General features: G+C 39.7%; 3 protein-coding genes and 1 pseudogene across 13 annotated transcripts; all 4 read left to right on the top strand.

Moving 5' to 3' along the window:
• The first annotated feature begins 11,502 nt into the window (after positions 1-11,502).
• Positions 11,503-13,317, top strand: LOC143848947 (RNA-binding (RRM/RBD/RNP motifs) family protein). The gene is made up of 2 exons (XM_077357992.1): positions 11,503-11,661; positions 12,360-13,317. The coding sequence occupies exons 1-2, from the start codon at positions 11,648-11,650 to the stop codon at positions 13,132-13,134; spliced, it is 789 nt and encodes a 262-aa protein (XP_077214107.1). The 5' UTR covers positions 11,503-11,647; the 3' UTR covers positions 13,135-13,317.
• A 3,575-nt stretch (positions 13,318-16,892) lies between these two features.
• LOC143860467 (G-type lectin S-receptor-like serine/threonine-protein kinase SD3-1) lies at positions 16,893-21,701 on the top strand (annotated as a pseudogene).
• Positions 21,702-35,672: 13,971 nt separating this feature from the next.
• Positions 35,673-49,065, top strand: LOC143848886 (putative cellulose synthase A catalytic subunit 8 [UDP-forming]). 11 transcript variants are annotated; one of them, XM_077357977.1, is made up of 18 exons: positions 35,673-35,808; positions 36,024-36,143; positions 36,248-36,290; positions 36,394-36,424; positions 36,590-36,655; positions 36,970-37,165; positions 37,256-37,476; positions 37,568-37,682; positions 38,128-38,341; positions 39,457-39,723; positions 39,867-40,212; positions 40,294-40,431; positions 41,099-41,224; positions 41,321-41,533; positions 41,938-42,202; positions 45,152-45,354; positions 47,429-47,779; positions 48,235-49,065. In XM_077357977.1, the coding sequence occupies exons 5-18, from the start codon at positions 36,626-36,628 to the stop codon at positions 48,817-48,819; spliced, it is 3,270 nt and encodes a 1,089-aa protein (XP_077214092.1). In that variant the 5' UTR covers positions 35,673-35,808; positions 36,024-36,143; positions 36,248-36,290; positions 36,394-36,424; positions 36,590-36,625; the 3' UTR covers positions 48,820-49,065. The 11 variants fall into 11 exon arrangements, with proteins under 11 accessions (XP_077214092.1, XP_077214089.1, XP_077214071.1 ...); XM_077357974.1 differs by having other exon boundaries at positions 36,552-36,655; XM_077357956.1 differs by having other exon boundaries at positions 36,394-36,655.
• Positions 49,066-59,179: 10,114 nt separating this feature from the next.
• LOC143860450 (polygalacturonase-like) lies at positions 59,180-69,701 on the top strand. The gene is made up of 10 exons (XM_077371114.1): positions 59,180-59,862; positions 60,026-60,154; positions 60,308-60,475; positions 60,579-60,599; positions 60,776-60,983; positions 61,083-61,164; positions 61,279-61,387; positions 68,840-68,956; positions 69,053-69,439; positions 69,540-69,701. Exons 1-9 carry the CDS (start codon positions 59,539-59,541, stop codon positions 69,272-69,274), a joined length of 1,380 nt encoding a protein of 459 aa, XP_077227229.1. The 5' UTR covers positions 59,180-59,538; the 3' UTR covers positions 69,275-69,439; positions 69,540-69,701.
• The last annotated feature ends 2,024 nt before the right edge of the window (positions 69,702-71,725 follow it).

Here is a 71,725-nt window from a genome sequence, read left to right as displayed (position 1 = left end):
GGGACCCCTACGGGCTTATTAAAAAAATACTTCACTACATGGGTTTACACCATATATATCCTAACAAGAATTTTGTGACAAAGCCTGCAAACCAAAAACATATTTCTTACACTCCCTATTAAAAAAATACAGTACTGTATAACTTACACCATAGGATGATCCAAACCGTCCAATTGATGTGCCACATCGTAAATAGGGTGTTCCCAAAAAACACATTTCCATGCGATGATCCTAGCGCTGCAGTCTATAGAGGAACTGCATATTTAGGAAACATTTATTGGTTGGAGGGTTGTAATTATCCTATGGAAATGAATTTTGGCACACAACATACTTACATTGTAGCCCATGAAATGGACGGTTTGGATCATCCTACGATGTAAGCCATACAATAATTTTTCAAAAAAAATACTCACTATCAGGACTTACACTATATAAAAACTCTCATAATAACATCATTTTTCTCTAAATCATGGGGAAATGGGTCAAACGGGCCGGGTCAAAATCACCCTGAAATGGACGATTTGGATCATCCTATGGTGTAGGCCGTAAAATATTCAGTACATTTTTTTCTTTTTTGATAGGAAAGTTGGGGTTTTGAGGGAACCCCTACTGGCTTATTAAAAAATACTTCACTACATGGTCTTACACCATATATATTCTAACAAGAATTTTGTGACAAAGCCTGCAAACCAAAAACATATTTCTTACACTCCCTATTAAAACAAAACAGTACTGTATAACTTACACCATAGGATGATCCAAACCGTCCAATTGATGTGCCACATCGTAAATAGGGTGTTCCCAAAAAACACATTTCCATGCGATGATCCTAGCCCTGCAGTCTGTAGAGGAACGGCATATTTAGGAAACATTTATTGGTTGGAGGGTTGTAATTATCCTATGGAAATGAATTTTGGCACACAACCTACTTACATTGTGGCCCATGGAATGGACGGTTTGGATCATCCTACGATGTAAGCCATACAGTAATTTTTCAAAAAAAATACTCACTATCAGGACTTACACTATATAAAAACTCTCATAATAACATCATTTTCCTCTAAATCATGGGGAAATGGGTCACACGGGCCGGGTCAAAATCACCCTGAAATGGACGGTTTGGACCATTAAATGGACGGTTTGGATCATCCTATGGTGTAGGCCGTAAAATATTCAGTACATTTTTTCCTTTTTTGATAGGAAAGTTGGGGTTTTGAGAGGACCCCTACTGGCTTATTAAAAAATACTTCACTACATGGTCTTAGACCATATATATTCTAACAAGAATTTTGTGACAAAGCCTGCAAACCAAAAACATATTTCTTACACGTTGGCCCAGAAAGGAGGCCCGGAGGCCATCACTTCAAGTACAACCCATCACCATCAAACCCCAAAAGGATAGTGGGTCCCACAACCACTTGGACTTCTATGCAATATGGTTAAGGTAGTTATTACATAACAAAGGAGGTCAAATGGCATTTTCATCTCTTTCTAAAGAGGGAGAGATAACATCTTAGGAGAAGAAAAAGCCCTCCATCGCAAAAAGATCAAGCAAACACACAAGGCCCTTCACAAAAAATAATAATATAAGGAATCATAATTACACTTTGGTAAGAAGGTCCAATGGCATGGGGCGCCCTTCTAGCTGGTTTTTTCCAATGGCACGCTTTAGTTTAGCATTCCCCACTTTTGAAAATTTATTGTATAAAATTTAAAAATGAAGTTGTCTTTTAAATTTTCATGTGGCTTAATACTATTCTATAAAGAAAATGATGAACCTGGGCTTAATACCTATAAAAAATAAAAGTAAAAAATAAGTGTGAAAACATTGTACAAGGAAAATTCACTAAAAACCTTTTCAAAGAATTCGAAGGAGCATTGAATACTAAGATTCATTCACAATGATATTATGACCTGAAAAATGCAATGACTTGTGGGGTTCATTAATACTTTATCATGTTCATAGTTGATTGTTCGAGATTTGCAATTGTAAATTGTATTAAGACTAAGATGAACCACTTAAAAAATTCAAAACATATAAATTGAAGTTGAAAATGAAAAAAGATGAGAAAATAAAAATTCATAAATCAAAGAGAGGAGAAGAATAGACCTTTTATGTAGAAAATTTATTGAGGAGCATGAGACAATTTATCAGATCACCAAACTCTACTCCTCAATAAAAATAGCGTAGCAACTTTGGTTATTAGGGAATAGTTATCAAAGAAGCCTATTCCTTCATTTTGTTTGAAGTCTTTCGCAACTATTCTAGGCTTAAATTTTCCGATTTGTTTCATTAGTTTGAAGTTACCTTTTAAATATTCATTTGTAAACCGATAAGTTTGCAACCTGTAGGTTTACAGCATATGGGTCGATCAACTAATTCCGTATATGTCATTTCTTGAATGAAGAACTAGAAGTAGATATTCTTGAATAGAAAACTAGGAGTAGAGATCTATATAGACCAATCTAAAGGTTTTGTGGTTAAATCGTTGATGGAAAACTAGTAGTAGAGATTCTTGAATTGAAAACTAGAATCTATGTAGACCAACCTAAAGGTTTTGTGGTTAAATCATTGTTAAAGGACAAGAAGTAAACTATGCAAATTAATTAAATCATTGTATGACCCGAAACAGGCAATTAAAAAATTAAATATGTTCAGAGATCAAGATCCACATTAAAAATCTTTACCATGGGCAAACCCAGCCCAGTGAAGCTAAGCTGGGGCTGTGGATGTGGATGTGGATGTTGCCTCTCTTTGGTGCCCTAAACGTGGATATGAATGTGGATATGGATGGGGACAGGCAACTTCAGTTTTTTACACTAAAGAGATAGACCATCTCTCTAATAGAAACGAAATCACCATTGCTCAATTAATGATTCATTCATGAGTACACACTCTGTCAATAGCTCCATTTCATCCTAGAAGCTTCTCACCAGTACACCAGTACTTGTCCTCAAATTTCGATTGTTAAGGGGTCATTTTACCTTAATATTTTTCATCAATTAGATTACAAGGATTTCTTGTTCAGTCTATATATACGGAAAACAAGTGGCCCATTGTAACATGCATGCAAGTCTCTCTCTCTCTCTCTCTCTCTCTCACGTAAAATGGGTATAAAACCAATTTATGCATATATTTTATTATCTTGGATTTTAAAATCCCTAAAACCTATGTTTTATAAGCTATATAAAACCTGGATTGTACATTTTCATGATTATAAAATCTAGGGGTGTCAATGGAACCAGACGGTCTGATGGACAGGCTGAATCCGAACCTTAATAAACGAGATCTAGGCACATGAGAAGGATCCATTGACATATTATGGATCCTAGCTCTTCGTAAGATCCGAAAAATTTCGGATCGTGATCAAGACATGGCAAAAAAGTCCGATGGATGGTCACGATCCGAAATCTTTTTCCTAAAATACCCTCAAAATATTTCTTACATTAATACTCAAAGGAGGGTTATTTTTATAAAAATGAACTAAATATTACTTACCTTACAACTTTCCACTTCCCCCCCTTTTTCCAGGCATCTTTTTCTCTTCCTATACACAATTGGTTTTTCTTCCTATAAACGTGCCACTCACCTTCAACAAGGATTAGTTACTCAAAAGTTTTATCGTCGCGCACCCTCGAACATTAGAGTTCTTTTCAACAATAAATCCTATTCTTCCTCAAAATTGTGGGTTATTATTAGATATAGTGAGTAATTCTTTTTTGAATTGAGGAAGTTTTGGAGTTCATTTCAAATGAAAAAGGCTGAGATTTTTTGTTGTTTTGTAAGTAATACCTACTAGGACACTCCGATGGACGGTCCGATTTGAAATGGATCCTGAGCAGGACACAAGAAGTAGGATCCGAAGAACACTCTGAATCCGATCCGACCAATAAGAGATTTGAATGGATCGTGACTAAGACACAGGTGGATCCAATCCGAAGTGGATCCATTGACACCCCTAGTAAAATCCAGATTTTAGCTTATAAAATCTAGGTTATGGCTTATAAAATCCATGTATCCAAACGGCCCCAAAATGAAATTTTGTTTTACACCACAAAATAAAGGGAGATGACTTTTCAACCCCCGCCCCCAAAAACAAGGATCATGCGCCCCCTTGTAAAGTAAATTGTGTCAAATCACGTTAAAGTGGGGGGCGCATAATCCTCAAGGGGGGTGAAAAAATCATCGCACATGCTTGAATGGGCAAATGCACGTGTGAATGATGCCCATGTCTTTACCACGAGATAATAAATTAATTCTTGCCAGATTTTCCACCCTAACATGACCATAACCAGTACTACAGCCCCACAACAGAGCCAAAAAGGCTAAGAGGGAAGGGAAGTCATCATTGAAGAAGATAAGCCTTTATTTAATCAATAAATTTTGTAGATACTTTGACATTACTCAATGATTCTCATCTCATGATATTTTCACTACAAATAAAATCAATGTAACTATGAATTTCGGGGATATGATGGAATGAGATGTAGCTATACATGAGACACTACCAAATTTGGAAGTTCATTTGATGGACACTACTTCAAAGTTTCTATCAATTAGCAATCACAGTCAAGGGTTGATCTTAGTCATCCAGATTGTGCCCTTCAAAGGAAATGATTATCTTCATGAGGGTTCCACTAATGATCACTCTAACACTGGCTACATTTGGATCATCGAAATCAAGAATCAAAATCAGCATCTTACTCTGATTCCCCCTAAAAACAAAATGAGAAACTATTATCGTAGGATGGAAAACTGATTCTGACAAGGGAGATGGTATTTTCACCCCCTCTCAGTACGCATTCACCCCCTTAAAACATGAACAGCGGGCAATTTTAACGCTTTTTGACGTCAAATCACGTTAAAAGGGGGGCGAATGGGTACTGCATGGGGGAGGGGTGGAAATATCATCGCCTTTCTGACAATCATTCTTAATTTAGTTGATTTTATTGAACTAACTAAGGCCATGTTTGGCAGCCATAAAAACTTTTTCCATGAAATATTAGTTTATCTAGTGGTGGGAGAGGGGCAAGAGCGTAGGAGAGGGAGAGAATAGAGAGGGCATGAGTGAGGAGAGGGTGAGAAGTGATTGAAAAACAAGAAAAGGAAAAACTCTACTAAAAAAGAGTTATTTTTTTTCTATTGTTTCAGTCACTCAGCAGTTAGCACTGTCTCCTTGATCTTGCCCTCTCAAATTCTCTCCCTGTCCCACTCTTTCTACCCCTCTCCTGTCACTTGGAAACTACCCTAAAAGAAAATTTCATGGTTATGATTCCGACAATTCAAACGCACCCCACCAATCACCTAGTTTTCTACCAGGGTTTCATGTAGGTGCATCTCATGTTATCACTCCCTTTCACAAAAGCCAGTATGGCTTAGGGGTTTTGCTTGGCATTTGGGTTCCACATCAGCAAAACTCCATGTTTTGTCTTCAATATAGCATTGAAATCCTTAGAGACTATCAGGGATGTCTCCTATTGCATGTTTGCTGATGTTCCCTTCCTTATAATATCCAAGCCAAAAATCACAAAAAAAGGTGAAATTTTGCTTGGATTTCTTGAGAATGAGGCTTTTTCTCTCTCTTCCCCCTCTCTCTCTAGATCGGCAATGACACTCTCTACCACTACTATACAAGCTTGACAACCAAACACTACTTACCATTATTATGTAAGTTCCAGAAAAATCCAATGCTTGTCTTCCTATGTTGACCACTTTACACCACTAATCTACGAGGTAAATACCTGCAACCAAACCGAGACGGTTTCTAGTCAGTGTTTCACAATGCTCTTGAACTAGGATTGAAGTTCTCCTCATGTGCGATAAATTGCGGAGAAAATGACAGAGACATCATTACCGCCCGCACCACCAGCCCCTTCATTGGATTCTCTTATCCATGCTGGCTCAACTCAGACAAAATCACCCACACCTGACACCATTGTTTCACCAAAAAAATTAAAAAACTAAGAAAGAACACATATTAAATCTCTCCCTCAATTAAAAAAATTCCAAACCTAATACCACATTCACACCCAAAAGTAAAAGCAAAATGAATTCATAAAATAATAACACCCAATCATGTTAAAATAATATATTATATTGCAAAACAAACCCAATACACCAATCCCATACAATTCCATATCACAATCAAAAGCAAAAAAGCACAAATGTGAAAAAGAAGGAGAAGAAGGAAGCAATGGAAGAAGCAAAGCAAAAGGCCTTTGTGCTTCTTTTTCTTTTTTTTCTAACAAGTTGACTTAAACAGAGGAAAGCTGCTGCTTTTGCTTCTAAAATCAATCTCACAACACATTCAAATCCTCACATTACATTCCATTTTCAAATGTAGTAGAAGTAAAACACACTAAAATATCCCTACAGTTTCTCTAAATTTGATTAGTATTTCCTACAAATACACTCCCAAATAAAACTAGCCAAAAAAAAACTCAAATCTCTCACTCTATAACATGGAACCAAACCTTCAAATCCTCACATTACATGTCATCACCAAATGCAAGAAATGAAAATCAGAAAGAAAGATACAAAAAAAAAAAACAATCAGGGCTAAAAGTAGCTGATTAGTATATACTACAAGCACAATCCCATCTAAAAAAAATCAAGCTCTCAGGGTTGAAACTAACTGATTAGAGTAGACTGTAGGGTACAAACACGACACGCATTTCAAACTGAGATGTTGCGAAAAGCGAAGAAAAAGAAGAGCTCTAAATCTGGAGAAGTAAAGAAGGAAATTGGAGCTTTTTGTGGAGAGCAGTGGATTGCTATCCTGCGTTTTTTTGGAGCAGGAGGGCATGCAATGAGCTCTGGTATTCTAAATCTCTGAGCTTTAGGGGTTGAACATCCATTGCTAGAGATTTCACCACCATTTTCGCCCTCGAGATGAGATAATCGATTAGGACTAGCCATGGAAATACAGTGCAACTCATTTGCTGATTCTTCTATCTTGTTCTGGGTTCTTCTTCTTCTTCTTCTTCTTCTTTGAGCTGGTGGGGCCATTACTTGAGAGATTGGAAATTTTCTGCTAAAATCTCTGATAATTTCAGTTGAAAAAAGATAGGCTCAAGAAACAAAGATTCTCCTAAAACCTCTGTTAAAACCCACTAAGCACAGAATAAGAAACATAGCTATCTGGAGCTTTAACTGTTTCTATTAAAACCTTTGCTAAAGCTAGAGAAGATGGACTAATTTAAGAGAAGTTGAACTTCTTCTACAAAGCCCAAAAACAAAAAGTTTTTCAAGAACCAATGTCAAAGATATCTGGGGCTTTAATAATTTTTGGGTATTGAGCGAGGATGGTTTATAGGGCGTATGCACGTGTGTGTGTCACGTGTCATGAGCAGCCTCTTAGGTGATTAGGGAGGGTCACCAAATCTGTGACCTGCCCTAATCTTGTGGTCCACATTCAATTCTTAGAAACGTTCATTCGTGGGCCCAACCATGAATGCTTCACGTGGGATAAAAAATTGATTGTTTCATCTATTGACTCTTTTGGCCATTCAACCCCCTTTTTCGTTTAAACTGTACATTTGTAAGTCATTTATCTACCAAATGATTAAGATGCTGTCTCCCACTAGTGTTTTTCACAGTGTACTTTTTAAATCTCTACACATTGGTTGGAGGGTTAGCATCATCTATAAAGATGTTGTTTTTAGGGGCAGGGCCTATCTACGTTGGGGCTCCCCACAAATGAATGGTTTGGATCATCCGATCATATGGTCTGTACCCTTTTTCTTTTGTCCCACTTTAATGTTCACACCATATGAAAATTTGAGAGTGATGCATCAAGATGCAAGGGTGTCAATGGATCCACTTCCGATGGGATCCACCTTTATGTTGGCCACATCCTATTCAAATACTTGATGGATCCTTTTTAGAGTCCTGTCATGACCATATGCAGCGCTTTCACTTAGCACTGTCAGATCACTAAGCCCGACTTTCGTCCCTGCTTGATATGTGGGTCTTGCAGTTAAGATCCCTTTTGCCTGTGCACTCGAGGGTCGTTCCCCGTCCACTCCGAAGAAACCTTTGAATGCCACCTCTAGTTAGAATCGGACAATCCATCGGAGTTTCTGGGGTCCTTCCTAATCAAGGACATTGATAGATTAACTCCCTTTTCTTCAATGTACCACCCACCTCTAGTGTATTTACGACTACTCTTTTACACCATAATTAGTGGTCCGAGGAAAAAGAAGGGATGAATATATTATTCCCCTTCACTATAGACAAAAATGAAGGAAAAGATGAAGGATATTTTCATACTATTTTTGCTCACCACTAGGATCTAAGATGCACCATCTCCATCGGATTTTGTGGCTATCTACTTGTTTTTCCCAAATCTTGTCCATTTGCATCGAGATCCATTAGATTCATCCGTTTGTCTTAGCTTAGGTCTATTGACACCCCTTGAAGACTATGGAAGACTAGCAGTTAGGGTGGTAATACGGTCCACCTTAAGAAATTACTTGTAAATCTCCGTGTTGCGTACTTGCGTCAACAAAATCAGAGGATTTTTTTATTTCCATATTCGCCGTTAATTTAGACTCCAATTGGTCGTGCCTGAGAGCAATGAATATCAGGTGTCCGTGCCCATGTCAGGCCAGCTCTTGCAGCCTACAAGACAAAAAGCAGAATTAAATACAACATGTACGGTAGCCTGGGAGGTCACTGAAAACCGTAGTCCATCGATCCCCATGCTGACCAACTGACCATAAGTCCGATCAACTTACCTTTTGGAGACCACGCTGATTGGATCATCCTGGGCCCTCGACTCATCAACACTTACTTAGGGTTCGACCAAGTAAAGTTCAACCGTTGATTTTTATAGTCTCGCCATCGTCACATATTCTTCTACTTAGTCAAGGGTAGATGGCATAGGTTTTCTTCAAGCCATTGATTGCTCGCACAGCTTGATCTGTGGACAAGATCTACATCCGAAACTAGATATGGACACTCTTGATTGGGGGTGCAACCCGGGTCACGTTGGTTCGGGATGAGGCCAATCCCAACCCAACCTGAGATAGCATTCCCTCAACCCTATCCCAACCCAACCTGAGTCTCGGGTTGAGGATGGTCAACCCTAAACCAACCCGCCTCTAAATCTCTCAACCCTAACCCAATCCATCTAACCCAAAATCAGGTCAGGTTGTTAGGTTGGTCTCGGGTTCTTCTAGGGCCAAATTGAAAAAAATGCAATAACTCTAAAGAAAATAGAGATAAAATTAGAGGACGGAGGTCGGGTTCATGTTGGATTGGGTTACCAAGGCCTCAACCCCAAGTTAAATTGGGTTGGCTTTTCCCAACCCAACCCGTGGAAATGCCAACCCAACCCGAGGTAAAATTAGGTTGAACCCATCGGGTTTGGGTTGAGCCTGACCCAAGTTGCACCCCTACTCTTGGTCATGTAGTGATGATGACTCATCACATCAACAATCTCAATCTCGAAGGCGTCTGGATCATCCTATCATGTTCATCTCCTCACAATCACATTCCATCGTGCAATTAGAAATGAATATAGATCTAGTTTTCCTAACTTAATTATGAAAATTGAATCTCATGAACCGTCATCGTATACTCTAATTATGAATGATTGCACATATGCCATAAATTAATCGGCCATTTTATATTTTAAACAGACATTTTTTCAAGGAAAAAAAGGAGTATTCAAACGTATTTGGGATTTTATGACAAGTTATATGAGAGCGATGGATCTTCCAATTCCAAAATTCCAGGAATTGTGATGCACTTAAAGTTCAAGGGAGTGTGATCTACTTAGTGGATGCTTCAGACGATCCAGATCCACTATCAGATCATCCACTAACCGTGAATAGAAATACTTTTCTTGATTTTGGATTTCTAAAACTTCTGCAAAGTTACAACAGCATGTAATTTGTTACTTGTGAGTTGTGACTATGCTCACATTTGGAATTGCAAATTTCTAAGATTGCGTAACTACGAATAGTCCACTTGTTTATGTTTCTTTCTGTTAAAGTTTAAAAGATAAATAACGCCTTCCTCCAAGCTTTCCTAGCAAAGTCTAAGATAGCATAACTCTGAATAGTCCACTTTTTTAGACTTCTTTCTTAGTCGAGTTTACACTTCTTACTTCGTTTCAGCATGCTTTCCTAGATTAGAGCTATACTTTATATTCTCCTTGAATTTTTTGTTAGTAGTTTCAAATTTAAATAAAAAAGTCATGAATTTAAAGTAAAGATGGGTTTTGGTTAACACCTTCTGACTTTATAACTTGATTGGATGCATATTTAGAATGTCTATCAATGTTGTTTACGGAGTCAAATGGGTCCAAGGTCAGATTAAGCGACTACTACTCAAATTTTCAAAGATGCGATTTTCACTAATTCTAAAGAGGTCAAGCATTGGCGCAACGATACGGTTGATCCATTATGACCTGGTGGTCACGAGTTCGAATCATGAAAACAGCCTCTGTGCACATCTAGCCCTCCTAGGCCCCGCAATGGTGGGAGCTTCGTGCCCTGGGCCGCCCAACGGGGTAAGACAAAACCAAACCTCCCTCTCGTGGACAAGCCAGGTCAATCCAAGGTGAATCCTTCCATTGTGAGTAGCTCACAATCACTGTATCCCGTGGCCTCAAGTAGGGCTGCAACTCGGGTTGGGCGGGTCGGGTTTTGGAGAACCCAACCCTACTCGAGAAATATCTCAGGTCGGGTCGGGTCAGGTTTTTTTTCCGGAAAACCCACGATTCCCAAACCCGGCCCTACCCATGATAAATCTCGGGTCGGGTCGGGTTTTTCACGTTGACGCAATTTTTTAAGGAAAACTCTTGTTTGGCAAGGCAACTCAACTCATAGAAGTAGAAATTACACTCACATTACACTTGAATCAAACAATGATGTAATTACACTCACATTACACTTGAATCAAACAATGTTGTAATTACAGTCAAACAATGCTGAATCAAACACTCGAATCAACTCAACTCATAGAAGCAGAAATTACACTCACATACTATAACAGTGGGTGCATGGGTTTTCACTTTTAACTTTTAACTAACAATAGAAAAAAAAAGTACATACTATAACTTATGTAACTTGGGTCGGGTCGGGTCGGGCCCCTTCAAACCCGGCTCGACCCGAGATTCATGCGGGCTTTTGGATGCTCAACCCGGCTCGACCCGAAACCCATGAAACCTGAACCCAACCCAGGTTATTTTCGGGTCGGGTCTATGCGGGTCGGGTAAAACCCGGCTCGAGTTGCAGCCCTAGCCTCAAGGACGTGAAAATTATGGTTGATGAATTGTCATGTAGACATTTGGCCACATGTATATGTCAATCCAAACCACCCAAATTGGGGGCCCACTAGGCAAGGGCCATAACTAGAGGAAAACGCACTTAATGAGACGTCATTAAATGGGAGGTTAAGAAAGAAAATTGAGCCGGACGAGGCAAAAGAGTTGATTGATGAGATGCTTAGCCTAATCTAATCGAACGATTAAAAGTGGCCTTGCACTTCCACGTGACAGAACTACAGAAGGCCAAGTGAAAAGGTAAACATACCCTAATAAGTAGAAGCAGTTCCTCATTGATAGTTTGTTGTGGAAGGAGAGAAGGGCAAAAGAGCAGGTAAAAGGGGAAAAAGGGATCGGGTCTGTTCGGGAAAATGTTCTCAAGAGGGTAAGAGGGTTTCTTCTTTTGGACTTCGATTTCTATGCTTTTTTGTTTTTTTATCTGCTATCGATTTCATTGCCTGTTGAGTAATCTAAGATTCAATTACTAATCAAAATCTGAATTCGAACCCTAGTAACCCTTTTTTTTTTTCTCCTGCTTGCTGTATTTCCTCTGTTTTAAGCCTTTGTGGAGGAATTGCTTTTTGCCCTATCATTTCCATCTATCTCTGATTGATAAGATGAGAATTTCAGCATCATATTTTCAGAACTGGATATTACAAGCTTAATTTCAATCTTCCAAACCCATTTTTCGATTTTGCTTTCTAGGGTTTCTCTCTTTTCATTCAATTATGTTGAAACAGGATAAAGAAACCCTAGTAGTACCTTTTCAAAAAAAAAAGAAGAAAGAAAGAAAGAAAAAGAAAAACAAAGAAGAAAAGAAACCCTAGTATCAAATCTAAGTATTTCTGCATATAGATGAGTGGGTAGCTTTCAAGTAGTATTGACGGCTTTCTTTTCACTCAATTATGTTGAAACGGGATAAAAAAACCCTAGTAGGTACCATTTCAACAAAAAAGAAAGAAAGAAGGAAACCCTAGTATCAAATCTAAGTATTTCTGCATATAGATGGGTGGGTAGCTTTCAAGTGGTATTAACGGGTGGGTTGTCATGTCTTTTGGTTTTTTGGGTTTTTGGGGACTGAAGGCAATTCGTGGATGGTGGCGATGGGCGTGAAATGGGATCGAAACGGCAGCGATTACCGGATCTTAGTCCATCATTTTACAGTGGTTCTCCGGGGTCAGGGTCGAGTCTCATGTACAATGCATCTCCATACACATATATAGGCCAACCCCCGCCATTTCCGGTTGTTCGATTGCGTGGCCTTCCCTTTGATTGCTCAGAATCCGATGTGACCGAGTTCTTCCATGGTCTAAACATTGTCGATGTCCTTTTCGTCCACAAAAATGGCCGGTTCAGCGGTGAAGCGTATTGTGTTCTGGGGTACCCTCTTCAAGTAGAATTTGCCCTACGTAAGAATCGCCAAAACATGGGTAGGCGATATATTGAGGTTTTTAGAAGCAAAAGGCAGGAATATTATCGCGCTGTTGCCAATGAAGTTTCTGAAGGAAAGAGTAGTCCGCCACGCAGAAGCGTTCCCCGAGCAAGGTCTTATGATGATGGAAAGAATGATGCTGAACGTGAACATACAGGGGTTTTACGTTTGAGGGGATTGCCGTTTTCAGCGGGAAAAGATGATGTGTTGGATTTTTTTAATGATTTTGAGCTGTCAGAGGACTCTGTTCATATCCCTCTTAATTCGGACGGGAGGCCAACAGGGGAAGCATTCGTGGAGTTTGCAAGCGCAGAAGACTCAAAGGCTGCAATGGTGAAGGACAGAATGACGCTTGGAAGTCGTTATATTGAGCTATTCCCTTCGTCAGTTGAGGAGTTAGATGAGGCAGTCTCAAGTGGACGATGAATTTTATCTCTGCAATGTTAAGTTTACCTTTTCGTTATTTTCAGGTTACATACAGTTTGAGATTTCATCTTAGTGTTGAATTAATGCTTTTCTAGTTTCTTTTGTTGTTTGCTTGTTGCAATTGGATTGATACCTGATACAAACTTACTTGGTTATAAACTTTTAGTATGTTGTCTTTTCTCATGGTGATATTTTCCTTGGTTAAAAGTGAATTGAGAGGGAACCTATATGTGCATTTACCTGCTTCATGCAATTTGAGATTCCATAATAGTATTGAATTTATGCTTTTCTAGTTTCATTTTTTCTTGTTGCAATTAGATTGATACCTGATGCAAGCTAACTAGGATATAAACTTTTAGTATGTTTTCTTCTCTCGTGGTGATATTTTCCATGGCTAAAAGTGAATTAAGAGAGAAACTATATTTGTATTTAACATAACTTTGGTTTTGTCTTGTGCCTTTCTTCTTATGACATTTTATTATATTTTCTTCCTCTCATATCTTTTTTGATTAATTCATTTTTTCAAATAATGATATTCCTATGAAGCCTTTGGTTGCTGTTCCTGTAAATACGGTGCTAACTGCTAACTTTTTTTTTGGACCCTCATCAATTCAAAGTTGAGTTTTCAATGTTCAAATGTTACTCAAGAGCTTAGGAAAGGCTCAAACTAAAAATTGTTCTAGATTGAGCAACGTTGAACCTCTATTAGGCTGAGGTTTGAATTTCCTTGTATGCTATGGTCGAGGCTGCCCCATCATCAATAGTCATAGTTTCTGCCATCATGACCCTTGACCTGTACAATTTATTGCTTCCCCCGAGAAAAGTGGTCCCATCATGTATTCTTGCCGACTCCATCCTCTCCCGGGCATTCGACCTAGGCCCTAATTCATGTCGTGCTTTGGGATCTGTTATTATCTGTCATGTTGTGCCCAATCATCGGAGTGCTATTAGTGGCCAGATATGTGCTTGTCGGAACCAACACTTCACCAAGTGTTTATCATCACTTCAATGCTCACAATCAACAGAATCCTCACATGGTTCTTACTCATCATATGAGAGATTTTTTCTCTCTACACCCTCTAAAGTTTTTGGGTATTAGATACTGGTGCCACACGACATATCTTATATGATTCATCCAGGGTTTCAAAACCTGGACTCGTGCGAGAACTCGAGCAAGTCAAAGGAGTTTTGATTGACTTGGTAGGACAAAACTCGAGCATGTACGAGAAATCTACAATGGTAAAAGGGAGTTGACTCCGGGGAGTTGACCTCCCTTGTATTGTAAATAGTGGATTTAGTCAAGGTTTCAAATATCCATTCAGCATGGGCTTCGATCCCCATAGAAGTAAAAGTACTTCATGGAAGTCCATGGAAACAATATAGAAAACCATCCATAATTTTTTAGCAAGATCGAAGGCCTATTGACATGTGTTATCCTGCATGTCCAGAACCGTAAGATTCATAGGAAAAATAGACATGTTTTGAAACTTGATGATCATGATGATCATGCCATTTATTTACGTTTTGTTTTGCTCATCTTATCAATGGAATCCCATTAATATTTTCTAGATATATATGTGTTTTTGGATATATGGGTCAACCACAAGCAATCAAACTTCGGACTTTGGTTTGAGCTTTGGCTTTGGTCCCCATGGAAGTCGACACATGTTGGCCGTAATTGTACACATTGGTGGAAGTTTAAAATTATTCGTTCATGTACTTTATCTTCTATTTTTCCTTATTTGGGTTTCTCCGGGATCGTCATGATTGGTGGATCCCTTCCTCCTATTAACCATGTAAGTTCGACATTTGTATCATCTTCTTTTGGTTTTTTTCTCTCCTACATGTCTCAATCGTTCGTAGCATGTTAAGAAAATTGTTGTCTATCTCAATTTCTTTGCTACTTTATCTTCACTCCATTTGCTTTTGTGAAGGATATGCAATCGGGGAATCTCTCTAAGGAAATTCTTCGAGGCAATCTGTACCTTCTGTCTGCACCATCTTGTTCGAGTTCTCCTTCCAGTTCCAACGTCGAAGACAAACCCATCGTTCACCTTAGTGTGTCTGAATCGAGTGGCATTGGAACTAGATTTTCAATCCAAGTTGAATGTTTTTGCATTGCTCTTTTCCAAGTTGATAGTTTTCTCCATCAAGTGGACACGAAACAAGCACTGTATCTGGATTATGTGAGGGGTGGAGATAGTATGGAGAAGCCATATCAATTGTAGGATCCATTCAACGACCCATGATCATTGGAAATAGACTCTTGTGGAGCATTGGTGAATGATGGAATGGGGCTGGATTCATTGGCCATGATAACCAAAGTTTGGAATGAGAAGAAGATGAGGAAGATAATACGCTGTTGTTAGTTGATCTGATACCACATGAAATTTCATGTAAAAAAGAGCTACGTCACATTTCATTCCTCTTGGAGAACTCTATATACAACAACCCCAATAAAATAGAGATAAAGGATATCCCATGGAAGTAGGGATAAGGGAAGCAAAAGTCCTACATCCTACAATAACAGGTCACCTGTCCTACTACAATAGGCAACCAAAGCAAGCCAAAATCACTCTCATGTCAATATTTTCCCTTCGCAAACCAACGTTGTCAAAATCTACAGTCTACTTCTGTTCCTTATTTGAACCTTAAAGTTTCCCTTTGAAAGTTATATCCACTAATTCAATGGTTTAGGTGCAGAGATTTCTTTCACTTATTTGTCAAATCATTGATGCAAAAGCCAGAAGGGGGGGGGGGAGACTGTGCTCTAATTGAAGTTTTAAAGCTTTGACTCTTTTTTTTCATTATTTTTTTCTTTTAAAAGTGCAAACTCGGAATTCGCCCAATATAGTCTTAAGCATTCGTGTCTCATCTCATGTTGAACTTGTTTGTTTTTAATTTACCACAAAGCCCATGAGACAAGCAAACATTTTCTTTCTCTATTCTCTTTGACCACTCCATTCTACATTACAATTGAAGTGGGCTTTTGGAGTTTGACTCTCCCAAATGATTTTTTTTTAATGTTACGGATAAATTCATTAATAAAACGAAGACCGAGGGGTTTTTGAAAAGATACAAAGAAAGGGGCAAAGAGCCGAAACAATACAGATGAAATAAAGAAAACGAAGATTGCAACTACGGAGGAAGGAAGTTGAAAAACTCCACTCTCTCCCTATGTACTCCATCTCTACCAAGCTTATCCGCCTCTTTGTTTGCTGTCCGCCTTATATGATTGAAAGATATCGAAGAGGGTCCCATTCTATCTTGAATCTCATCAAAGAATGCTGCAAATCTCCAAGGAACCGTGTGAAATTTTCTTAGCCACCTTATGGCATTGAGAGAGTCTCCCTCTACCACCACCCTATTCAAATCTTCGCTTTGCAAGAAACAAATTTCTTGGTGGATGGCTCGAACTTCTGCCTCATTTGAATCTGCCACTCCTATTGGCCCACTGAAGGCCCAAATGACATCCCCCTTATCATCCCTTAACAACCCACCAATACTTGCAAGTCCCGGATTTCCCAAACTTGAACCATCAAAATTTAACTTGAAGGTACCATGAGACACCGGGGGGGGGGGACATGCTTGTACCACTTTAGGCTTATTAGTAGAGGCGGTACAAATCACTTTCCACCCATGCCATAGATCGTATGCCGATACAAATATGAACGGTTCTAATGTTTTGACCCATGAGATAGATATTGCAATTACCTTATTAAACAGGTATTGGGGTCCCTTAGAGTAACCCTTGAATATCCTTGTGTTCTGTTCCTTCCACAGGACCCAAATAGTAGCTAAAAAGAATACATGCCAAAGGATCTTACCTTTACGTTTCCTTGGAACCATATTCCAGCTTTCTAATAGCTCCACAAGCAAAGTCGGGAATACCCAAGTCATCCCAAATCTGCTCAATAATCTACCCCATACCTCCGTTGCAATCTTGCAATAAATTAAAAGATGATCCACAGTTTCCCCTGCCTCTAAACATAGGGCACAATAATCGATGAACCACACGTCCCTCTGTCTAAGGAAGTCAATAGTCTGAATTCTCTGAAGGATCGCCGTCCATCCAAATAGACATACCCTTGGCAGTGCTTGAATGTCCCACACCAGGGCAAGGTAGAAGATGGTGATAGAATTACTTTACCGAGAATTCCTCACCTGAGTTCTAGACCCAAATTCTTTTATCTTTCCCATCACGCTTGATGTAGCACATTTCCAAAGTTTGCAAAAATATGCCCACTATTTCCAATTCCCTATCAAAAAAGTTTCTTCTGAAAGCTGGAGACCAGATCACTTTGGAGTCTATCCTGCTGAAACAATCTTTGACCATAACTTCCTTGTCCAATGCTAACACAAAGAACTGTGGAAATAACTCTTCAATGGATCTTCTGTGCACCATTTATCTTCCGTGTCCCAATGCCCGTTGTAAGACCCATATTTGCTTGCAATAACTTTTGCCCACAGGTTGTGACCCTCCACTCAGTATCTCCATAACCACTTTCCTAAGAGCGTTTGGTTTGTCTCCTTAATGCGCCTAATGCCAAGGCCCCCCCGCCTTAATAGGTTTGCAAACTTCCTTCCAACTTACCAAAGGGATTCCTTTTTTATCATTTGCCCCTCCCCATAGAAATTGCCTTTGGATCTTTTCAATTCTACAAATGATGCTCATCGGGCATTTGAATACCGATAGCTGGTAAATAGGGATATTCGCCAACACTGACTTTATCATGGTAAGTCTACCTCCCTTCGAGACCAAGTTCCTCTTCCAGGTTTCAAGTCTCTTCTCCACTCTATTGACAATAGGTTCCTAACATTCCTTCTTTGGTTTGCCTACCCCAATGGTAGGCCAAGATAAGTGGAGGACAAGGAATCTACGGAGCACCCCATCATACCGCTTTGGTTTGACTCTCCCAAATGATATTCATATACATAGCTTGGAAGTTAGATATTTGTCCTCTCCATTCAATTTCTGGATCTCTAAGGATCTCCAGCAATGCTTGAACAGAAGGTTTTTCTCCATCATTCACCTCTCTAACTGCTTCTTCTTCTTCTTCTTCTTCTTTTCCTTTTTTTTTTGTGGGGGGGGGTGTTCTTCTACATCTCCACTTCACAGATTCCCTTTGATTCTAAGCTCTCCATTGCAGGAAAAAAAAACTACTAGGTCTCTTTGAACAGTAATTTTGCATTAGGGTTCTTCAACTGCTTGGATCATCCCAACCTTTACAGTGTTGGCATCCGTTTCAATTTGGCTGCAATTCCATTCCATAAACAAACTATGGTTTGTGTTGCAGGTGCTAATGTTTCTGTTGGCTGTGATTCCTATCTCCATCTTTCCATTACTGGAGATCTGGTTCTATTTGATTCCTCAAAAGGAGTTGCTTCCTGGACCAGCAACAGTAGCTCTTTTTCTTGCACTTCGGACGCTCTTCATGATAATGGCAATCTTTTCCTGCTAAACCAAGACCAAGCTGTTGTATGGGAAAGCTTTCGGACTCCATCTGACACCCTTCTCCGAGGTTAGAATCTAATCTGTCTTTCAAACCCTCCGAGCTGCAATCGTAAATGTTATCTAAAGTACTACAGTCTAGCCATGGATACATTCGGCCAATTAAAACTTTGCTTGGAAACAAATATCTGTTACTGGAAAATTAAATCATCTTCTTCCCGGATCAGTGGAGCTACATTCACGAAAGATGGAGTTCTGCAACTTGTAGACCAAAGATTCAGACCTATATGGTCAAAATCTGGACAAGATCACAATGATTCTTCAGTTTCATTTTGGTTTCTCAAGCTAGAAGTTGATGGGAATCTTCTGATGTATTCATGTTTATGCATCCAAATTATGGAAGTCAGTGTGGCAAGCTGTTGAGAACCAGCGCAGTGTCTTCGCTTCATGTGTCCTTTATGGCGTCTGTGTCTTCACTAGTCACATCAACAGCGACAACGCTTTGTAAGTGCCCATATGGCTCCGTTGCCAATTCAAATTCAAAATGCTTGGCACCGTATGAACAAAAATGTGGTTATGGTTCCACCATGGTTGCATTTGATCACATGTTCTTACATGGAGTCTATCCTCCGAATGACTTGGTCACACAAAGCAGTCTAGAACAGTGTAGGAATTCATTCCCTTTGCGCTTTGGTTACCGTAACTGATGATGGTACGGGTCAGTGTTTGAAAAACAAACCCGTTACATCATTGGTTATGAACACCCTCCCATTATGTCGATCTCCTTCATAAAGGTCTGCTTGGATCCGATTGCTGTATTGCCCAAAATTTTTCCTGCATCTCTCCCCTCTTCCCCACGACCTCCTTTAATCAAGTGATCACATGGGTTCTGCCTACCTTGTCTCATTGGAGCTGCCTCAGGCACACTCATTGCTTTTGTTGTAATTCAGATCAGAATTGGTCTCTGCTTCTTCAATAAAAGAAAAGCCATCGCAAGAAGAGGAACTTTGGCTGACATGGATCCTAATTCAAGTGGTTTGATTGCATTATCTTACTCCAAAGTCAAAGATCTGACCAAGAATTTCAAACACCAGCTTGGGCCAACGGTATTTAAAGGTGTGCTCCCAAACAACCGTCCAGTTGCAATCAATGGCCTGAAGGATATAGAAAAAGGAGTAACGACCACAGAAGAGAAGCAGTTCACGGGGGTAATTTCAGTCATAGATAGCGTTCACCATAAAAATCTGCTGAAGCTGGAAGGCTACTGTTGTAAGTCAGACCACAGGTTTTTGGTCCAGGAGTATGCTGAGAATGACTCAGTTGATGAATGGATAGAGGACACTAATTTTTTTTTTTTTTTTTTGAAAAGGTTGACTTTATCGATTGAGATTAACCATAGAAAAGGGTGGAGGGGACAAGGTGTCCCCCATATGGAGGACGCTGAACTCTGCAAGAGGCTAACATGAAGAAAGAGAATTGAGTTGTGTCTAGGGGTGGCAAGGGCAATAGCCTACTTGCATATGGGGTCCAGGGAGTTTTGTAAGCCATGGGAATTTGAAATGGGAGAATATGGGTTTGGATGAGGAGTTGAAAACCAAGGTGACTGAATTTGGGATCGGGAGACTTGCTTTTGGGGTCCCTTACAATGGAGGAGGTGTCAAAGAGGATGTTGCAGGGTTTGGAGGGATGGTGGTTTAAGTGGTGGTGGATACCAACGTGGTGGGGACATTTGGAGGGGGGCTTCTGGGGAATGGGCAGAGGGCAGACTGAGGGCTTTCCTGATGTGTGGATTGGGGGGGAGGGGGTTGTTGGACCCGGAAGAGTTGGGAGAGCGAATGTTGAGACCTGAATTTTGGTGTGTGCAACTTGATGAATGGCTAAGGCCGGAGGGTGGTGAAAGTCTTGAGGGGACACTGACGGTTGACACCCCTCCGTACCCAATTGATTGCCGAAGGCGACCAGAGGAAATGCTGGTGGTTGGAAAACCTCGAAAACTCACCTTAGATGACAAGTAGTGATTCGAGCAACACGAGCCCAAGACTGTACCAATTTTTTTTTGAATGGTAGCAGATTTCATTCAAAAGCAAAAGGAGGACTGAGATCGTCGACCCATAATACAACCAGAGAGCATAAGAAAAGAAAACATATGCAACAAACAGAACATTCAGAAAAGGAAATCAAGGAGGCAGAAAAAAAAAAAAAAAACTCAAATCCCTGCCTCTCCACTCCATCCCTAGCTAGACGATCGGCCGTACCATTGGCCGATCTTCTAACGTCCATGAACATGATTGAAGAACCCACCACTCGGTCATACATCTCATTAAAGAAATGAGCAAATCTCCAAGGGAGGACAGAAGATCCTTTTATCCACCGAATGGTATTGAGGGAATCCCCCCCCACTACCACCTTGTCAAGGATATCTTTATCCAACCTTTTGATTCCTTGATACACAGCTCGAATCTCGGCCTCGCTATCCCAATAGGCCTCTTAAATGCCCAAATGACGTCGCCTCTAGACTCCCTAAGGGGAACAACCCCCCCCAAATTCTGCACCCGATTTCCCATACTCATGCCATCAAAGTTGAACTTATACATCCCAAGAGGCGGAGGTTGCCTTTCTTGGAAAATAGTGGGGGGCGCCTCTCAATACTTAAGCAAATCTCCTTCCATCCCTCCCAGAGCTCGAAAGCCGACACAAACCTGAAAAGAGGAAGACTTCTCACCCATGCAATAGTCAATGCAATGACCTTGATGAATAAGTAGGAAGATGACTTGGCAACTCCTTCAATAACTCTGGCATTCCTTTCTTTCCAAGACTATACCATGATAATCATATCTTAGCCTTTTGGGGCTTGCACGTCCTTTTTCATAGACATGAATACGTAGCCTATAAAGCTAGGTTTAGGTTTTGCTTGAGCTTGTTATTTTTTGTTGTAACTGTCAATTACTCTAACAAGTGCTATTTTGATTCTTGCATTTCTTATTGTTTTTTACTCCGGAGCTTCTCTGTAAAGATGATGGATGGTCTTTTCATCCATTGCAATTTTTTTTGCACGTATTTATTTATTGACCACAATGAGCAAATCAGAGCCCAATGCATAGTTAAATGTGTCTCTTCACCATCAGTTACGTATAAAAGAAAAGATTTCTATGTGGAATTTGTTGCATTAACTTGGATGATGAGGTGATCCAAGGTATTGCAGGAGATGTTTGTTCTTGCTGAAATATACATAATAGGTCGTTTTGGGAGCAGTGTAGGATCTTGTTCAAGTCATTGGAAGCAATCACTGGGAGGATCTCCTAAATCATAGTGAAATAATCCATTTTGATACGAGCTTTGACTGGAGGCAAAGTTGAGAGGATCCAAAGTTTTTTTTTTTTTTTTTTGAGAAATGTCCTTGTAAGGCAGCAATCAGGCAGTGTTCCTGGTTGATCAGAGTGAAGTCTTGATGGTTGCTCCCAAGGCCCAAAGGTTGTTTAGGAATCCAAGTACCCTGAGACTTCAATTAGAACTTGCTCTGAATGTTGAATTGGTAGCGTCGGCCATGGTGGTAGATCACAAATGCTGATTCAGATCCTTTAATCTGTTGCCTTCAGAATCAATGTGAGAAGAGGAATCAGTCAACAGGGAACTAGAAAAACCAACTGGTTCTGCTAATGTAGAGTAGTTAGAGATAACTATGTTAGTATTTAGGGGAGTGATATTAGCAATTTAGCAGCCGCCTTTATTCTGAGCATCTCTGATAGCCTGCTAAGAGCTTGTTTGGAACTGTAATAGCCAAGGAGGGAAAAAAAAATTCAATTTCATAATAGAGGGGTGCCAATGCTGAAATATGCGTATGATTATCAGTTCATGTTTAACTCTGTCAAAGTTGTTAAACCTTCCTCATTAGTTCAAGGTTAGTAGAAAGTATTGGGCTCTGTTTTGGTTGGAGTTAAGACTCATGGAAATAGTAACGTGTCTTTCACATATCATTCCCTTTGGATCATTTGTAAGAGGACCTGAAATTTATAAGCTAGACGACCAAACAAATTCAGTTTCTGGCAGTTAGTGTGTTGAACATTGATATATGTTGGGAAACCCTAAGCAAGCACAAGCAGGGTGTTGGATCAGCATTTGGCTTTTCTTCCTTCAGAGTCAGTACTTAAAGAATGCAGTCTGGACTATGGAGGCTGGTTTTCTCCCTCTGTTAAGAGTGTGGGGACTGATTTAGTGAACATTAATACACGTGTTCAGCATACACCCAAGATCTATGTTACCTGGATACAGGTGTGGGTATCTGGTATGATTAGGGATTTGGTATGGAGATTCCTTCAATCTCAAAATCTTAGAATTATGGGTATGACGGAGATATGATATGGCTTTTGTCGACATGAGTAAGAATCATTGAAACCTAAAATAGGATATGGATCACGAAACATGAGTAAGGATTACTGAAACCTAAAATAGGATAGGGATGAGGAGTATCCAGGAATATGACATGCTTTTGTCAGGATATGATATACTTTTGCCAATATGGGTGACTGGGTGAGGATCATTAATCTAGTGTCATCCACTTGTAAAAATCGGAAACTATTTTTTGTCAAAAAAATGAGAAATATGATATGCTTTTGTTAGGATATGATATGCTTTTACTCTATTTAACACTTTAAATTGGTTGTTGATAGCTCCTTGACTGTCACATGTTTCATTTTTACTTGGCAAACTACGAGTCACTTGAGCCCATCCATGCTATTAGTTTACCCTCATTGTGCACCACTTTATGCTTACTTCTTCTGATCCGTCTGCATCACAAGTAATCGACTACAAGGCGCATTAGCCCTATGCGATTTCGTCAATCTTCGAGGCTTGTCTATGCTCCATATGAGTCCGCTAAGTCTTACTAACCCGATTGTCCAAGGCATAGACCAATGTCAGGAACCAATCTGCAGAGCGAAAAGTCTCGCACTTAGCAGGTAAACCCAACTAGGGATGGCGACAGGTCTAGCCACCCTCTACTCTGCCAAGTCTTCTGACTTGGGCTCCCAAGATATATTGTCACACCAAGAGATAGTTTGCATGTGTAACACAAGTCCCCACATCCTGCTCATACCTAAAGACCATCAAGGTATATAGGCATGACTTGTGCCGTGCCTTACTCTGCCAAACAAAGGCTTAGTAACCCAAGGTGCAAGCATACACTACTCCATTCCGCAATACCGCTGTCTCGCAAGGGTGGCTAAAATCACCCTGGTACAAATTCATGGAAAGCCAACTCAAATACCCACAAGTCAGACCATGGTGCTGAGTGACATACATTGTCTGCCGTACACATGGCGAACATGGCTAATGTGTATGTTGATTACTTGATCAGGTCCATCGATTTGATGGAGATTCTACTTGTTCAGCCTATTATAGCGGGTCCTAATGTGATCAGATTATCCTAACCGATGAGCATCAGATGTACGGCTCTGATGACAACCCACAGGCCACATAAATGGTGAAGATCGGTGGACTTCCATCAAAAGAACAAACGCCATGGTGCTGGCCCATCTATGTGGGTTCGTGCCATGTTGAAATTCTGTTGAAAAAATGCTCTTGGCATTTCTTTTTAGGGGTTTTTGCAAAAGAAGTCTTGCACTTTGCTTTATTTGCAAAAAGAGTTCTACTTTGAGAATTTGCAAATAGAAATCATGTTTGAGCAAATTTTGCAAATCAGGTCATGCCATCAAATTTTGACCAAAATACCCATGTTAGATTTTTGTTGACTCGTTGAAAGGACCAAAATCTCCTTGTACGTTAGAAGACTAAGACTAAAAAGACCAAAATGCATATGACAGTCAAAGATCAATTTTGAATCAAGGGTGTGGGAATATCATTTTTACCGTGGAACCTACCACATCAAAGCATAAGGCAGAATGGTGGGCCTCACTTGATGCATGGATTTGAATTGGGTTAGTGGGACCCACCTATCAAATCATATCAGTATATCGCTGACCTTCATGGGTATTTTGGTCCTTTTGCTAGGTAATTTTCATCTTTTTATATAAAAGGAAATTTTGGTCTCTTTCATGGGCATTTTGGTCACAAATTGATGGCACGACCTAATTTGCAAAATTCACTCAAAGATGGTGACTCTATTTGCAAATTGTGAAACTACAGGACTGTTTTTGCAAATAAAGCAAAGTAGAGGACTTCTTTTGCAAAAAATCGGTTGGGCTATCATACCCCATTTGGCGGGAGTAGAACCGGCAAACGGGTAACCCGCACGGGTACGATATCAAGGGTACGGGTAAAAATTACCCAACCTGCGCGGGTTGGGTAAACCCGCGGGTAACCTAGTAAATTTATATTTAATTTTGTTAAAAAAATATTTGCGGCAGCGATGATCTGAACCGTTCGTTTGACAGGTCTTGCTTTGGATCTCAATTAACTTAATATTAAGCTGGTGGATGACTAACCCCAAAATACATACAGAAACCAAGGTGGGTTAGGCTAGATTCCTCACGAGATTAAAAAAAAAGTCCAAGATATCCAACTCATATCTCACTTTATTTTTGTTTGTGTTTGATTTTAGGCAAAGTAGGACTAGTGGGATTTAAAAAAGAAAAAAAACAACTGGGGTGTTCGCACTTCACGAGATAAAAATCAGATGAGATGATTTTAGGGAATGAAAAGTTGAAAACTAAAGAAAAACTTAACCCTAGTTTTGACGGGTAACCCATGGGCACGATGACCCGACCCAGACCCACCCGCTGGTCACAGGTACAGGCCGGGTGCGGGTAATTTTTGGACGGGTATGAAAATTGGTACCCGTACCCGCACATCTTACTACGGGCCGGGTGTACCCGCGGGAACGGGTCCCATTTTGCCAGCTCTAGGTGGGAGACAAAATATGGAAGATGATCTCACAGTGGCCCACAAGATGAGCGGGTCTTGAATCTTGATCCCCACACTGATCTGCCACAAAGGGCTCAGGAGAAGTACAAGAAGTATACATGGTCGATTGATATTAGCATTCCGCATATTCTAACACTTTTAAAAAACAGAGATTAGGCAGACAGTGGTGGGGACTAATGGTAACGTGTAATTTTTGGGTCCTACGGGGACATATATGTGAAATCAAGACCTTTGATTTTATAGAACACCATGAGGTGAGCCGTATGATCTTAGTCCCATCCAAAAGTGACATCCCAAAAGAAACATAATGAATGAATGGCTTAAGATCATCTGATAGAGGCATTCTCTATAGCATTTGGCTAGAGTTATGGCCGATGTTCAGATCAACGGATCTGATCAAGTGCATATGGCACAAGCGGGCTCAAAGAGTGTCTGTTAGAAAGAAGCCTAACAGCCAGTCTCTTTAGCATTTTCCTATTGATCAAACAAAGCATTTGCTATCTACGGGACCACCCATTTGTTCCCAACAAGATAGAGTCACAAGTGGAGGCCACCAATTGGTTAGAGCGCACCATAGGGATAAGATAACTGATGGCACTCTAACAACCTCTCTTTTTATCACTTGTTCACTTCTTATTCCTACACTCAAATCCATTTTCATTCACCTGTGGGTGAGAGCTAAGAAAGCCTGTGGATAGAGAGAGATTGTGTGAGAATGGCCTCGATCACCATGACAGCCTCCTTCCTCGGCAGCGTAAATATCTCCGATCGGCCTTCCGTTAGCCGCCGCCGGCTTGTCATGGCCAAGGCTTCCCAAGCCGGAGCAGAAGAGATTAGTAACAACACCACCACCAACAGCAAAAGCAACAATAGTAGGAGGGACATGATGTTTGCTGCGGCCGCAGCGGCCATATGTTCGGTGGCATCGGGTCATGAGGTCGCGATTGCGGCTGACTTGGGTGCGAAGCGTGGCACTCCAGAGGCTAAGAAGGCGTATGCCCCAGTGTGTGTGACCATGCCCACAGCCCGTATTTGTCACAAGTGAGGCCTTGCATTTTTTTGCATGGGTCGAAGCTAGTGTTGTTATGCTTATCTTCTTTGTGAAAAACCTGTGATTCTTGTTTTTCATTAGAAATTTCTTCTCAGAGGGTTGTCACAGGAGCACTTGTTAGTATTTGGTAATTAAACTTCTGTAACGCAAAAAATACTCTCTCTCTCTCTCTCTCTCTCTTGTTTATCTAGGTAACTACTATGGGAAAATTGTATTTCAAAATAAACTTGGGCCCTGTTTGGATTGCAAGAATTTTCATGAAAAGTAAAATATTTCTAAAATTTCCTAGTTTTTCTAAACACGTAACAGAGATAACTTGAACCAGCCCTATTCAATTTTGACTTAGAGAGACCTTCAATTTATGATAATATCCCTCCAAAGTAACCATGGTAAAATAATTTCCCTCTAATCCATGGAAAGAAGAAAATTTCTCAGGAAAAACTTTTCCATCGGAAAGGTTTTCCTTGCTATCCGATCAGGGCATTAGTTCTGATAATGTCACTCCTAACTTTATAAAACAATTTGTTCATAATTTTTTGGAAATTTTCGGCAGCCTGTAACAAATTAAGTATGTTGAATTTTTAAGTAGATATTATGACAATAAAATGAAATATTGAGTGCAACCACCACAATTAATCAAGCTAAGATTTTTAACTAATACACAAGTTCATTAAACACGATCTAGAGATATAAAGTCAGTTAAGCATAAATATAATTAATTAATAGAGATAATATAAGGCAACGAGTTAAATAAATAAATGAGATAAACAAATGAATGGATTCTAATAAATATTTTGATATAATGATCTAATTGAGATTTAAGCATAAACTATAAAATAAAGGAAAAATTAATAAAAAAAATGTAAAGTTTTGTCTAAATTGTGAATAAAGGGTAGTGATTTAAAAATTATAAAAAATGTGTTGTCAGGTGAGAGAAGATGGCTTTTAGGACAAATATACCCCTCCTACCTCTTTTTTCCCTCAACCTTTTTCACCTATCCTCATACACTTATTACCTTCTCACCTACAACCTTCTTCTTCCTCGAGGCTTTTCTAACGTGGAAAACTCCATGAGAGGGTTTTGAAGGTTGCCATTTACCTACCACCTTCTTCTTCCTCAAGGTTTCATGGAAGGTTTTTGAAGCTTGCCATTGCCATTGTAGTTTTGGAAAAAAACTCCATTGCCAACGTTTCCAAGCTCCATTACCATTGGAGTGTTGAAAAAAACTCCATTTGCAACGTGATAAAGCTCCATTGCCATTGTACTTTTGGAAAAAAACCCATTGCCAACGTGATATAGCTCCAATGCCATTGTAGTTTCGAAAAAAATCTCCATTGCTTATTTGGGTGATAAACATAGCTTCGGTTAGGTTTAACATCTTCTCTTCATGTTTTCATGTTTTTTGCGCTTTGGTTTTTTCACCCTATTTATGAGACTTTTTGTTTGGTTGCCATGTTTATCTTGACCACTCTCTATCTCTCTCTATGTATACAATCATGTTTGGTTACATGTTAGAACCTAGTGGTTCTAGGGTATAAAATGTGGTTCCGTAGTGGTTCCGGGGTAGAAAATGTGGTTCCCTAGTGGTTCTGAGGTATAAAATGTGGTTATGTAGTGGTTCTGGGGCATAAAATGTGGTTCCGTAGTGGTTTCGAGGTATAAAATGTGATTCCCTAGTGGTTCTGGGGTATAAAATGTGGTTCCTAGAGGTTCCAGGGTATAAAATGTGGTTCCCTAGTTGTTCCGAGGTATAAAATGTGGTTCACTAGTGGTTGCTGTGTATAAAATGTGGTTCCCTAGTGGTTCCGAGGTATAAAATGTGGTTCCCTAATGGTTCCGGGGTATAAAATGTTGTTCCCTAGTGGTTCCGGAGTAGAAAATGTGGTTCCCTAGTAGTTCTGAGGTATAAAATGTGGTTCCCTAGTGGTTTCGAGGTATAAAATGTGGTTCCGTAGTAGTTCCGGGGTAAAAAATGTGGTTCCCTAGTGGTTCCAGGGTATAAAATGTGGTTTCCTAGTGGTTCCGGGGTAGAAAATGTAGTTCCCTAGTGGTTCCGGGGTATAAAATGTGGTTCCGTTCCGAGGTAGAAAATGTGATTCCCTAGTGGTTCTGGGGTATAAAATGTGGTTCCCTAGTGGTTCCCAAGTAGAAAATGTGGTTCCCTGGTGGTTCCGGGGTATAAAATGTGGTTTCCTAGTTGTTCTGGGTAGAAAATGTGGTTCCGTAGTGGTTCTGAGGTATAAAATGTGGTTCCGTAGTGGTTCCGAGGTATAAAATGTGGTTCCCTAGTGGTTCTTAGAAAATGTGGTTCCCTAGTGGTTCCGGGGTATAAAATGTGGTTCCCTAGTGGTTCCGGGATATAAAATGTGGTTCCCTAGTGCTTCTGAGGTATAAAATGTGGTTCCCTAGTGGTTCCAGAGTATAGAATGTGGTTCTCTAGTGGTTCCTGAGGTAGAAAATGTGGTTCCCTAGTGGTTCTGAGGTATTAAATGTGGTTTCGTAATGGTTCGGGGTATAAAATGTGGTTCAGTAGTGGTTCCGAGGTATAAAATGTGGTTCCATAGTAGTTTCGGCGTATAAAATGTGGTTCCGTAGTGGTTCCGGGGTATAAAATGTGGTTCCCTAGTGGTTCCGAGGTATAAAATGTGGTTCTTTAGTGGTTCCGAGGTATAAAATGTGGTTCCCTAGTGCTTTTGGGGTAGAAAATGTGGTTCCCTAGTGGTTCCGAGGAAAAAAATGTCTTTCGATAGTGGTTCCAGTGTAGAAAATGTGGTTCCCTAGTGGTTCCGGGGTATAGAATGTGGTTCCATAGTGGTTCCGAGGTATAAAATATGGTTCCCTAGTGGTTCCGGAGTATAAAATGTGGTTCCGTAGTGGTTCCGAGGTATAGAATATGGTTCCCTAGTGGTTCCGGGGTATAAAATGTGGTTCTGTAGTGGTTCCGGAGTAGAAAATGTGGTTCCATAGTGGTTCCGAGGTATAAAATGTGGTTCTGTAGTGGTTCTCGGGTATAAAATGTGGTTCCGTAGTGGTTTCAGGGTATAAAATGTGGTTCCCTAGTGGTTCTGGGGTATAGAATGTGGTTCCCTAGAGGTTCCGGGGTATAAAATGTGGTTCCCTGGTTGTTCTGAGGTATAAAATGTGGTTCACTAGTGGTTGCTGTGTATAAAATGTGGTTCCCTAGTGGTTCCGGGGTATAAAATGTGGTTCCCTAATGGTTCCGAGGTATAAAATGTTGTTCCCTAGTAGTTCGAGAGTAGAAAATGTGGTTTCCTAGTAGTTCTGAGGTATAAAATGTGGTTCCCTAGTGGTTCTGAGGTATAAAATGTGGTTCCGTAGTAGTTTCGGGGTAGAAATGTGGTTCTCTAGTAGTTCCGGGGTATAAAATGTGGTTCCCTAATGGTTCTGGGGTATAAGATGTGGTTCCCTAGTAGTTCCGGGGTATAAAATGTGGTTCCCTAGTGGTTCCGAGGTATAAAATGTGTTTCCCTAGTGGTTCCGAGGTATAAAATGTGTTTCCCTAGTGGTTCCGAGGTATAAAATGTAGTTCCCTAGTGGTTCTGGGGTATAAAATGTGGTTCCTAGTGGTTCTGGGGTATAAAATGTGGTTCCTTAGTGGTTCCGAGGTATAAAATGTGTTTCCCTAGTGGTTCCGGGGTATAAAATGTGGTTCCCTAGTGGTTCCGGGGTATAAAATGTGGTTCCTTAGTGGTTCCGAGGTATAAAATGTGTTTTCCTAGTGGTTCCGGGGTAGAAAATGTAGTTCCCTAGTGGTTTCGGGGTAGGAAATGTGGTTCCCTAGTGGTTCCGGGGTAAAAAATGTGGTTCCCACGCCGGGCCTGTACGGGCCGGGTCGACCCACGGGTCACTCGGATTTTTGCCATATTTTTTAAGATGTTTTTGGGAAATGTTATCTGCACTACTGTATTTTGATGAGGACACTCCTCACTTTATTAAAAGTACGGTATGGCCCGCACCATAGGATGATCCAAACCGTCCATTAGATGGGCCACAGCCTAAATAGGTTTTGCCCAAAAAGCATTTCCGTAGGTTGATCATAACCCTCTGATCAGAATGGTAGAGGGTTGGTCCTAACCCTCTGTAGATCGGAGGGTAAGGATCAACCTATGGAAATGATTTTTGGGACACAACCTATTTAGGCTGTGGCCCATCTAATGGACGCTTTGGATCATCCTATGGGGGGGCCATACCGTACTTTTAATTAAGTGAGGAGTCCCCTCATCAAAATACAGTAGTGTGGATAACATCCCTTTTTTTTGTATAGGAATTTGCTAGCTACCTTCGCCGAGGCAACTTCTCGGCTTGTGGCCCATCCATTGATGCAAAGATTGACAGAAGTAATATGGGTGCAAAGGTGGCTAGCAAAAATATAATTGCAAAAAATAGTAATCATTATGGATTTGTGGCTGAAGTGCTAAGTTTTAAATGAAAAATTACGAGAAAATGGAAGCAAAGTAGTAAAATTACGAAAAAAATACCAAAGGATGCACTAACATATGACAATTACCAAACTACAAAGTCCGATCGTCTTCCGTCGGAACTCCGAACAAACCTTCGGACTTCCGAATGGAACCATTATTTTGGTTACGTATACTGGCTTCCATTCGGAAGTCCGAAGTTTTGTTCGGACTTCCGACGGAAGCTAGTAGAATAGGGATAATTTCAAAGATTTTTATTTTCAAATTGAGTAATAATTCCAAGGATAATAGGGATATACATTGTGATCTTAGTGTCATGCAGTCAACCATAAATTGAAGCTTTGTTTTGATGTTTTAGAGTCCAAAAATGCAAAGAAAATAGATTTATCTTGAAAATGAGGAAAACAACAAAATTCAGTTTTAAGTCAAAATTCATTTTCTTTGCATTTTGTAACACTGCTTCGATAAGTTTATCACGAATAAACCCTCATGAATACCAAACCCTGTTGTAAATGGCAACCTTCAAAACCCTTCCATGGAGTTTTCTACGTTAGAAAAGCCTTGAGGAAGAAGAAGGTGGTAGGTGAGAAGGTAATAAGTGCATAGGGATAGGTGCAAAAAGGTGGAGAGAAAAAAGAGGTATGAGGGGTATATTTGTCCTAAAAGCCATTTTCTCTCACCTGACAACACATTTTCTATAAATTTCAAATAACTATCCTTTATTCACAATTTAGACAAAACTTTGCATTTTTTTAATAATTTTTCCTAAAATAAAATAAACGTAATTTGCAACCAAAAAAATAAAAATGAAGGATTAAAATCTTTCCGTTCCTAGCGGTGGGATGAGGAAAAATCCTTCTGTGAAGATCGATTGCATGTGGATATCTGCGATGCCATGTGATGCCCCAATGTATGTGAAAGGTTGAGGAAGAACATAAAAATTTTGAAATAGAAAAAGAACATATAACAATGCTTGTGGAGAAGACTTGACCGTGTCTTTGGCTTCTAGAGAAGATGCACATGTAAGTTTTGCCTTCTTCCTCGTCAACTCGACAAAGTGAGGAGAGTCTCTAGATCTCTTTTTTCTTTGACGGAGGATGCTCTTTTTTATGCTCAGTAGTCGAGGTTTTAAATGAGTATTTTTCATAATGTATAGTAGAGTCCACTTATAGAATGTACAGTAGAGTCCAATTATTAGGATGATCAAAACCATTCATTTGATGGGCATCACCTAAAGTACATTTTTTTTTATAGAAAGTGCAGTGGAGGCAACTTCTTAGGATGATCCAAACCGTTCATTTGATGGTCTACCATGTGATGTTCATTATTTTTCAGAAAGTATGGTAGGGTTAACTTCTTAGGATGATCGAAACCATTCATTTGTTGGGCCACAACCTAAATAGGCTATACCCCATAGATCATTTCCATAGGATGATTCGACTGCATATTATAGAATCCTCTATAGATCGGAGCCTATTTATGTTGTGACAAAACAACTTAACAGTTTGGATCATCCTATGAAGTGGGTCACGATGTCCTTTTTGGAAGAAAATAACTGGGCTTCACGCGCGCACACCATATGGAAGGAAAGATCAAAAGACGATCCCCGATCCAAGATCTCCTCAATAAGTGGCTCGAATCTCTGAGGTAGAGGGGTCTTGCTCTCCAACCAGCTAATTATATTTAGAGAATCACCTTCCACAATTAAACTATCCAAGTCTGGCCTCTCAATTGGCAACCTCTTATAAAATGGCAACAAAAGCATTACATATAAGAAGTTCTGAAACGTAGGATCTTGTGAAGATTAAAAAAAAAGAGTGATATAGTTTTGGGCTAGTAAAATAGAGGAACCCTAAGCCGTGTTTGGCACTCATGAAAAATTATTTCATGAAATATTCTAGGGCACAATTGTATGAGAGAGGCTGAACGTAGCCCAACTTAAACGTTTCAAAATGTAAGGTCGTCACTAGCTCCTTCAACTCGATTTCTTATGATCCAGTTGTTCCAGGTATTCGTTGGGCACATGGTCTACATCACTTTCACTTACTGTTAGAAGAATTTTCTAGCAATTCTAAGAAGATCTTTCTCTACCAAAAAATTTGTGAACTTTTATAAATGTGTGATTCACTAGTTTCGTGAAAGTGGGGTTAACCACTTTTGTTAACCAGATCATTTTCCTTTTGGGCCCTATAGTGCTTGGGTCATAGACCAAAATTCTCCTGATCAAACAATTCTAACCCTCTGATTTTACTGAGATTTTTGTACCATTATTCGTTTTTTTTTTTTTTTGAGTCATAGCCTGTCCAACGGTGGTGATTAAAACATGAGTAGTGTTGATCATCCATAAAGTAGCCCCCACCTATATCTTAACCTTCTTATTTTTCTTTGAAAAAAGTGGTTGTAACATTAATATACTACTCATGTTTCCTAAACAATGGCAAGCCGGTGAAGACCTCCAAGGCCATGTTATGCTACTCTCAATGTCTTCTGCCTTATAATAAATTAATAATCTCATTGTATCCTCCTTCATAATCTCATTGAAAGGACATGAGAAGAGACAAAAAGTGCCACCTACAGGGTGAGAGTAACACCGTAATAAGAAGTCTAACTCAGCTCATTGTAATACATGCATGTTTACGGTGGAGGAATGCTTCAATTAGGGGTGGACATGGTTCGGGTCGGTTCGGTATACCCAGAACCAAACTAATCCCTATCGGTTCCCAGAATTGAACCACTGACCATTAGAACCGAACTCGATCGTTTCGGTTTTGGGTTTACCCATCCTTTTTTTTTAATTATTTTTTTCCATTTTTTGGATGAATTAATGAAATCCATGGGGCTCAGTTATCATGCTAGTGATGCTCTAATGCTCTATAGTTTATACTATAGAAATGAAGCTCACATTGATCAAACAATCGTAACATATATCTAACAATGTCAGCATTTGTTAGATGGACATTGTGAGATTGACATCCTTTGAAGCTCCTATCGACATCTATGTCTACCGGAGAGTAGGAATATGAGATCTGGTGGAGGTCAAATAGAGGATATGTTATATGGACCGTCCAGATTAAGTGCTCAATAGAGGATCTGTTAGATGGGCAGTCCACATCAAGCGACTGGGTTTGGGTTTGGTACTCTTTGAATCATGCTCGGGGGGATTAGAATAGAGGCCCATCATTTTCCCAAAAGGAACATGACCAGGCAGAAAGTCACTTTTAGGATCAATGGTAAGAGACAGATTTTGGGTCCAACACCGGGATATGTATGTGAAATCCAGACCGTTGATCTTGTTAAACATCATGAGCCCATCCCATGTAATGATCTATTAAATCGACGGCTTAGATTCATCTACTCTCGAAGGTCTTTTGCTGGAACTATGGCCGCTGTTCGGATCTGATAACGTACACGATGCATAAGTGGGGCCCAATATTTGACGATTAGGAAGGAGTATTAACTATTAAGTCATCAACAGCCCCCCTTTTTTTTAGCATTTGAGTTTTATTACTCCTCGGAGTGAGACAAGTAAACCACCGACACTCCCAGCTGTGCGAGCCGTTGACTCGCTCATGTAGTCTTAGCTCGGCTAGGCTTGTTTACTAGTTTAGAACACCACGACTCACGAGGGTGATTCTGTCATTCTACTATCCAATAGAATAAAAATTAGTGAGTGATAAATCACTCCCATGTGTCTATCTCTTTTCTCCGGTCTCTCCTCTTACCAGAGGAGAGAGATAGACACATGAGGAGTCGATTTATCATTTTGGGGGGTCGATTTATCACTGCCCTAAAAATTAACCTACATCGGCCAAAATGCTAGAACAAAGACACGTATAATGTCCCTCGACACGAGATCATCTTTCGAAGGACCAGAGGAGAGAGATAGACACATGGGGAGTCGATTTATCATTTTGGGGGGTCGATTTATCACTGCCCTAAAAATTAACCTACATCGGCCAAAATGCTAGAACAAAGACACGTATAATGTCCCTCCCGACACGAGATCATCTTTTGAAGGATGCTTTTTAGGACAAAGATACCCTAATTTTTTTAATAAAACAACAAACTAGCCCTAATTGCTAGTGTTTGGGACAACCTAGACACAAGTGTGTATTCAGATCAGTGCCCTAAAAATGCAATTAGTCCCCTAATTGCTAGTGTTTGGGACAACCTTTAGGTGAATGATCTAAAGCCACATCATCTATAACTTAAGCAATTAGTCTTGTTGATGAAATGTGAGCTGTCACTTGAGAGAGAGAGAGAGAGAGAGAGAGAGAGAGAGAGATGGGTGAAAAATAAGGAAATAAAAAGCTTAGTTTGGAGTGTAGTTTGTGTAAGACTTAAAGTCACTTCTCATACTCTTCTCAATCATGCCCTCTATATTTTATGGCCCTCCCACCATCCATTACCTGTAGTCAACTTATATTCCAAGGAAATATTTTTCAAGGCTGCCAAACATGGCATAAGGCCAAATGGCCCCACAAATATTCCATTGAATATTGCCTACGAGTCTCTCTAATGCACCACATGACACAATATAGATGGCCTCATCCTCATATGATCCGGACTGTCCATTATGGTGGGCCCTATTATTTTAAGGGCCATAGTAACAAGAGAAAAAAAATAAAATAACAAGACCATCCTAACCTCAAGAGTCAAGATAATGGAATGGAGTGGGCTGTTTTGTATTCCCTAGTGTCGGCAGCCGACAGCCGACCGCTATATTTACTGGAGTCTACAGGTAATTCGGTAACGCTGCCAGCTAAGTACCTGTCTCTCACACTCTCCGTCTAAAATCTCATCTTCCTTCTTCTTCACGCTGACGAGATCAGATAGTAAAAGCTAGGGTTCGGTAATTTGGAATTTGGAAACTCTCTCTCTCTCTCTCTCTCTCTCTCTCTTCATTTGAACTTGAAAAGCATTTCGATTTTCTTGTGATAGAAATCTACTAGGGATTTTAGGGTGACGGTGAAAAAAGGAAAAAAGAGAGGAAATTATTGCATTCTTTCGATTTTTTTAGTCGGATTAAAAAGCGATCGGTGTGGTGTCGTTATCGTATTTTTGTAGGCATTTAACTGCAGAGAAGGTAAGGGAGACAGATAGAAGGGGATTCGGAATCCTGTAGTCTGCCGCTGCTCGATTTCTTCGTCTTGCGGTGGGTGATCGGTTTCCGTTTCCCATAGGAAGGTGAGATTTTGAAGATTTGGAGATTTTCGTGTTCGATTTGGGGAGATCTGAAGAATTTGGGCAGGAAGGTTGATTTTTAGGGTTTTTGTTGTAAATTGGAGCAGATCTAGCTGAAATTAGAGGCCTGGGAAGTTCATTCTCGAAAAAGTAAGTCGATCTGAAGATTCAGCATTTTGCGAAGAAAATCTTTGTCTTTAGTTGCTCCGGATAAAAGTTTCATTGATAGATTGATGTCTTTTTCTTTTTTCAGGTATTTGGAAGCCGATCTAGTTCTCATTTGAGTAATTTACTGAGAACTGTGTCTTTTAAAAACAAAAAAGCAGATTCTGGAGCATTTGTGCATGTGATAGCAGTGATATTTCTTTCTGTATGAGGATTTTAGCTTTTTGTCACGTGAATTGGCTGTAGATCTGCTTGAGATTTAAGGATTTCATCTGCTGGATCAGATCAAGAGGAAAAAGGTTGCTGGCCAGGGTTTACAGATGCCGATGGACGCGGAAGGAGAGTCTGGGGTTAGTATTGAATTTCGGTTCCACTTTCCGCCTAAATCTGATTTTTTTAGCCTAGATCTCGGTGTTTGTCACTGTATTTTACGAAGAATATTTCTTCTGTCGATCTTTTTGTTCATTTTTAACTGAATTGAGTCTAGAATGCACAGAAAATTGTTCCTTCTTCTTCATTTAGGGTGATCTCTTCGTGCATCATTCAGCTGATAACGTTCTCTCTTTGTTTACTTGATTTATTTTCGTCTTGTTCTTTAAAATGTGTACTTTTCCTCTGTGTTTTTTCTGAATCTTTTTTTTGTTTTGTTTTTGTTTTTGCATAGCCGAAACCTTTGAAACACCTTAGCGGTCAGGTTTGCCAGATCTGTGGTGACGATGTCGGCACTACATCAGAAGGTGAACTTTTTGTAGCTTGCGATGTTTGTGCCTTTCCCGTTTGCAGAGCATGCTACGAATACGAGAGGAAAGATGGGAATCAGTCTTGCCCTCAATGCAAAACCAGATACAAGAGGCATAAAGGTTTGATGCATCTGACCTGTATTGCATTTGTCATTTCTGGGGATGAATATCAAATGTTATATATAATTTTTTTTTCTTTCAAACTTTCAGGAAGTCCTCATGTTCGTGGCGATGAAGGGGAGGATGGGGATGCTGATGATGTGGCAAGCGATCTCAATTATTCATCTGGTAGTCAAAATCAGAAGCAGAAGATTGCTGAGCGCATGCTAAGCTGGCAAATGACCTATGGGCGAGGTGAAGATGTCAGCGCTCCGAACTATGATAGAGAGGTTTCTCATAATCACATTCCTTTTCTCACCAGTGGCCAAGCTGTAGGTTATTCTTCAGAGTTTTTTCTCTTTTGTTTCATTATTATGGATTTTTGCAGTGGATTCAGTTTTTTTGGTCTTGCATTGATGGCAGCTTTCTGGAGAATTACCGGAATCATCTCCTGATCGTCTTACGATGCCATCTCCTGGAGGTGTTGGTGGAGGGAAGCGTGTGCATCCGCTCCCTTACACGGATGTCGGTCAATCGCGTAAGCTTCTTATGCTATTGAGATTTAGCTTTCCCAGACCTTTAGGGCCCGTTTGGATACCTCATGTTTAGTATTTGGATTTGGAATTGAGTTTTGAATACAAAATGAATAGATCCGCCAGCTCATGTTGAGGGTGACAGAGAGGGAAGGGGGTACTTCCTACTGGAGGGGAGAGGTTGAGGAGCAAAGAGGGTGAAGGAAACTGCTAGATCTGTGGATTTCCAATTACTTATTTCCACAGCATATTTGGAAATCTGATTTTTTCACTGTCAGTCGCTGATTTGGAAATCCAAGGATTTGATCCGGATCCAAATCACAACACAAAAGGGCTGCAAATGTGAGAAATCCAAATCAAAATCTTCTCGCATCCAAACGGGCCCTTAATGTTTAGCATTTTGATTTACGACTCATGTGTTTTGTTTCATTGTACTTTTCAATTGTGCAGCTAATATTAGGATTGTTGATCCATCGAAAGAATTTGGTTCACATGGATTTGGCAATGTTGCATGGAAAGAGAGGGTTGATGGCTGGAAGATGAAGCAGGACAAGAATGTTGTGCAAATGAGTAATGGTAGTCATGCACCTAATGGCACTTCAGAAGGCAGGGGAGCTGGAGACATCGATGGTAGCATTGATGTGAATATGGATGACTCGTTACTGTGAGTACCCTTTTGACAGAATGATTTTGTACCATGATTAGTTTTCTTTTCATTTAAATAAGGCCACAATTTTTACCATCTGATTGTTTATTTACAACGTAAGGAATTTGTTTGCCCTTTTGGGATATGTGTGCATGCAATCAGTTCTGCATTCTTTTGTTTGTTATTTCCATGAGTCTTAAGTTGTGATTCTAATCAATGCAGTTGCTTGTCTTTTTATGATTTCTTTAAAATGGGAGAATCTTGAGAGTTAACACAGTCAGTGAGGTTTCTTTCCTCCCTTGTCCAATTCCAAATATAATTTGAGATTTCGAATTTTTCTCCATTCCATCCATATTGTCAATGTGATGGATGCCCTGATGTGGTGCTCAAGAATATGATTAAGTAATTTAGTTCTTAGTGCTTAATATTTTATTTTAAAGATTTTATGGATGACTGTGGCCACTTTCCTCAAGCTGCTGTTCCATATGATCTTATGCTTAATATTTTATCAGGAAGTGCATCTTTCCTATCGAGTTCAATACTTCAATCTCCACGAATGACAACCTTGTGTGTAGCAATGACAAAAACACTGATATTAAATTCTTTAGCAGCCAGACTAAAACCCTGCAAGTTTCTCTAGGTTAAAGCAACATGCCTTTTGGATTCTTTCTCCAGATTATTTTGAAATAATACAGGCCAGCGTTACCCAAGTATAAAAGAAGGGTTATTGTGAAATTTGTGTGGTCTGAAGAGTACTCGGGTTATTCTTTAATTCTTTTCTTGCAAGGGAATGCCTAGTTTTTAGCCTTCCCTGATAGGATAGTCTATCTCAAATAGTGGCAAACCTTAAAACCCTGAACATTTTCTCGAAGAATTTTAACAATGAGATCTCGTATAATGTCAACCTCACCAGAAGGTTTATATTTCTCGACTTATTCAATAACTAAACTTAATGGAGTGTTTTGTGTGTTGTTTGATTTGGTTACATGTCCACGTACAGTTCAATGACTGCTGTTGCATGATTGGTTTCTTTGGCATGCTGAGTTTCTGAGAAAACATGGTCTTTGAGATGATTCTTTATTTGTAGTGGATTGTCTTACATCATCAATTAATCTTTCTCATTTGAAATGTAGGAACGATGAAGCTCGTCAGCCTCTTTCAAGAAAGGTGTCTATTCCTTCATCCAGGATAAACCCATATAGGATGGTCATTGTTCTGCGGCTTGTTATCCTCTGTATTTTCTTGCACTATCGTATAACGAATCCTGTTCGCAATGCATATCCATTGTGGTTGATTTCTGTGATATGTGAGATATGGTTTGCAATATCTTGGATATTGGATCAGTTCCCAAAATGGCTTCCAGTAAACCGTGAGACGTATCTTGACAGGCTCTCTCTGAGGTGAAGGATCTTTTAGCTTTCTTCACTTCCACTTTATGTTTTAACATTTCTACTGCTTGCTGATCTCCAAATGTCTTATAGGGTGTCAAATGAGCCCCTTAATCAATTTAGTAGTTCTTATTGTGATCTCTTATGAATGGCAGATATGACCGAGAAGGAGAACCATCTCAGCTGGCTGCTGTTGACATTTTTGTCAGTACTGTCGACCCTCTAAAGGAACCTCCTCTTGTCACAGCCAATACTGTGCTATCAATTCTTGCGGTGGACTACCCAGTTGACAAAGTTTCTTGCTATGTCTCTGATGATGGAGCTGCTATGTTGACATTTGAAGCCCTGTCTGAAACTTCAGAATTTGCAAGGAAATGGGTTCCTTTCAGCAAGAAGTACAACATTGAACCCCGAGCTCCAGAATGGTATTTCTCGCAGAAGATTGACTACTTGAAAGATAAAGTTCACCCCTCATTTGTCAAAGACCGTAGAGCGATGAAGGTTGGAGTTTTTCATCTTATTTGGAGTTCTTTCATTTTTCATGGATGTTCAACTATCTTAGTGCAATTTTTTATGCCCCAGAGGGAATATGAAGAGTTTAAAGTTCGTGTCAACGGGCTTGTTGCAAAGGCACAAAAAATTCCTGAGGAGGGATGGATTATGCAAGATGGTACGCCGTGGCCTGGAAATAACACCAGAGATCATCCAGGAATGATTCAGGTTTGTTCATCTTCTATCTTTTTTTCTTTTCTTCTTTTGACGATAAATAATACTATTAATATGAAAAAGTACTCAATATCGGGGTTGTGATGGGCCTGATGGCCTCACACTGATCGCAAAAATGAAAGAGCACAAGGATCCATATAAAACTACAAAAGCACTACAATACTAGTGGCATTTGTAAATCTGATATGTTGGTGAATATTAATGTTTAAAAAAAAAAAAGCATTTCTGTTTCTAAATGGTTACACACATAACAATTTTTATTATGATCTCATTGAACTTCTTAAATGTTTGGTTTTGTTTGTATTTTTTTTTTTTTGCTTTCATGCTTCTGTTTTTAGTTCATTGTCTTTGACCGTCACTGTCATGGATCTTTTGCATTTTTTTAATAAAGTTCACCTTTAAAAAAAAATAAATTCTTTTTGCATTTTTTTTTCCATAACATGCTGTTTGCAAGTGCTTTGGATTCTTAAAGTATTTTAATCCATCGGATAACCATTTTCTTTTGCTTTCCTGTTTCCTAAGTAGTGGGACTCCATGTTTCTATGTAACTTTCTGATTATAATTGCTGCAATATCAAAGCATATAGACTGTTTATCCGTGCATCACTTCTCTCAGAACCATTTTCTGATCATAATTGAATATTTTCTTCTGTTGTTTGCAGGTTTTCTTAGGCCATAGTGGAGGGCTTGACAGTGAGGGCAATGAGCTGCCACGGTTAGTCTACGTATCTCGTGAGAAACGTCCAGGCTTCCAACATCACAAGAAGGCCGGTGCAATGAATTCACTTGTAAGTAGTCAAAGTGTCAAAGAATGGCAATTTGAATCAAAACCATGTTTGAACATATTTAACCTTTAGTAATCGATATAATCCCTCCTTTGGCAGGTCCGTGTATCCGCAGTCCTTACCAATGGATCCTACTTGTTGAATCTTGACTGTGATCACTACATAAACAACAGCAAGGCTTTACGAGAAGCAATGTGTTTTCTGATGGACCCAAACCTCGGGAAATCAGTTTGCTATGTTCAGTTTCCACAGAGATTTGATGGAATTGATAGGAATGATCGATATGCCAACCGCAATACTGTCTTCTTTGATGTAAGTCAGCCTTATCTTTTTCAGACTCAACTTTTCTCTTCCTTTTGTTTTGATATGTCTTGCATCTTTCCTCCCTTAAGGTCATTGTAGTCCTCTCCGGGATACAATTGACAATAAAAGTAATGGTTGGAAAGTCCTGAGGTATGATACTTACAAGTGCCACATTTACAAGCCTTTAGAATGTAGACTAAGGTATCCTAAGGCAACTGCACCCTGGTGCCACATTTACAAGCCTGTAGAATGTAGACTAAGATATAGCTAAGGCAAATGCACCCTGGTGCCACTTGGCCCAAAAATCTCCAACTCGGGACTGGTTGAGGCTGATGTTTTTCCAAATTGGCCAGGAACTTTCTCTCTCTGCTGAGCTTTTCTGATCATGTTTTACCTTTTCATGTGGGTTACAGATCAATCTGAGAGGTCTTGATGGCATTCAAGGTCCTGTTTACGTGGGTACAGGATGTGTCTTCAACAGAACTGCTCTATATGGTTATGAACCTCCTCTCAAGCAGAAGCATCGTAAACCAGGGTTCCTTTCTAAATTTTGTGGTGGATCACGAAAGAAAAGTTCAAAGTCAAGTAAAAAGAGCTCGGATAAGAAGAAATCAAGCAAGCACGTGGACTCTACGGTGCCGATATTCAATCTAGAGGATATTGAAGAGGGGGTTGAAGGTATGATTTTTTATATTTGTCTCTTTCTTTTGTCAGATTGTCAGTTTTATTACCAACCCGTTATATCATGCCGGAACTTCTCTGTTTAATATGCTTAATTTAGTCTTCGATTGACTATTAGTCTGTCATGGATTCATTATCATAAACTCGGTTTTGGGGTGTCGGTGTGGAAAATTCAGGAATGACCCCCAAAGTTGAAAAAAACAAAAGAAACAAAAAATCATCAAAATTTGAGTGAACATAGAAAAAAGGTAGTTCATGTGAGGTAATTTTTTTTTAATGATTCATGTGAGGTAAATCTAATCTGGGAAAACATTCCTTTTAATATACTAAATTACTAATTAACATTACAGATGGATGGATCCAGTGCCAAATACATGCGTCTACAATGTTCTACATGTTATTAAAAAAGCAAGAAAAGACACTAAAATAATTAATAAACATTACTAATGACCGTCATTGATAAATTATTCTAGTCCCAAATTCGTGCACCTATTAAGTTCTTTCATATAATCTTGAAATTAACAACTAAAAATAATAAAATATTACTAAAGGTTCGTTATAGATGCGTGGATATTGTTCCCACTCCGTTCTAATGTTCTTATCTGTCATCACAAAAAATGAAGAAATTATGATGCTATTACTAATCTTTCACTAATCCTCCATTAATTAAAGGGAAATGATATATTCGACCCTTTTTCTTATTTTGGAGTTGGGACAGCCCCGTCTAGTGTAAAAGAATATTCATAAATACACTAGAAGGGGCTGTCCCAAGTAAGAAAAGGGGGCGAATATATCGCTTCCCTAATTAAATTATTATTATTTTGAATGGAAGCACTAGGCACTTAATAGATTTGGTTTTGGAGTCAAATCCATGTATCTATACTATACAAATTACAAAATCTAGCTCAAAAATTGCCAAGCGTATGCCTATTCATTCGAAAACATACCACAAGAAGGAAATATTCAAACATGATTTGTCCATGTAGAGTTCACCTCATTGATTCATGTTCCAGTCCATTCTCTAAGTAGGTCAACCACATGTCAATTGTTTTTTTTTCCTTCCGTATATATTTCTATAGCTGAGACGGGACTTGAAACAAGTACACAAAGACAGAACTGAGGTTTAACCAACACTGGCCCGAATCCATTACATTTTAGATCGGACAATTTACTATCCAATTCTAAAGTTATTTTCCCTACCAAGTCGATTAAAAACTCCTTTGACGTGCTTGACTTAGTGAAAAGTTGATTGTCAATCATTGATTCCACGAGTCTATTCCTTTTTACATTGGCCTAGTTCTCATCCAAGTTCGAGTTTTTAATTTCCGATATATATTTCATGTATGATATATCCTATCTGTAGAAAAGCTATGGCTCCACATCTCAACGCCTATGTGATGACGATTGATTCAATAAAGTAGCGTCTATCGGTGGGACTGATTTTACCTTTTTTTTTCTGAATGCTGTGAAATTATAATTTATATTAAGAATGGCAAAAAACCCAAAGGCCAAGGTGGCCAGATACAAAAGAAAAGGCAGATGCAAATGTGACATAAAAGAAAAGGATAGGAAAATCAAGAAGGAAGGAAATCAAACAGGTTCTTCTGACTCCTGATCGTGCCAATCTATTGGCATCACTATAAGCCAATCATCTAACATGCTGAAAATAACCTCACGCCCCTTCAGACCATAGTAGCTGGAATTCTCAAACCTACAAGGATAGGAATTCCTTCGACCCATCCACCTTATGACATTAAGAGCGTCTCCTTCTTGCGATGAGCCGATCCCAGTCTTTTTATCCTTGAATCTGATACTATGTAAGACAGCTATCACCTCCGCCTCGTTGGAATCTTTAACTCCTCTTGGGCCTGAAGAAGCCCACTTAGTCAAAGCATTCTCATCTCTAAGGGCTCCCCACTCCAGCAGAACTCGGATTACATAAACTTAAGCCATCAAAGTTTAATTTCAACATGCCCGACTTCAGAGGGGACCACTGAGGAGCAGGAACGTCGTTCTTTTCCACACTCATGCAAACCTCCCTCCAAAACTGACTTGAAGCATATCTAGAAACATCCTTGATGCTTGGCAAGACTTTTACCCAGATGCTAGTCTGGTACATCACCTTCGCAGAAGTGGAATAGGAACCTTTGGAGACATTCTTGAAGATGCGGCTGTTTTCCTTTCCAAAATACCCAAGCTGTGGCAAGCAAAACATATCTCCATAGAACCCTCTATTTCCTAGGCCAAGGAACAGAGGTCCAGCTATCAAAAAGATATTAAACCAGTCAGGGAAAACTCAAGTCATGCCAAAACATTCTAGGATATGATTCCAAACCTCTCTAGTAAACCTGAAATGTATGAAAGATGATCTATAGTTTGTCCGGCCGCTAAACACAAAGCGCAGTGATCCACAATAATACCTTCCGATTGCAGAGATGATCAACCGTCTTGATCTTTTTCTAGCATAGCTGCCCACCTGAAATCACATTCTAGGCGGAGGTAGTATTCTCCACACTTTAGTTACTGATGGGACTGATATTGCTTTATACTTTCAAAAATCAGGCTCAGGATTTGATGATGAGAAGTCACTGCTTATTGGTTTTGGCGTGTCCATTTGGTTATCTGTCTATCCTTTCTGCTTTGGTGCGTCCATCTGGTTACATGTATAATACTCCACATGGTATATCTTATCTGTGGGAAAACTATGCTTCTCTCTAAACTTCTGTGCCTAGGTAATATTGACCGATTCAGTAAACTCATTGTTTATCTGTATACCCTTTGTGTTTTGGTGTGTCCATCTGGTTTCTTATATGCTCCACACAATGTATCTTTATCTCTAAGAATGCTGCGTTTCTCTTGTTTCACACTTCTCTGTGATATTGACTGATTCAGGAAACTCTTGTTTATCAGTGGCACTGATTTTACTTTGTCCTTACAAAAAATTAGGTGCTGGATTTGATGATGAGAAGTCACTGCTCATGTCACAAATGAGCTTGGAGAAAAGGTTTGGCCAGTCAACTGTCTTTGTTGCCTCGACACTTATGGAACATGGCGGCGTTCCTCAATCAGCAACTCCCGAGTCTCTTCTGAAAGAAGCTATCCATGTCATCAGCTGCGGATACGAGGACAAGACGGACTGGGGAAATGAGGTAATGATATTTCTTGTTCCATGATTTGGTTTCTTTGTTGGCTTATATTTTCTCTACTAGTATGTTTTTGATAAACTAAAAAAACACCTCTGGTTTTACATGGAGCTACGATGCTCAGCGTATGTGATCTGCATAATTTTGTAAGTCCATTATCATAGGACTGGTTCATAGGTGGGTTCCCAGATTTTTTTTTTTTAATGAAAAATGACAAATTATTATAATCAGGATGGGACAAGATGTCCCTCCTTCTCCCCCCCCCCCCCCCCTTCCCCCCCACACACACACCCACACCCACACCCACACCCACACACACACACACACACACACACACACACAAATATACAAGATTAGAGTAACTACACTCAAACCGTACAGAAATTCCCCCCAAAGGTACAAGATAAGAGTAACTACACTCAAACCATACAGAAATTACGAATATGAGACAACTAACATCTCATCCCTTTGGGCTCCCGCCTTAGCTAGGCTATCAGCCATCTCATTTGCACTCCTCCTCCGATGCTCGATCCTAGGGTCCAGAAGTCTTACTAAGTCAATTACTTTCGCAATTAAGTTTTGCAGTCTCCGTGGTTCCCAGAATTGCACACGAACCAAGAAACAAGCAAAATAAACGGGCCCTTCGAGTACGGTCAATTGATTGATGTAAACCATATTGCCATGCCGAAGGTGTGAACTTTATTGAGTGTGCTAATGTTAGTACAATCATATTGAACACACAATAAGTTATGGCAGCGACTAGAATCTTCTAGTACAATTACTTGATTTTAAGGGGTAAATCATATTTTCATAACAAAAATAGGTGGTAGAATGCTAATGAGAAGTTCATTTACTTTTTTTGGTGAGCAGAAGTACATTTACTTGATTGTGACGATTAATGTAATTTTCGTACACTAATGATTATTAATATAAGATTGTGATTGGTAAAGTACATTTACTTGAACCATTCAAAAAATAAAGTACATTTACTTGACTGTGATTGGTAATATAAGATTGTCCAGCCATCATAAACTTTTGCAAGATGTTATCAGTTATCAGTTTTTTGTATAATTTTTTGCCTTTAAACATTAAAATCAATTATATTTTAATAGCCAAAACTTAGATGATTTTTTTTCTAAGATTTACACAATTTTCTGAATTGTCTGGAACCTTTGTTGCCAATTTAAATAAACCTTGCCCCTTCTATATAGGACCAAAAAACTTGCTAATTTCTGCTTGTAACTGGAACATTACATAAAAGTTTTCAAAATAAATTTCCTGGCAAGTAGAATACTCTACATTGATAAAAACATTCAAGCCTTCAAGGTGGTTTTATATTTGTTTTTCTTCTGTACTAGAAAATGAGTTTTGCTTATTGTCTCACATGCTTGCTACCTTGGTTTTGGGAAATTTTTTGTTTTGAAAATTGACTATTATATTCATACCATGGACTATACATGGGGACCAATAGTCCCACCAGATTTACATAGTATGAGGGTCCAGGAGCATACTCCAGGACCAAAATGATTGCAGCTTCATTACCATTCAAAAAAAAAAAAAAACGATTTCAGCTTCATCGAAGGCATGTTCAGTCTTGTATTATCTCCTGATTTCAATGATTCTCTGGCAGATATCCAAATTCCAAGAACTGGTTATGGATAGGGATGCTGAGGGAATGTGGGTCTGTCAACCCACTGCCATCAAATAAATAGTTTTTTGGTTTATAATTTTTCAAGGATATTTTCAGAGAGAGAGAGAGAGAGAGAGAGAGATGGTAGCCACTTTTGCACATGTGATTTTCCTAAGAGAACTTTCACCTCTTTGCACAAAAAGTTGGCAACTTTTTTGTCATCACTGTGGCATGGTCGTTTCTACCCGTAAAATCACCCTGCAAAATTCAAGAAGTGAGAAAGGGTCTCCCTCTCAATAAGTAGTCTCTTTTTGTCTCATATTACCTGCCGAATAATCTTGTTATGCAATAATCGGCAGAGTGCCCTTTCAACTGCTTCGGGAATTCTAATGCATCTTTAGTTGGTTCTCGTATCTCGAGTTTTTAATATATGTGTATCCCTTTCTGCAGATAGGATGGATTTATGGTTCTGTAACAGAAGATATTCTTACTGGATTCAAGATGCATGCCCGTGGTTGGCGGTCAATCTACTGCATGCCCAAACGCCCAGCATTCAAAGGATCTGCTCCTATTAATCTCTCAGATCGTCTGAACCAAGTGCTTCGATGGGCTTTAGGTTCTGTTGAAATTCTTCTTAGTCGGCATTGCCCTATATGGTATGGTTATGGCGGAAGGTTGAAATGGTTGGAAAGATTTGCGTACATCAACACCACCATTTATCCAATCACTGCTATCCCTCTTCTTGCATATTGTACATTACCAGCTGTCTGTCTAATCACTGGAAAGTTCTTTATCCCACAGGTATTTATACACCCACGCTGATAAATAATTTTGGTTGTGTTGTATATTGTCATTGTAAATTATCAAAAGCATGATAGCATGAATGTCTTGATTAAAATTTGAGGGAAATGCTTAGCAGCTGTAGCGAGTTTTTTTTTTTTTTTTTTGAATGGAGCTGTAGCGATTTCTAAGGCCCTGTTTGTTTTGGTTTTTGAAAACCGATTGTAAGTCCAAAACCGATTATTGGACTCATTTATTTTTTAATTTCGAGTCCAATAATCACTTTTGGACCCGCAATCGGTTCTCAAAATCCCAAACAAACAGGGCCTAAATAATCAGCCTCAAGTGCTTGTTGCTTCCTAAATAATCAGCCTTGAGTGCTTGTTGCTTTTCTTCGGGTTTACCTCTTTAAGCAGCTGAAGCCATACTTTTGGTATTGATTTGGGGTCTGAATTTTGTTTCTTGGCTTCTTGCAGATTAGTAACATTGCCAGTATATGGTTTATCTCTCTCTTCATTTCCATCTTTGCCACTGGCATATTGGAGATGAGATGGAGTGGCGTTGGGATTGACGAGTGGTGGAGGAATGAACAGTTTTGGGTTATTGGAGGTGTGTCAGCCCATCTCTTTGCAGTTGTCCAAGGCCTGCTCAAAGTCCTTGCCGGTATCGACACCAATTTCACTGTTACTTCTAAGGCATCAGATGAAGATGGTGATTTTACCGAGCTGTACATGTTTAAATGGACAACCCTACTGATACCTCCAACCACTCTACTCATAATCAACCTGGTTGGGGTAGTTGCCGGAATCTCTTATGCTATCAACAGTGGGTATCAATCATGGGGTCCTCTCTTTGGGAAACTCTTCTTCGCCTTTTGGGTGATTGTTCATCTTTACCCATTCCTCAAGGGGTTGATGGGACGCCAAAACCGAACACCGACGATTGTAATTGTATGGTCGATTCTCCTTGCCTCCATCTTCTCCTTGTTATGGGTTCGGATCGATCCGTTTACGACCCAAGTGACTGGCCCGGATGTTCAACAGTGTGGAATCAATTGCTAGAAAGAGAAAGGACGATGCGAAAGAGATGTGTGGAGATAAGCTATAGGTTATGCTCATCAACTTGAAGGTATGGGCTTCAAATTTTAAGCATGTTTGGGCTCTGTTTGTGTCACATTGTGAAGTATATGTAGATAGGACATGTACGATATCTTGTGTCTGATATCCCATAAATTATTATTCTTTTGTGTAACCAATGAAATTTGGAACTGCTATTTTTGGCTTTGTAATAGACTTTTGGTTGCTGGAGGTGTTTCCTTCTCTTGTTGGCTGCATTCCAGATTTCCAGAATAAGGAATTCGATTTGAAATGTGACAAAATTCACTTTCTCCCTACCGTTTTTCTTTTACAAACTATACCTTGTTAGTGATTTTGGATTTTCAAAATCATGTATTAATGTTTTGAAGAAGTTTTATCAAAAGCGTTTGGGAAAAATAAAATGTTTTCTTGGAAAAATTTACTTTTACAAAAGGATGTAGAAGTGTAGTTGAAAAGATAGTCCCGTACCGGATGAGAGAAAAGAAAGAGAAGAGCTTATAAAGCACTACACTTTTCTATTACTTGTTTGATTGCACATTGGGTTGAACCCATGGTTGGACCCGCGGGACGGTGCAACGCACCGTTCGCACACGCGCGTGCGGCGTGGGCAATGGGCTATAGGGCGCATAGTGGCGCTTTTTTAGGCGCGCTTTGCACTTCGCAAGTACGCAACGTTGCGAGGAGCGATTGGAGCCTTTAATTTTTCCAGATTTGATCTGCACCGTTGGATCAAGATGAAGGTGGACCGGTTGGATGGGTGTGGGCCAAATGGTTCGTAAGCCCATCAAGCCGACCGGTTGGGTTGGGCTTCGGTTCGGGCCTAACGGTTGGTCCAACGGGCCCATAACTCCAACGGTCAAAGGGTGTGATCAAATGGGTTGTGTCCCTTCCCCCAACGGTCAAGTACCAAGGGGGTGCGATCCACACCATAGATGGTTGATCTAACGATGACTGGGTTGGAGAGAAGTTTTACTCAAACCAACAGTCACATCTAGGATCGATCAGGATCGTTCAATATCAATGGGTGCGATCTAACGGTCAGATTTCAAACATTCTGGAAAGGTGTCCTGTAGAGGTGTTTTTCACACTGAAAAGACACCAGGTGGTCTATAAAATGTGCAGAATTGGGTCATTTCAAATCGAAATCGAATTGATAATTCTGACAGACTTTACACTCTCTTCTACACTCCTACAAAAATCCCCAAGTATTTCTACATACTGTTTTCTTTTGTTTACTGTTCTAGATACTGTTTTTCTGCAGAAACAGAATCTAGAGATTTCTCTAAGGCTTGAAATTTCGGAAGGGCATTTCGGGTTTGATTCCGCTAGTGCTACGCGTCATCAAACATTAGTAGGGCTTCCATACTAGGCTTCATTGTATCTTGGAGGCAATTCACGGATCTCCTTTGCACACTACTAGTGGGGGCGAATCTTGTCTTAAGGAAAGTGATATCACGCCTTGAAGCAACACGTTTCTGTTTTCTATCATCAACAGTACCCTCAACAAGTTTTTCCAAGATACCTAACATTGAAATGTGTTGGAAATTAATCTTGACCACTAGATCATGATCATCTATCCACTTGACTTCTTGGCTTGGAAGATTCTTGACCACATTGGAAATCTCCTTTGTGGCATTTAATGGCCTAGGGACTATGCTTTGTTTTTTGGAATTGTGCTAGTCATTTACTTTTCATGTGATAGTGTGTTAGTGGTACTTAGGGAAGCTAAGATTAGTTAAGTTTTATTAAATTCGAATTTGGAATGTAGTTTATGTTTTAGACTATGTATCTTCTTCATTTGAAAGTTCTTTAAGTGAAAATTGAAGGGTTTTGAGTAGTACAACAACTTGGGTTACTTTCTTTGTGTGTTTGATATCAAGAGAACAATCTTCTTCTCTTGAAACTCATCTTCTTCCTCTAACCCCGTTGGTTTCGTTCCAACAAAGTGGTATCAGAGCATAGGTTGAAGGTTGATCATGGCTTCCAATATGTTGCAACCTCAACTTCCTCGATTCAATGGCAAGAACTACAACCAATGGATTATCCAAATGAAGGTTTTGTATGGATCTCAAGATCTATGGGATATTGTTGAGACCGGCGTTGAAGAACCGGAGGTCAAGCGGCTCTCACTCCACAACAACTCAATGAGTTGAAGGACAATCGAAAGAAAGACAAGAAGGCTTTGTTCTTTATCTATCAAGCGGTGGATGAAGTCATCTTTGAACGAATTTTATCGGTGACTACGGCAAAAAAGAAGCATGGGATACACTCTATACATCGTACAAAGGAGAAGACAAAGTAAAGTTGGTAAGATTACAAATCCTTAGATGTGAGTTTGATGCATTAAGGATGAAAGATTCGGAATCGGTTGAAGATTTTTTCAATCGTGTTATTTCTCTTGTGAATCAATTGAGAGTAAACGGTGAAGATATTCAAGATCAAAGGATAGTAGAGAAAATCCTTAGAAGTTTGACTCGAAAATTTGAGTATATTGTTGTTGCAATTGAAGAATCAAAGGATCTTGCTTCTTTATCCATAGAAAGTTTGTTGGGATCATTCCAATCCCATGAACTACGAATGAAGCAATTGATTCTTTTCCTCTAGAACAAGCTTTTCAAACTCAAGTCTCTTTTAGGGGAGGCTCTAGAGGAAGAGGAAGATGAAGAAATTCTTTTCGTGGAAGGGGGAGAAATGGTGGAGAAAGAAATTAAGAATATGAAAAAGATGAAGGTGGTTCTTCTACAAGAGGAAGAGGGAGAGGAAGACCTCTATCCCAAATTCAATGCTATCATTGTCAAAAGTTTGGTCATACCATGAAGTATTGTAGAAAGAAGATTGCGGAAGAAAGTAAGAAAGACTCCACCTTCATGCATGAGAAAGAAGAAAGTAAAGAAGAAGACACTTTTTCTTGCTTGTAATGTGCAAGAAGTGGCTCTTGAAGAGACGTGGTATATTGATAGTGGTTGTAATAACCACATGACCGGCAAGAAAGGCGTATTTGTAAAGTTGGATGAATCTCTCCAAAGTGAAGTTCGAACGGGTGATGACAAGAGGCTTTCCGTAAGGGGAAGTGGTGATATTCTTGTTCAAACAAAGAAATGCGTCAAGTGCATCTCCAATGTTTTTTATGTTCCCGGTCTAAAGCACAATCTCTTTAGTGTTGGGCAACTTCTAATGAAAGGGCACGATGTTCATTTCAAGGAAGATGTATGTGAAATCAAAGACAAGAATCATGTTCTCATAGCCAAGGTGAGAATGACTCAAAACAAGATGTTTCCTCTAAAGTTTCAAAGTGAACCTTTTCCTTGCTTTAACACTATTGTCAAAGATATGTCATGGCTATGGCATCTTCGCTATGGTCACTTGAGCTTTATCACTTTATCTCTCATGAACAAGAAGCATATGGTGAGAGGCATGCCGAATATCGACCGCCAAGATCAAGTGTGTGAAGGATGTGCACTTGGAAAGCATCAAAGAGACTCTTTTCCCATTGGAAAGGCATGGAGGGCATCAAATCCTCTTGAGCTAGTGCATTCAGATTTATGCGGGCCTATGTAAACAACATCAATTGGAGGTAATCGATATTTTCTCACATTCATTGATGATTATAGTAGAAAGACATGGCTTTATTTTCTTAAAGAAAAATCGGAAGTCTTTGGATGTTTTAAAACTTTCAAGAGCTTGGTTGAAAAGCAAAGTGGTTTCATGTTGAAAACTTTGCGTTCCGATAGAGGTGGTGAATATGTTTCTCATGAGTTTGAGAATTTCTTGAAAGAGAATGGGATTCGGCATCAACTTACCACTCGGTACACACATCAACAAAACGGGGTTGCCGAAAGGAAGAATCAGACGATTATGGAATTGGCTAGAAGTATGTTGAAAGCTAAAGGGATGCCTAATATGTTTTGGGCGGAAGCCGTTGCATGTGCTATTTATCTCTTGAATCGGGCATCATCAAAAAGTGTTCAAGGTATGACTCCTCAAGAAGCTTGGAGTGGTCATAAGCCTTGTGTTTCTCACTTGAGAATTTTTGGTAGTATTGCCTACTCTCATTTGCCGGATGAAACAAGAAGAAAGTTGGATGATAAATCTGAAATATGTATCCTTGTTGGATATAGTGAAAGTTCAAAAGCGTACAAGTTGTTCAATCCTATGACTAAGAAGATTGTCATAAGTAGGGATGTGAAGTTCAATGAAGAAGAATGTTGGAATTGGAATCAAAGTGAGAAGAAGAAAGAAGTTTTGGTAGATATGGATGAAAGTAAAGATATTCATGATAGTGGAATTGAAGAAAATGAAGAGGATGTGGCTCCTACTATTACTCCATATTCTTCTTCATCTTTTTCGGCTCCATCATCTTCATCGTCTTCAACAAGCCCTGACTCTCCTCCAAGGAAGACGAAAAGCATAAGAGAAATTTATGAAAAGTCTAGAAGAATTACCGATGAAGAGTTGGCAAATTTTGCTTTGTTTGCCGATGCCGAACGGATTAGTTTTGAGGAAGCATGTCAAGAAGAAAAGTGGAAGCAAGCAATGAATCAAGAAATGTGTTCAATCCAAAGGAACGATACTTGGGAGCTAACAGAGCTTCCAAATGGACAAAAGACTATCGGTGTGAAGTGGGTTTACAAGACAAAGTTGAATGTAAGTGGTGAAGTTGAAAAGTATAAAGCTCGCTTAGTAGTAAAAGGCTACAAGTAAAGGTATTGCATTGATTACAAAGAAGTGTTTGCTCCCGTTGCTCGTCTTGAGACAATTCGTATGGTTCTAGCTTTGGCGGCAAAAAATAGTTGGAAGGTTTATCAAATGGATGTCAAATTGGCATTCTTAAATGGGTTTCTTGAAGAGGAGGTGTATGTTGATCAACCTCCCTGTTATGTGAAGAAAGGTGAAGAAAGCAAAGTGTGCCGATTGAAGAAGGCTTTATATGGCTTGAAACAAGCACCAAGGGCATGGTATAGTCGCATTGACGGATATTTCATGAAGAATGGTTTTAAAAGGTGTCCTTATGAACACACCCTCTACATCAAAGAGAACACTAAATGTGAGCTTTTGATTGTTTCCTTATATGTTGATGATTTAATTTTTACCGGCAATAGTTCAAGTATGTGTGAAGAATTCAAAAGAAATATGATGCAAGAATTTTGAGATGACCGACATGGGTCTTCTCCATTTCTTTCTTGGTATTGAGGTCAACCAAAGAGGATGTAATTTTTATTTCTCAAAAGAAGTATGCAAAGGATTTGCTAAAGAGGTTTAGAATGGAAGGTGCTACACATATTAGCACACCTATGGAAGTTGGTTTGAAACTATGCAAGAATGAGGATGAGAAAGGAGTTGATGCAACTCTTTATAGAAGTCTTGTCGGTAGTCTCATGTACTTGACGGCTACAAGACCGGATCTTATGTTTGCGGTGAGTATGTTTAGTAGATTTATGGAATCACCAAAAAGAAGTCAATGGGAAGCCGGTAAAAGAATCCTAAGGTATGTAAGTGGAACGGTTGATCATGGGATACGTTATGGAAGAGTTAAAGATTCAAGTTTGATTGGTTATTGTGATAGTGATTGGGGCGGAAGTGTTGATGATAGCAAGAGTACTTCCGGCTATGTTTTTAACATTGGTTCGGGTGCAATTTCTTGGACATCAAAGAAGCAATCGGTTGTTGCTCTTTCTACGGCGGAAGCGGAGTACATTTCATTATCTTCGACGGGTTGTCAAGGTCTTTGGCTACGATGGATATTAGAAGAACTCAAACATCCTCAAGAACGTGGTACACATTTATTTTGTGATAATAGTTCGGCTATTTCACTCACAAAGAATCCAGTTTTTCATGGCAAAAGCAAGCACATAAGGATCAAGTATCATTTCATTCGAGACTTGGTAAATGGTGGAGTTGTCAACGTTCGTTTTTGCAAGACTCAAGATCAAGTTGCGGATATTTTTACAAAAGCTTTGAAGACCGATACATTCATCAAGATGAAGGCAAAATTCGGTATTGTAGTGGTCTAGCTTAAGGGGGGCTGTTGGAAATTAATCTTGACCAAAAGATCATGATCATCTATCCACTTGACTTCTTGGCTTGGAAGATTCTTGACCACATTGGAAATCTCCTTTGTGGCATTTAATGGCCTTGGGACTATGTTTTGTGTTTTGGAATTGTGCTAGTCATTTACTTTTCATGTGATAGTGTGTTAGTGGTACTTAAGGAAGCTAAGATTAGTTAAGTCTTATTAAATTCGGATTTGGAATGTATGTTATGTTTTAGACTATGTATCTTCTTCATTTGTAAGTTCTTTAAGTGAAAATTGAAGGGTTTTGAGTAGTACAACAACTTGGGTTACTTTCTTTGTGTGTTTGATATCGAGAGAACAATTTTCTTCTCTTGAAACTCATCTTCTCCCTCCAACCTCGTTGGTTTCATTCCAACAAAATGCACACTTGACAATTTGGAGTTTTTGAAAGCTACTAATGAGCTGTTAGTTTCCGTTTTCGTTCTAAATCATGGGAAAATCGCCAAAGGTTAACAACCCAACCCAGTCTATAATTTTCTTTCCTGAAATGGAAATGGAAATGGCGAAGAGATGGGCTTTGCCTGGAATGATTGTAAGTATCGGAATTCAGGACGTGCACAAAGGTTCAAATGGATACCTTCCAAAAAAATACAAAACTTCATATGGCATACTAGTATATGAACGAGTGAGATTAGATCCTTGAAAATTAGAGCTAGTTTGGACGGAGGGAGTTCATTGGTTTCAGAGTTGCTTATTTTCTAGGTGCAACGGGCAAGACTGTTTGTAGGCTGAGTTTGTACTGCCGGAATTAAGAATCAGAATTGGCAACCTATTTTTGTATTCTCATTCAAAAAATTAATTAAAAATTGATAAAAGTCTCATTCCAACCCCAAAATCCGGCACAATCGGAATCTGATGCCTGTTCCTGTGTCTGATTCCGGCAATCCAAATATGCCACTGTAATGACAAGGCAGAAGTTAGAGTGGATTGCTCCTATTGCTTAATTCAGCCAAAAGAAAATCTCTATCAGCCACAAAGATGATGTTGGTAAAACTCTTACGATTGGGGCATTTCTTATCCGACTTAATTGGATGGGCATCGCCATTTGTACATGTTTGATGATTGGAACCGTTGATCCTGATGGGACACTACTTGATGACACAATTGTGCTAAGTAGACCCGGCAAAAGCGACCCGTGCCCGCGGGTCGACCCGACCCACCCGCAAATTTGCGGGCACGTGTCTGAGTTTTAGTGACCCGTCAAAACTAACCCGCGGGTGACCCAACCCGCAAAAACATGGGTCGGGTCGGGTCAACCCGCCGGCACCCGCAAGTCACTTGGCTTTTTTAAGGGTGGTGATTTTGTTATGCTAATCTAGTTAGATGGCTTTTTTTTCTAATGCAAAGGATGGTGATTTTGTCATACTAATCTATTTTTTAAGGGTTTGATGCCTGAATAGGTTATGGCTAGCACCATAGGTTGATCCCAACCCTCCGGGTTGATCACTTGATCCTAACCCTCTATAGATCGGAGGGTTGGGATCAACCTATTGAAATGATTTTTGGGGCACGACCTATTTAGGCTGTGGGCCATCTAATGGACGGTTTGGATCATCCCTTTTGTCCAATCTGGATCTAAACTTAGCTGTATTGGAGGACTCTTTGGAGTCCCTCTACCCTCGGATGTAATTTTCTATCTTTTTCTTAATATATTGGGGTCGGGGTCTGTCTAACCCCAGTTTACCTATAAAAAAAAATGGATCTACACTTAGCTATATAAAAAGAAAGATAAGATACCTAACCATCCTTCAATCTAAATCTAAAGACGACTTTTGGAAAGACATACAAACAAATTAGAAAAAGAGAGAAAAGAAGAAGAAGAAGAAGAAGAAGGAATCAAAGAGACGTGTCTCAAGACATAACTTGTCACATGTACAAAATCAATTTTACATCCATTTTAGTGAAATAGGCATAAATTTTGTTCTACGCCCTTTTTATGACGAAAGAAACAGAGCCTAAGGTATCTTTAATAGCTTGCCAAAAAAAGCTAAGCCATATAGATGGACGCAACATATGTTCTTGGCAAGCTATTAAAGATTCAAATAGAACCAACATAAGTTCTCGACGATCTGTGTACTATGTGGGACCCAAAGTTCGATGACTAAGATTACAACTTAACAATAACCATGTGTTTATGTGTGGGTTGCCTTAGGAGGATCCCCAAATCAACATTTTCATAAAAAGTATATAGAATGCTCATATTTTTCGCATTAATCATGTTCGTGAGTTGAAAAACAAGATCCAACGGCCCATATCAAAAGAGAAAGTAATCAATTCACCGATCAAACACAAACTCCTCAACATCAAACGGATATTCTAGTATTGAATTGGCCTTCCAGGGCAGGATTCTTGATCTAATGGCTCATATGAAGCCTTGGTCTTCCCTCTACCACTAGATTCGACTACGACATTCGTTAAGACGCCATCTAATCATCCTCAACACTCCTCATACGCATCGCTCGTAAATTCAGCAGGTTAAAAACAAGGATAGCCCCCTAAGATTCCTAACACCCCTAGCAGCACGACTCTCTGATGAGACGTGCGGCGTGGGAAGGACAGGTGGAGGCCATCGATAAGAGCCTTGAGATACTTGTCATCCAATGGATGAACTCTCCTTCACTAGAGTCGTCACTAATCCTAAAGAGGCAAAGCAAACATTGATCACCCACAATCATATACCACAATGGGAAAAGAAAAGGGTCCCTCCAATAAAAGAAATGGAATGAAGTCTTGGTAACATTTATGTCACAAGGATAAGCCTTTGAACCCAAACGTTAAAAGCAACAAACCCAAGTCACAAACGCCGAGCCCTCCTCCAAACCCATCCCTTCCTTTTCCCAAACTCACCACGGCAACTCATGGTCTAAACATTACCATCGCCCCAAAACACACGCAAATGCCGTTCTCTTACCACATTCTCACCTTCTCCTTTTCTTACCTCCTCTCCCACAAAGAGTGGAGGAAAAAAATCTGAGACATTTTCCACCCCTTTGACATCACCCACATTCATGTCGATATCCTTTGCAATCCATGGATATGTGGGCGTGGCAATAAACAATGGATAGAACCCATTCTTCCGTAGACCATAAGCCATCTATCTATGAATAAAAAATACATTTGGCCAACCCGCGTGACAAAATATGATCACTGTTAGGGGGTCCATCTGTTTGTACATGTGCATGGATGCATAACTTCATGCACATCATCTACAACTTCATGCATACATATTTTCATGAGTATATCCATTCATGTGATTTATAGTATTTGTGCTGATATGGGGTTTTATAATATGAGAAAACGGTTCCTACACATATGTGTAGAGAGTTCTCTACACACTAGCTTAAAATACAGTGGGGGCCCACATTGTTTGGGTGATCGAAGCCATCCATTTTAAAGGCCCTCACATAGATAGGGTGTCTACAAAAAATCAGATCCATAGGATCATCCCAACCCTACGATTTGTGGAGGTAAAATGGATGTCTTTAAACCTTCACAAATTAGTCCATTTTTTGCCTCCACAGTTCGAATGGTTAGGATGATCCTATGGATCTGATTTTTTGTGGACACCCTATCTATGTGAGGGCCTTAAATATGAATGGTTTGGATCACCCAAATAATGTGGCCCCCAATGTATTTTAAGCTAGTGTGTAGATAACTTATCTACACATATGTGTAGGAACCGTTTTATATTTATAGCATTTGGGAATTGCTAGCTATAGAGGCAATCTTTAGTTCATTGTATATCTTTGGGTTGGAGGTCGGGCAGCATGTCCCCCTCTTCCACTATTTTTTCTTACTAATAAAATTTAAGGTGCCGGCTTGAGTTAAAAAAGAAAAAAAGAAAAAGAAAACTATGTAAGGGGTTTTGGGAAAGATTTGAACACATGTTTATGCTTACATGTATGGTGTTTCTCGTATTGTTGAGGGTTCCACACGAATGCAAAGAGATCCCACTTTGGAAAAGTGAAAAAGATGTGGATGGGCTTATAAGGGCTTGGGCACCTTCCCCTTAACGGCTAGCTTTTAAGGATGAGTTCTACCCTGGTCCCGACAAGTAGTATTAGAACCGGGGGTACTATTTAGCGCCCCAAATTCATAACACGTATGTCATGTACAAAGAAGAAATTTGTGTAAATCTATAAGCTTCATGTATGTATTATTGTATATGATACATATTCTTGTCTACCTATGTGGATATGTACATGCATGATTATGAGTAACATGGAAAATGGGGAAAGGAAAGGGCGGTAGCTAGCAGAAAAATCTTTTTCCCTTTTCTATTTTTTCTTTCGTTTGGAGAACAAGAGACTTGAGAAGGTGGTGCAATAAGGTCAGCGACCGCCCAAGAAATCCTTACGTCTCAATCTCTTGTATCTCAATCCATACCTTAGAATTATCATGAAGAACACACTATCCACAGCCGCCATGGATCGAGTACAAACTGTAATCTCTCTCCCTCTTTCTCTCGGCCTACTAGTAGCTTCAAAAGCTACCACTGGTTTATATATATATAGAAACTCATCATGACATGATTTCACCACCATACCTCTTGAACATCAAGTACTCCATATCAGATTGATTGTTTTATCTGTCTCTTACAAGTGAGAGATATGGGTCTAAAAAGACATTTATTCCCCCTTTTAATGCTATGCTGTTGTTCTTATTCCTGTTATGGCAATTTTCTTGAGGACCCACTCTCTGATTATGTTGATGAAGCCTCTCCTTATGACAAAAGTGCTTATCCTACATATTTCGGCACTATCAACCAAGATGCCGGCGAATTCGGGGAGGAATTCGCGACTTCAATAGGCTATGGCGAACCCCAATTATTTAGTTTCAAGCGGTTAGTTCACGCGGAGAGTCCTTATTCTTCACCTATAATGGTGAATGTGGATGATTTTGGAGCTAAAGGTGATGGATCAGATGATACACAGGTAAGAACCAATAGAAAAATGATAAAAACAAAACAGAAAATCACACAGTTGTGATTGAATCCTCATTGGGTTTTGATGATGTCTTACTTTTTGTTTGTGAATGGGTCTATTTGTTCTTGTGTGGTTTTGAAAAGTCTCACTTTCTATATGGTGTAACTGTCAGGCATTTGAGAAGGCTTGGGAGAAAGCTTGTTCATCTGGTCCATCTGTTCTTGTGATATCTAAGAATAAAAACTACCTTCTTAAGCCAATCACCTTCTCAGGTCCTTGCAAGTCATCTGTCACAGTAATGGTGAGATAAATTTAATTAGGCAAACACATATGGGTCTTTATTTTTTTTTGTATATGAAGATTGACCCCCATGCAAATTATTAAGTGTATTTGTTTCCCTTATCATTTCAGTTCATATACATGTTATATTTATTTGTTTTTCCTAATGCATCAGATATATGGAACCATTGAAGCTTCCTCAGATCGATCGGATTGGGACCGGGATCGAAGATACTGGATTAACTTTAAGAATATTCAGAATCTTAGAGTTGATGGGGCTGGGACTATCAATGGGAATGGAGAGATATGGTGGAAAAACTCCTGCAAAATCAACAAAGCTTTTGTAAGTTTTTTGAATTCACAATCACCAAATTCGATATAACAAACTAGCATTTTCTTTCAACAAGGGCTAATTCTTTTTAAATTCCTCATCTGTGAATTTGCAGCCTTGCACGCAGGCTCCAACGGTACATTTCCTGTTCTCTTTCCACCGAACACATGTTTAGTTTCATTATAGAGATGCTTAAATAAATACATTTCCTCTCCACTTTCAGCTTTCTTTCTATAAAAATCTTAAAAAAGGTTTAAGTAGTTAAAGAAAGGAACTGATGTTCTTCCATCTTTGGGTTTTTTTTTTCAACAGGCCTTGACCTTTTCTTCATGCATGAACTTGATAGTGATTAACCTCAGCATTAGGGACAGCCAACAAATTCATCTCTCTTTTGAGAGATGTACCAATGTCCAAGCTTCCAATCTCATGATAACTGCACCAGGAACAAGCCCCAACACAGATGGAATTCATATCACAAGTACTCAAAACATTCAAATAACAAATTGTGTCATCGGAACAGGTAAAGAGAAAGAAAAAGATGAAACGATGCCATTTCGTGTTCTTCTTTTATTTCAATGGAACTCAATTATGATTTGTATATTCACCATTATTTTTTAAGGTGATGACTGCATCTCAATAGTAAGTGGGTCTCAAAACGTCAAAGCAACAGACATAACTTGTGGACCAGGCCATGGAATCAGGTCTCAAACTCAATCCAAACCTTCTTGAAACTTTTAATTCCAACATTTCCTAATTAACAAGAATTTAACAATTTTTTTTTGTCTTTTTTCCAAATCTTGCTTTCGTGAACCCAGTATTGGAAGCCTGGGATCTGGCAACTCAGAAGCGCATGTCTCCCAAGTAATAGTAGATGGAGCTAATATTGTTGGAACAACAAATGGGGTCAGGATCAAAACCTGCCAGGTAAGGGTTTGTTTATATATAAGTACATAATGATACAAAATACCCAGGCTCCCATATTTCAATAGTGGCATTAAACTCCTTTACTAACCAGATTTTAGAAATTTTTTTTTTTTTTTTTTTTTGATCGGTAATTTGGGGTTAGGCAGACCCCCACCAGATATATTGAAAAGAAAAAAGAAAATTACAAACGGATATAAATGGCTCCCGAGGAGTCCTCTAACAAAATATTTTGGAATTCATCAGGAAATACAGAATGAGTGATTGGGAATCCTTTCATAGGACAGTTGCTTTTGGATAGATAATCAGCTGCTCTATTCCCTTCTCTCCATAGATGGGAGATGCTCCACGCTTGCAGGTTTGATAGCATCGAGTCTATCTTTTCAAGAGATATAAGTTTTGTCCATGGACATGGAGCTGATTTTTGGATGACATTGACAGCAAGAAGGGAATCAGATTCTATCCATAGGCATTTGTAATTCGCCCTCACTGCAAGATTGAGCCCCATATGAATTGCTTCAATCTCAAGATCGTGAATGGGAGCTGCTGGGTAGCTAAGAGAAAACAGGCTGAGAGATTTGCCGTCACTACTTCTTAGTAAGCCTCCAATGCTACCTTCTTCATTTGCAAGAGATGCATCGGTGTTGAGTTTAATCCATCCAGGCTGCGGGGGCTTCCAGGAGCAAATATTAAGTGACAGTTGCTTATGGAACAGAGGAAGCTTCCAGAGCTGAGAAATTTTCCTGGAGATCTCGGAGGGATTGTCGTCTAGCTTTAGGAAGAGGGATTTTTCTCTCGCAGCTCTGAAATTTTTTTTCAAAGTGAAATGCTTGTGCAGATTTCGACCTTCATGAACTCTGTTGTTCCTTTCTAGCCATAAATGATGGATAGAAGCAGTGAACAATAAGCGAATAAAAGTGTATGACTGACCCTTCAATTTAAATTTACCTCTTATCCATGCTTCTTCCTCATTTAGGGATTTCTTTTGCTTCTTACGATCAGAGACTCGCCCTAAAATTTGTCTCCAAATCCAGGCACTATAGCTGCAATTGAAAAAAAGGTGGTTTGTCGATTCTGGTTCCGCAGTGCAAAGAGGACAGGTTCTGTCTCTGGCTGGGCCGAGGAAATGGAGATTATCTTTCGTGGTTAGCTTGTTCTGGATAGCGAGCCAAGCAGTTGTGCTGAATTTTGGAACATGACCAGGAAACCAAATGGAGGAGACCCAAGGAACTTTCTGGCCTGTAGATCTTATAGAATTCCAAGCGCTTCGAATGGAGAAGTGACCATTAGATTCAGGTTTCCAAATGACTTTTGTATCTTGGCTAGAAGAGATGAGAGCTGTGTCTGTTATTTTTTTTAGTTCCTGGAGATATGGTTGGGTTTGGATGAGGTTCCACCAGCCTTCTTCAAAAATGCGATTGATTGATGCAGAGATCAGGATGAGGTTGAGGAGGGGTTCAAAGGATATTTGATTGGAAATGGGCCCAGCAGGATGCCATGGGTCGGTCCAAAAGTTCAGTTTTGAATTCGGGCAAACAATGTAGCATACAAGTGAGGAAGCCAAATTTCTGGCATTGATGATGCTTCTGGCTGCCCAAGATGGTTTTGCCGGCATGGGGAGGGACCAGATACTTCTGTTCCTAATGTATTTGAGAGAAAACCATTTGACCCAAGGAACATTTTTGTTGTCAAGAATATGCCACAGTTGCTTGAGTTGAGCCGCTTTGTTCAACTCTGGAAGTCTCCTGATCCCAAGGCCTCCTTCTCTTTTAGGTTTGCATAAGCTTTCCCAAGCAATGTTGTGGTATTTTTTCTCAGTGTTACTACCAGACCAGAGAAAGTTCCGCAGAATTTTTTCAATGTTGTCCAGGACAATTGCAGGGATATGAAAGGCAGCAGACCAGTAGATCTGGTAAGTGCTGAGAACTGTTCTGATAAGTTCAGCTCTTCCTGATCTTGAGAGGTTTCTGTTGGTCCACACAGAGAGGCGGTTCCTGATCTTATCGATGATGGGTTGGCAGTCAGAGGCTGTTAATCTCGATGTAATGAGAGGTAATCCCAGATATTTGATTGGGAGGTGACCCTCTTCCATACGGAGAATGTTGCAGATTGCTCTTTTGACCCCATTCGAGATTCCTGAAAAGAAAATTTCACTTTTCCCGGGGTTAAATTCAAGGCCAGAACATTGCTTGAAAAGATTTAGGCAATTGATTACACCTTCAGCACAGGAGGAGGTTGGGTCCACGAACAACATTACATCATCAGCAAAAAGGAGGTGGGAAATAGTGAAATTTTTTCAAGAAAACGGAGATGAAATCTGACCAGAGCAAAGGTAAACTTGAAGGAGACAGGTTAGCATTTCCATTACGAAACAGAAGAGGAGAGGGGAAAGAGGATCCCCTTGTCTAAGGCCATTTGAGGATTTAAAGAAGCCTTGCGGGGAACCATTGATGAGGATTGAGAAAGGGGGTGTTGAAATGCATTGGTGTATCCAGTTGCACCACATCTGGGGGAAACCAATTTTTTGAAGAAATGAAATCAAGGAGGAGTGATTCACACTATCAAAAGCCTTTTTGAGATCCATTTTGATACACATAGCCTTGGTGGAGGTTTTCCTATGAAAATTATGACAAAGGTCATGGGAGAGAAGGATATTATCTTGTATAGATCTACCTTGGATGAAAGCTGACTGGAAAGGACTTATCAGGGAGTCCATGATTGGTTTTAGTCTACTTGCCATTAGCTTTGTGATAGTTTTGTATAGGAAATTGCAGAGGGCTATGGGACGATATTTTTCTGGAGAGGCTGCATCGGGGGTCTTTGGGATAAGGGCAATGAAAGTGCAGTTAAGTTGAGGGAGCATTTTACCCTTGGAAAAGAAAGACAGAATAGCTTCAGTGATGTCATCTTTTACCAGGTACCAGAAAGCTTTAAAGAAATCGCCATTGAAACCATCAGGGCCAGGGGCTTTGTTCCCATCAGAAGAGGAGATTGTATCCCAAATTTCTTCCTTTGAGAAAGGCTTTGCAAGGTGATCCAGCTGGAGGGTGGTTAAATTTCTGATGGGGTCAGGGATGATGGATTTGGCAGTTGGTTGGTTATTCTCGCTGGAATTCAGAAGATTGCTGAAAAAATCCACCATGGTATTTGAAATGATACTGGGATCAGTGGAGAAGGTACCATCCGGAGTTGATGTGCCTTGAATATTGTTCTGATTTTGGTGAGCCATCATAGCAGAATGGAAGAAAGCAGTGTTGGAGTCCCCGAGAGTCAACCAATTTACTCTAGATTTTTGCATGTAGAGAATTTCTTCTTTTCTTGCAACTCGAATGTATGAATCTTTTATTTCTTCTTCAGCATTTCTTAAATTTATATCAGTGGGAGAGAGGGCAAGCTGATTTTGGATTGCATCCAGTTGTTGTCTTAACAGAGGAGCCTGAATGTCAATTCTTCCAAAAGTATCAGTGTTCCATGTTTTCAGAGCTTTTTTTACCTCTCGGAGTTTTTGGGTGACACAGAACAAAGGAGTGCCTTCAATTTTAGTTTGCCAAGCTCTTTCCACCACTTCGTAAACTGAGGAGTCTTCCAACCACATTGACTGGAATCGGAAAGGGATTTTGATGGTGTGGGGGTTGTTATCCAGTTGGATTATGAGAGGGGAGTGGTCAGAGAGGCCAGGATGATGGTATGAATTTGTGGATCTTGGGAAATTTTCCAGCCATGCTGAGTTTACCATAGCTCTGTCAAGTCTTCTGAGTTTCAAGTTACCAGTTTTGGATCTGTTATTCCATGAGAGAGATTGACCTTGGGATCTAAGATAAAAAAGGTAGCACGAGTCCACCCAGTTGTTGAATTCATCCATCTCGACAGCATTTGGATTAGCTCCTCCTATTCTTTCATTAGAAAATCGGGTGACATTGAAGTCCCCCGAAGTGATCCAGGGAAGGACAATGTTGAGGGATATTGAGTGGAGTTGGTTCCAGAGGACTCTTCGATCAATGCCTTTGTTTCTGGCATAAATGCAGGTGAGATTGAAATTAATTTGAGTTTGGAGATATCTGACCTCACAATGAAGAAATTGATCTGACTCAAGCAAAATGTTGAGGTGAATCATCTGAGGGTTCCATAGAAGCCAAATTCGACCTCTGTCAGATGATAAGTAGTTACCATAGGAATTCCAAGTCCCGCAGATTTCATCAATGTATCTCTGCATGTTGATTTGAGAAACATGTGTTTCAAGGATGCTGATAAGGGGAAGATTGTTCTTTTGTATCAGATTTCTCACTTCTTTTCTTTTGTTTGATGTACCAAGACCCCTAATGTTCCAAATACCGAATTTAATCATGGGTAACATTGGTTGGATTGAGGGAGGTAGGACAACTAGTGTCAGACATTTTTTGAATTTGGGGGAGATCAGCTTGTATGGTGCGAAGAGATGTGGTATTTTGGGAGGTGGAAATTTGGGCACTACCAGGAGCATTTGCAGGGGATGAATTTGGCTTGTCAGGTATCTTGCATGTGTTTGCAAGACCCGGGGACCAGAGTTTCTTTAGGTTAGCAAAAGCCTTTGGTAACTCTGGTTCAGAGTCTTCATCAGTAAACTCAATTTGATTTCCTTCAGGGTATGGCTCTGAAAGGTTATCAGAGTCAAGGGAAGAAAATGGGTTGAAAGTTTGAATGGTTGAGAGAGGGGGGGATTCAGAAACTGGAATAGGTAGAGCGGGTTGAGAGGAGGGGTGGGGGAGTTCAGGTTCAGGAAGGGATGGTTCAACAAGAGCAGCAATGATCGAGAGTTGAGGTTCTGAATCGATGGGGGTCGATTTCTTTTGGACAGGTCTCCATTCAGTGAGAGATTTCTGCTCTGATTGTGATTTTTTGGAGCACTTATCCGCTGAATGACTGAAAGTTTTGCAGTCTTTACAGGAGAGGGGCTTCCATTCATATTCAACCTCGAGCATTTCCACTCCGAAGGGGGAATGGATTTCAATTGAGGAGGGGAGAGGATCACCCGCTTCAATTTCTACACAGAGTCTGTCGAAGTTTAGGCTTGTAGCTTCTGCTGTTTTAGCATCCATGTAAAGGGGGTTGCCGATAGCACTGCCTATTTTGCTGATGCCATCTTGGTTCCAATATTGGAGGGGGAGGCCTTGGAGCTTGATCCAGATTGGGATGGATGCTAGCTCTGGTTTTGTGAGAACTATTTTAGGTGACCATTTCTTCAAGATGAGGGGTCTACTGGCGTACATGTGGCCTTCCATTTCAAGGAGTTTGTCACAGTCTTCATTGCAGCTAAACCTGAATAGGAAAAAACCGTTTCTGAGAGAGGATACTTGAAGAGAGCCTTTTAGATTCCATTTTTTTTTCCAAGTTTTCCTGAAGGTTTAGAACATATGGTCTTTTTCCAAGGAAAAACCCAACTAGGCTATTTTCCCATTTGTTGCTGCCTTTTTTAACTTCCTCATTAGAGAAGTTGATGATATGGTTTCCAGAGTCAGAGCGGTTGGGCATCTGGACTCGATTTAGTTTAACAGGGATGGAGGATTTGGGTTTGTTAAAGAGGTTTGTCCATGGGTGGGTGGAGAAGGTTTATTGGGGGGTTTCAATTGGGTTTGAGGTTCGGGTGAGGGGCAAACTTGGGTGTTGAGGCGGGAGACAGAAAGTTCCTGCTCAATTTGAACTGCAAAATGCTGAACTGTTGCCTGATATTGAGAATGAGTGGGACCCTGTTTTGAGATTGAAAGAAGGGGCGGGAAGTTTTGAAGTTCAAAAGAATTTTCAAAGGGGTTTTTTGGCGGGCTCAGAGATCCGGCCTGGCGCCTAGGCAGGTTTTGGGTAATACCCGATGGGTAACTGCGGGTTCCGGAGGGCCGATGGGGAGGGCGAGAATTTTGCAGAGAGGGGGAAAAATCGGGGATTTTCCTGGTCCAGGAAATAGACCAGAGGGTAAAGGCAGCAAACCCTGGTGGAAAGAGGTATCAGGCAGGAGGGAGGGGGTGTCGGACGCCGGAGGGAGCAGCTCCATTCTTGGAGTAGAGCTGCTAGTAATAGTACTAGGAAAGGAATGGTCTGAGAGGATACATGTTTCAATGGGAACAGAGAGGGGTTCAGGGGCCTGGATCAGACCATCTGAGTTGGAAGGGAGGGAGGAAGCAAGTATGACTTGGTTTACAGTAGGCTTGGGGGGGGGGGGGGGGGGTGGGGTTGGGTTTGAAAGCATTTAGGGTCTCAGGTTCCTCAGGGAGAATTTTCTTGAGGCCTTTTTTTCTATTTTTCTTTTTTCCAGATGAGTTTTTCTCAGACGAGGATTTTGAAGAGATGACTGGCGGTGGGAGTTTCTTGCAGACACCTTTGTTTTCATTGAGCAAGGATTCTACATCTGCTTGAGATAAGAGAGGAAATCGAGAATTGGACTCAGAAACTTTATCTGGTCCAGCAACCATACAAGATATGGAAGAAACAGAAGAACATCTAGGGAAAAGGAGTTCCCGTTTCCGGAGATCCTCCATGGAGACGAGAAGTTTGCCGGGATCAGGGGGCCTTTCCATGAATCTCGCCTAAACAGTTTGGGAGTTGTAGGCGAACTAATAAAACGACTTTGTTGGATATAAGATTTTAGAAGTTGTTGCAGTTTCTATATACCTTTTTTTTTGTAAGATAACAATTTTATTAGCATTTCCTACAAGCTCTCAACAGCCAATAAAAAAAGAGGTTAATATAAAGTGCCATTATCAAAACTCGGGAGTGCAGATATCATCTCTCTCTCTCTCTCTCTCTCTCTCTCTCTCTCCAATGGAGTAGATAACTTATCTACTCCATGGAGTAGACACTCTTTCCTAACCCTTCCATGTATAGGAAAGAGTGCAGAAATAGGGTGGGCCCACATTTTTTGGGGGGAACTAAAGCATTCATTTTTGCTATAGGGCCCATCAAATGAATGCTTTGGATCCCCTAAAAAATATGGGCCCACCCCTGTTTTCTGCATTCGAGCGCAGATAAGCTATCTGTGCTCGAGCGTAGGAACAATTTTCCGATACACACACATGAGGAAATGGTTCGTGAGCAGATGCTCAGATAAGCTTATCTAAGCATAGCTCACAAACGATGGGGGGCCACATTTTTGGGGTGATCCAAAGCATTCATTTGGAAGGCCCTATCCATTCCATGGATAGGGTATGTACCAAAAATCAGCCCTATAGGATCATCCTAACCCAATCAAAGCTGGAGGGGAAAATGGGCAGACACTGTGTGTCCATGTTTTTGCCCATTTTCCCCTCCACAATTGGCAGTGTTAGGATGATATGTAGTATGCTGGTGTATACATGTTTTTGCCCATTTTCCCCTCCCCATTTCCCCCCTATATATGTAGTATGCTGGTGTATGCCAGTACATATTTTCTTTTTATGTGTCATTCTTTATAGTTTATTAAATATTATGGTCATCCTTGTTTAAACTCAGGGAGGTTCAGGGAATGCAAGCAACATAAAATTTCAAAACATTGCCATGCGCGATGTCACCAATCCTATAATCATTGACCAAAACTACTGTGACTCCAACAAACCATGCCCAGAAAAGGTGATTTCTCAACCCCCACCAGACCCTTTCTTACTTTCACTCTTCTAAATAGGATCTCACACTTAAATCCAACAAGAATTTTGACGTGTTTTGCAGAATACAGCTGTGGAAGTAAGTAATGTGGTCTACAATAACATCAAAGGGACAAGTGAATCAGATGTGGCTGTGGAATTTGATTGCAGCAAGAGCTTTCCATGTCATGGGATAGTGTTGAATAACATTAATTTGGTTGGAAGTGGAGGGAAAACCACAACTAGCTCATGCAAATATGTTAATGGGATTGCAATAGGAAATGTTTTCCCATGCCCTTGCTTCTAAAGAGAAGGAAATTAAATATACTTGTATTAAGATCTTGGGTGGTGTAATTTTGTATTCTTGATCCATTAGATATACATGAATTAAAAAGGGTTTTAATTTTCTAGTTCAGTTGGGAATTTTTTGTGGGTCTCTTTCAGCATTAGAAATCGAGAAGGACCACATAAGGTAAAATTCAATAGCAATATTTTGTATTCATTTTATTTTTGTTATTATTGGATTGAATGATAGTATTGTAATTGTGTTTCTTATTTTTTATTTATTTCAGGCTGGATTGAACTAGGAAATGAAAGAAGAAAGTTTACTTCTCCTGTTTGTTTCTACAAAATAATGATGGGAAAAATACTGTATTTTATTGTTCATGGATTGTAATAAAGTTGATACACTGTGTATATTAATGTTCAAATAAAAATGGGTTTCTTTTTCTGTATTCAATTTTTTCCGTATCTTGTAATTGACGATTGAATATGTCTGTTAGACATGGTGGAAAAGTAGGTTTAAAAAGATCACTTCCATTTCATTCCAAGGCATGTTTTTTCCTTCCTTTCCTTTGTTGCTGTAGCTATTGAACTCTTACCAAATAATTAGAGAGAAAGCTTGCGTAGAAGGCTTACAATTTCAAAGGTGGTGGTGTAATACTGTAACCTACCAGCTTGTAAAGAAAATAAGGAAACCGTTTTACCTCCTTTCTTACATTCCAAATGTATAACAAGGAAAAGGTAGAGAAATTAGTTGTGAATGATTGCATATGATGAAAGGATCTTGTAGGGTCTCAATAATCTTCTTGCCCAAGAAAAATAAAGAAAGCTGATGGGAGAAAGGGAGGTAGTTTTGATGGGCCCATGAAATGATACCTTTTTTATATAGTATGGACTATGGAGGAGAATATAAGCGGATCAGGGTCGGGTCGGGTGGGTTCGGGTTAGGCAGACTTTGCCCAATTGGATTTGGGTGTAGAAAGCATTTCGGGTTGATCGGCTGGGCCAGCCCAATTTGGTAAAGTTCGATTTTGCTTAAAAATCGATGTACATGCCACAAATCAAATGGTGAGACTCATCCCGTACGTGATCTTCATGCAATGGAGGGGGCTATTTCCGTTCTGAAACCGAAATAGCCGAAATTTACAAAATTTCGGTCGAAATTTCGTTAATTTTGGCAATTTCGGCGAAATTTGTTAAAAAATATTAATTTTTTTTATTCTTTTACAAAGTTTCAATCGAAATCAATTTCGGGGATTTCGGTCGAAATTTTGACCGAAAAAACGGCATTTCGAGCGCGTGTACGAAATTTCGACCGAAATTTCGGTTTCCGACAAGTCCGAAATTTTAGCCAAAACCGAAATTTAAAACCATTGGGTTGCCTCATGCCCCCACCCCCCAATCTCCCCGTGGGACCAAAAATACAAAACCTTCATTTCACCTAACTGTAGATCACAAAATTGAAAGATCTTGATTATATGATCGATGACCAACATATGGGCAATAAAAAGAGAATGTCATCCAACGGTTCAGATCCCTCATGGATAAAAGTCCATTATTCGGAATACCACAAAAAAATTCGATTGGATTAATGTACTTATTTGATCTAATAAGTACCTTGTGTCAGAATTGAGAAATTCTATGGCTCGAATTTTTAGTACTGTACTATGGGTTCAACCGTTCAACTAAAAAAAAAGTCGGGTCGAGTTGGGTTGAACTCGGGTTTGGGTTGAGGGCTTGGGCATCCCGACCCAAGTGAAACCCAACAGTTTTTATCAATTTATTGTTGTGTAAGCTTAAAAAGTCGGGATGGACTGGGTTGGAGGTGTCAGGTTGGGTTGAACCTTGTCGGTTTGGAAATCGGATCGGGTTGGCAGGGTTGGGTTGGCCTTTGCCAACCCGACCCAACCCGACTTGGGTTGCGCCCCTGTTAATAATAGTACACTAACCTTTACTTTGGGGTCACTTTCCCCTCAAATTTTCCATCAATTTACAAGACTCAGCGTAATGAAGAGGGTGTAAAACAAATTCATGTAAAATCTGTTTTACAACCATTTTACATCAAAAGAAACGTGCTTAGCAAAGCAATCGTTCTAATGCATTCCGTCCGATTGTCACATGCTGCTTTTCTCTGTTTTTCAGAGATTCGAATTTCGTTGAACTTTGGCGTACATCGAAACCCAACCTCTGTTAAATCAGTGGCAATCTAGTGTTTCGGTCCTCACTGTAACCATGGTTTCAAATTTCAGTTTCGGAATGCGTTTCGGTACTCACTGAATTTCGAAATTTAGGCTGAAATCCGCCGAAATCAATTAAAATAGTATTTTATTTCATAAAAAAATTCTGCCAAAATTAGCAAAATTTGGGGAAAACATTAATTAATTAATAAAATGGAGACTTTTGGCAGAATTTCCTTGAATTTCAGACGAAATTTCAGAAAAATGAAATTTCGGCCGAAAAAAAAAAGAAGAACGAA

The sequence above is a fragment of the Tasmannia lanceolata genome, unplaced genomic scaffold, assembly GCF_043159265.1.
Source record: "Tasmannia lanceolata isolate RefF3 unplaced genomic scaffold, GAP_Taslan_0.1 ptg000003l, whole genome shotgun sequence".
Taxonomy (NCBI): domain Eukaryota; kingdom Viridiplantae; phylum Streptophyta; class Magnoliopsida; order Canellales; family Winteraceae; genus Tasmannia; species Tasmannia lanceolata.
Note: the sequence above shows the minus strand (reverse complement) of the source record. Positions and strands in the feature narration are given on the sequence as shown.

Excerpts from the sequence above, each read along its gene's own strand:
- LOC143860450 (XM_077371114.1), top strand. The coding sequence starts at position 59,539 with ATGGGTCTAAAAAGACATTTATTCCCCCTTTTAATGCTATGCTGTTGT. Across the intron at positions 60,600-60,775 it reads CTTGCACGCAGGCTCCAACG|GCCTTGACCTTTTCTTCATG; the intron begins GTACATTTCCTG and ends TTTTTTCAACAG. Across the intron at positions 61,165-61,278 it reads GGACCAGGCCATGGAATCAG|TATTGGAAGCCTGGGATCTG; the intron begins GTCTCAAACTCA and ends TCGTGAACCCAG.
- LOC143848886 (XM_077357977.1), top strand. The coding sequence starts at position 36,626 with ATGCCGATGGACGCGGAAGGAGAGTCTGGG. Across the intron at positions 39,724-39,866 it reads CTTGACAGGCTCTCTCTGAG|ATATGACCGAGAAGGAGAAC; the intron begins GTGAAGGATCTT and ends TATGAATGGCAG. Across the intron at positions 41,534-41,937 it reads GCAATACTGTCTTCTTTGAT|ATCAATCTGAGAGGTCTTGA; the intron begins GTAAGTCAGCCT and ends TGTGGGTTACAG.